The sequence below is a fragment of the Lontra canadensis genome, unplaced genomic scaffold (genome assembly GCF_010015895.1).
Source record: "Lontra canadensis isolate GAN:19392208 unplaced genomic scaffold, GSC_riverotter_1.0 scaffold272, whole genome shotgun sequence".
In the NCBI taxonomy this organism is placed as follows: Eukaryota; Metazoa; Chordata; class Mammalia; order Carnivora; family Mustelidae; genus Lontra; species Lontra canadensis.
Genome location: NW_022631266.1, coordinates 194,512 through 245,651, shown reverse-complemented (window position 1 = coordinate 245,651; position 51,140 = coordinate 194,512). Strand labels below are relative to the sequence as shown.

Here is a 51,140-nt window from a genome sequence, read left to right as displayed (position 1 = left end):
AGAATCACCTAATCACTAAAAAGCTGTGGCAACTATATTGCTGTCCTAGGGCTGCCATAACAAATTACCCCAAACCAGTGACTTAAAACCACAGAAATTCATTATTTCACAGTTCAGGAGGCCAGAAGTCTGGTGGGTCTGAGGAAAAAAACTGTTGCATGCTTTTCTTCCAGGTTCTGGTGCTGGCCAACAAGCTTTAGTACTCCTGGCTTGCAGCCGCATCTCTCCATCTTCAGCCTCCATTTTGACATGGCTGTCAGTCCTGTGGATCTCTGTATCTATGTGTCTCTGAATCTCATCTTAAATAATGACCCTAGTCATTGGATTTATGGCCCACCACAATCTAGCATAACCTTATCTTCACTGATTACACGTGTAAATGCCCTGTTTTCAAATAAAGTCATATTCACACGTATCCGTTATTTGAAGCTCAACTTATCTCTGGGAGGACACAATTCCATTCACAACAGTGATCATATGTATTGTATAGAATATACTGAAGAGAAATCAATACCTTGAGAATCATTAAAAACATAAGCCTGTAAATTGAAAAACAAACAAACAAATAAAAGCCCAATTTATAAACTAATGTATAAGAAAAAGAGAAAATGCCAGTTAACATTTACTTTCTTTTGGCCCTTTGCTGTCTGTGTTCCCTTGCTAAACACAAGGCATGCTTTTTTTACAACTTAAAGTTAAGCTCCTTTTGCAAACTTGTCCATGAAAATTCCTACCCCATCTGCTAACCACTTTGCCATTTATAATCCATACATTACTATTTATTGTTGTCAAATTTTCATTTCATATAGTTTTAGAGCGTGTTCCTTTATGGATGACCAAAGTGAGTCTCAGAGAGTTTCTATGTTGATCAAGGTCAATAAGATAGTTAATGAAAGAGCCAGAAATAGCACCTAGATTTTTATTTTTATTTTCAGATTTCACTAATTTTGCTTTTTCCCATTTTATTGAGATAAAATTGACATATAGCAACATACAAACTGAAGGTATAAGTATAATGTCTTGACATATGTATTTACAAAATGATTACCACGTAAGTTTAGTTAATATCCATAACCTCATACAGTTACAAATTTTTTCCCCATGTGATAAGAACTTTTAGGATGTACTCTCATAGAAACTCTCAAATTGGGATGCCTGTGTGGCTTAGTGTGTTAAAGCCTATGCCTTAGTCTCGGGTCATGATGCCAGGGTCCTGGGATCGAGCCCCGCATTGGGCTCTCTGCTCAGCGGGAAGCCTGCTTCTCTTCCTCTCCCTCTCTCTCTCTGCCTGCCTCTCTGCCTACTTGTGATCTCTGTCTGTCAAATAAATAAATAAAATCTAAAAAAAAAAAAGAAAAGAAAAGAAACTCTCAAATTTACTCTATACTGGCATTAACTGTAGTCATGTTATTGTATATTGCATCTACAGTACTTAATTATCTTATAACTGAAAGTTTGTACCTTTTAGCCAACTTTGTGTATTCCCTTCCTGGACACCTTGCCTCTGGTAACCACAAATCTGATCTCTTTTTTAATGAGTGTTTTTTAGATTCCACATATAAGTGAGATCATACATTACTTGCCTGACTTATTTTACTTAGCATAATGTCCTCAGGGCCCATCCATGTTATCATAAATGGCAGGATTTGCTTCTTTTTGATGGTTGAATAGTATTCTATTGCATATATGTATTGTAAATATATTTTACATTGTAAATAATACTGTAATGAACATGAGTGTGCATAAATCTCTTTGACATAGTGATTTCATTTCCTTTGGATATATACACAGAAGTGGAATTTCTGGGTCATACCATAGTTCTCACTTTATTTTTTTTATTTTTTTGAGGAACCATCATACTACATGTCCCATAGTGGCTGTTCCACTTTACATTCCTACCAAGAGTGCACTATTGTTCCCTTTTTTCCACATCTTCCCCACTATTTGTTATCTCTTGTCCCTTTTATGATAGCCATTCACTCCACCAAGTCCGAGGTGATATTTCACTGTGGTTTTAATTTGCATTTCCTTAATGATTAGTGGGTTTGAGCACATTTTCATGTACCTCTTGGGCATTTGAATATATTCTTTGGAAAAATTTCTGTTCAGGCCATCTTCCCATTTTCAAACTGGATTATTTGCAGATTTAAGCTGTTGAGTTGTAGGAGTTCTTTATATATTTTGGCTATTAATCCTGTATCAACTTTATAGTTTGCAAATATATTCTCCCATTCCATATATTCTCCCATTCCAAACAATTTTGCTGATTGTTTCTTTTGCTGTGCAGAAAATTTTCAGCTTGATGTAGTCCATCCCACCTGGTTTTTGTTTTGTTTTGTTTTTGTTGTTATAAATTTATTTATACTTACATTAAATTCATAAAACTATATGTAAATTTGTAAATTGAGGATGACAAGCTTGATAAACAGTCTCTTCAAGGAGTTTGTGGTTCTGTAACTTACACTAAATTTATGAATTTATTTATACTTACACTAAATTTATATATTTATAAATGTGTAAATTTATTTATACTTACATTAAATTTATAAAACTATATGAAATATATAACTATATGAAACTAATGATTATATTATAAATTCTCCAAAGAAGCCATGGATTTTAAATCAAACAAGATATGAAATAAGTGAATACCTTATGAAAATTTTTCTTGCATCTTACAGGAGGAAATTAATTTTACATTTCACTCAAAACATAAAAATTCATAACTAAAGCATACCCTTTCATATATGGGGTCTAAACTATATTTTATATTATTCTAACAAGAATACTATCAAACACTCAGATAGGGTTTATTATGTATCAGTTGTTTCCATAAACTCTTTTCATAAATTACTGTTATTCTATTCTTGATTTTATTATGCTAGCTTATTAGCCACATACACATTCACTGCTAAGCCGATTTTACAACCTCACAATTTACTCATGAGTCACAGTCAAATTTCGAAAAACCAGGAACAACTGAATGACTCAGTCAGTCAAGCATCTGACTCTTGATTTCTGCTCAGGTCATGATTTTAGGGTCATAGGATTGAGCCCCATGTCAGGCTCCAGCCTCAGTGGGAAACCTGCTTGAGATTTTCTCACTCTCCCTCTATCCCTCCCACTGTGCTTTCTCTATATTTCAAATAAATAAATAGATCTATTTAAAAAAGAAAAAAAAAAGGAAAGAAAAGAAAACCATTGCAATAGTCTTACCAGATGGTCACTGAATTTAGCAACATTAATTTGGAATATGTGAGTTAAGCTTAAACAATTAAAAGGCCATTGAAGGAGAAAGTTTTAAAGATACTGATATTCCTACCCAAAACTCCCATTATGCTCAATGGATATAAACTTCAGGAAATAACAAATTAAAATAAACATCACGAATTGCAAATTTGTGATGATTTTAAATTTCTCTGGGATATTGACCAAGAATGATAGAGGTTAGTTGCTGCTTAAAGAAAAATCTATACAATTAAGAAAAATGTTGAGTAATGAAGACTTAGAACAACAGATACTATTGGTATAAACTGGATATTCAATATATATTTTTATGAGCATGGGGATGTGAAATTTTCCAAAATTGCATTTGACTCAATTTCATTTTGCGTTCTTAGTTGCTTTAAGGCATTTATGGCCTTACAGACAAAATTCCCATGTATAAGTGGTGCTTTATCAGGACGAAAATGTCCTAGAGATTTTTTAAGAAATTAACATATTGAATTTCAAATGTAGAAGGGTCTGAATTTGAATTCCTTTAACTACCCCTCAATAACCCTATCTTGTCAAGATTCTTAAATTTTCTTATCCTAATTCATCTTTTATGAAAAATAAATGTATAATAGGATCTACCTGTTGGGTTGTTGCAAGGACATTTTTTTTAGGATTTTATTTAAGGATTTTTAAGGATTTTATTTAATTATTTGAGAGAGAGAGAAAGAGCATGAGCATGGGGAGGGCAGAAGGATAGTGAGAAGCAGTCTCCCCACTGAGCAGGGAGCCCAATGCAGGACTTGATCCAAAGACTCTGGGATCAGGAACTGAACTGAAGGCAGACATTCAACTGACTGAACCACCTGGGTAACCCACAAGGGCATTTATTAATGTTTTGATAAATCATGTGGGCTATTATTATCACTATTCTTGCTTTTACTATAATGGAAAGCAAGTATTTCTTGTTTAAATTCTAAGCAACAGCTAATTAATAAAAATTAATAAACAAACCTGGATGGCTCAGTCAGTTGATTTTGAGAGTCTTGGTTTTTGGTTCAGGTCATGATTTCAGGATAATGATACTGAGTCCCCTGTCAGGCTTTGCACTCAGCATGGAGTCTGCTTGAGATTCTCTTTCCTTCCTCCCTCCCCTCTTTCTCTCTCTCAAATAAATAATCTTTCAAAAATAAAATAAAAATTAAGAGAGAAGGACACTACATAATTCTTAAAGGGACTATCCACTGAAATGATCTAACAATTGTAAATATCTATGCCCCCAATATGGGAGCAGCCAATTACATAAGAAAACTATTAATCAAGATAAAGAATCATATTGATATGAATACATTAATAGTAGGAGATCTTAACATGCCTCTTTCAGTAATAGACAGATCATCCAAGCAGAAAATCAATAAAGAACAAGAGCATTCAATGACACATTGGACCAGATAGACCTCATAGATATATACAGAACATTCCACCCTAAAACAACAGAATACTTATTCTTCTCAAGTGCACATGGAACCTTTTCCAGAATAGACCACATACTGGGTCACAAATCAGGACTCAACTGATACCAAAAGACTGAGATTATTCCCTGTATATTCTCAGATCACAATGCTTTGAAACTGGAGCTCAATCACAAGGAAAAGTTTGGAAGGAACTCAAACACCTGGAAGCTAAAGACGACCTTGCTTAGGAATGCTTGGAGAAACCAGGAGATCAAAGAAAAACTTAAACAATTCATTAAACCAATGAGAATGAAAACACTTCAGCCCAAAACCTATGGGATACAGCAAAGGCGGTCCTAAGGGGGAAATAAATAGCCATCCAAGCCACCCTCAAAAAAATTGAAAAATCCAGAATACACCAGCTGTCTCTACACCTTAAAGAACTGGAGAATCAACAACAAATTAAACCAACTCCACACACAAGAAGGGAAAGAATCAAGATTAGAGCAGAGATTGATAAGGAAGAAACTAGAGATACAGTAGAACGTATCAATGAAACTAGAAGCTGGTTTTTTTGAAAGAATCAATAAGATTGATAAATCGTTGGGCACACTAATCCAAAAGAAAAGAGAGAAAGCCCAAATTAATAAAATTATGAATGAAAAGGGAGAGATCACAACTAACACCAAGGAAGTAGAAACAATCATCACAAGTTATTATCAACAGTTATATGCCAATAAGCTAAGCAACCTAGATGAAATGGATGCATTCCTGGAAAACTATAAACTCCCAAAATTGAACCAGGAAGAAATTGATAACCTGAATAGACTGATATCTAGTAACGAGATTGAAGCAGTGATCAAAATCCTCCCAAAAAACAAGAGCCCAGGACCTGACAGATTCCCTGGGGAATGCTAAAAAAATTTCAAAGAAGAAATAACACCTATTCTCCTGAAGCTGTTTCAAAAAATTGAAGCAGAAGGAAAACTTGCAGACTCTTTCTATGAAGCCAGCATTACCCTGATCCCCAAACCAGGCAAAGACCCCACCAAAAAGGAGAATTTCAGGCCAATATCACTGATGAATATGGATGCTAAGATTCTCAACAAGATCCTAGCAAACAGGATCCAACAGCACATTAAAAAGATTATCCACCATGACCAGGTAGGATTCATCCCTGGGTTACAAGGATGGTTCAACATTCGCAAATCAATCAATGTGATAGAACAAATCAATAAGAGAAGAGCGAAGAATCACATGATCCTCTCAAATGATGCAGAAAAAGCATTTGACAAAATCCAGCATCTGTTCCTGATTAAAACGCTTCAAAGTATAGGGATAGAGGGAAACTTTCCTGAACTTCATAAAATCTATCTGTGAAAGACCCACAGCAAATATTATCCTCAATGGGAAAAAGCTCACAGCCTTTCCATTAAGATCAGGAACACAACAAGGATGCCCACTCTCACAACTCTTGTTCAACATAGTATTAGAAGTCCTAGCAACAGCAATCAGACAATAAAGAGAAATAAAAGGTATCCAAATTGACAAGGAAGAAGTTAAACTCTCTCTCTTCGCAGATTACATGATACTTTATATGGAAAACCCAAAAGACTCCACCCCCAAACTAGTAGAACTCATACAGCAATTCAGAAACGTGGCAGGATACAAAGTCAATGTACAGAAGTCAGTGGCTTTTTTATACACTAACAATGAAAATACAGAAAGGGAAATTAGAGAATCGATTCCATTTACTATAGCACCAAGAACCATAAGATACCTAGGAATAAACGTAACCAAAGAAGTAAAAGATCTGTACTCAAGGGACTACAGAACACTCATGAAAGAAATTGAAGAAGACACAAAAAGATGGAAGACCATTTCATGCTCTTGGATCGGATGAATAAACATTGTTAAAATGTCTATACTGCCTAGAGCAATCTATACTTTTAATGCCATTCTGATCAAAATGCCACCGGTATTTTTCAAAGAGCTAGATAAATAATCCTAAAATTTGTATGGAATCAGAAGAGACCCCGAATCCCTAAGGAAATGTTGAAAAAGAAAAACAAAACTGGCGGCATCATGTTACCTGATTTCAAGCTTTACTACAAAGCTGTGATCACCAAGACAGACTGGCATAAAAACAGACGCATAGACCAGTGGAACAGAGTAGAGAGTCCAGATATGGACCCTCAACTCTATGGTCAAATAATCTTCGACAAAGCAGGAAAAAATATCCAGTGGAAAAAAAGACAGTCTCTTCAATAAATGGTGCTGGGAAAATTGGACAGCTATATGTAGAAGAATGAAACTCAACCATTCTCTTACACCATACACAAAGATAAACTTGAAGTGGATAAAAGACCTCAACATGAGACAGGAATCCATCAGAATCCTAGAGAAGAACATAGGCAGTAACCTCTTCAATATCAGCCACAGCAACTTCTTTCAAGATATGTCTCCAAAGGCAAAGGAAACAAAAGCGAAAGTGAACTTTGGGGACTTCATCAAGACTAAAAGCCTCTGCACAGCAAAGGAAAGAGTCAACAAAACAAAGAGGCAACCCACAGAATGGGAGAAGATATTTGCAAATGACAGTACAGACAAAAGGCTGATATCCAGGATCTATAAAGAACTTCTCAAACTCAACACACACAAAACAGATAATCATATCAAAAAATGGGCAGAAGATATGAACAGACACTTCTCCAATGAAGACATACAATTGGCTATCGACACATGAAAAAATGTTCATCATCGCTAGCCATCAGGGAGATTCAATTTAAAACCACATTGAGATACCACCTTACAACAGTTAGAATGGCCAAAATTAGCAAGACAGGAAACAACGTCGTTGGAGAGGATGTGGAGAAAGGGGAACCCTCTTACACTGTTTGTGGGAATGCAAGTTGGTGCAGCCACTTTGGAGAACAGTGTGGAGATTCCTCAAGAAATTAAAAATAGAGCTTCCCTATGACCCTGCAATTGCACTATTTACCCCAAAGATACAGATGTAGTGAAAAGAAGGCCCATCTGTACCCCAGTGTTTATAGCAGTAATGGCCATGGTCACCAAACTGTGGAAAGAACCAAGATGCCCTTGGAGGCATCTCCAGATGAACAGCTAAGGAATACACTATGTATTCATATACATAATGGTCCATTTACACTATGGAGTATTATGCCTCCATCAGAAAGGATGAATACCCAACTTTTGTAGCAACATGGACGGGACTGGAAGAGATTATGCTGAGTGAAATAAGTCAAGCAGAGAGAGTCAATTATCATATGGTTTCACTTATTTGCGAAGCATCACAAATGACACGGAGGACATGGGGAGATGGAGAGGAGAAGGGAGTTGAGGAAAAATGGAGGGGGAGATGAACCATGAGAGACTATGGACTCTGAAAAAAACCTGAGGTTTTTGAAGGGGCAGAGGGTGGGATGTTGGGGGAGCCAGGTGATGAGTATTATGGAAGGCACGCATGCATGGAGCACCAGGTGTGGTGCAAAACAATGAATTATGTTACGCTAAAAAGAAAAAAAAATAGAAGTGATAGATTTCGGAGAAAGAAGTACATGGGTGTTTGAAGAGCAGGATCCACACTGGTGATTGTGATGATAAGGAAGTTGCCCAACAAAGTGACTGTATAGATGACGAGAAACAAAAGAGGGAAAGTTGTATCTCAGGATTATTTGTAAAACCGAGAAGAATAAATTCAGTGACTCTGGTGTGAATTTCACAAATCACATCTTAGAGTATTTTCTCTGTAAGAATCAAAAAATATATATCAAAGGATAATGTTTAAATACAGATATAACTTCAAAAATATCAATAAAAGCCATAACTGCATCTCTGTGCTCACATGTCTCACCATTCTATTTCTCTGAAGCAGAAAGAATGTTTAAAATAAGATAAAATTAAGAAAAAATATCTGTTTTTCATTTTATTTTATTTTATTTCTTTTTAGTGTTCCAACATTCATTGTTTATGCACCACACCCAGTGCTCCATGCAATACGTGCCCTCCATACTACTCACTACCAGGGTCCCCCAACCTCCCACCCCCACCCCTTCAAAACCTCAGATTGTTTTTCAGAGTCCATAGTATCTCATGTTCATCTCCCCCTCCATTTTCCCTCAACTCCCTTCTCCTCTCCATCTCCCCATGTCCTCCATGTTAGAGTATATCTTTTTCTAATGGGTTATATACATTTCTATAATATATTTCTAGTCATAATATTCAATGTTTTGTTATTTATTTATTTATTTATTTATTTATTTCTAAAGATTTATTTATCAGATGGAGGGAGAGAGTGAAAGGAATGGCAGAGGGAGGAGTGGGAAAGGATCTCAAGAAGACTGTGGGGAACCCAACATGGAGCTTTATCTCATGACACTGAGACCATGACCAGGGCCAAAAACAAGAGTTGGGCACTTTACTGACTAGTCACCCCGGTGCCCCTAGACAACTAGAATTTAGGACAAAGTTTAATATCAGAAATAAGGAAGGTCATTTCAAAATGATGGAGATCAATTTATTAAAATGGCATAGAAATTCCCAGATTTTATGCTCTTAATAACAGAGTTTCAAATTATCTGAAACAAAAACTGATAGAATGTAAGCAAAAATGGACAAATACATAATAGGATATTTCAGTACTCCTTTCTCAATAACTGGCAGAACAAATAAGCAGAAAATCAGTAAGGATATGGAGGATTTGAACAATGCTATCGACTAATGACTAATGGATAGAACAACTAGGCAGAAGATAAACAAGGAAAATGAGGACTTGAAAACTTATGAACCAGTGAGGTTTAACTGACATCTATAGAATAATCCACCCAATAAGAGAAGAATATATTCATTTTAAATGTACACTGAACATTTGTAAAGATAAACTATATTCTGAACCATAAAACAAATCTTAGTGCAAGAACATTCAACTTTCACAAAATGTGTTCTTAAAATTGTGTATTAAAGGAGGGATCTCCAGCAAAGTATCTAGAAACTGAATAGCACACTTAAAAATTGCTCACGTTCCAAAAAATAAACCTAAGGGAAAATTGTAAATATGGCTTCACTGGTGAATTTTACTAAACATTCAAAGAATAAACGCCAGTCCTTTTCAAAGAGTGCTAAAAATTTGAAGACAGGGACACTTCCAAATTCATTTATATCAGGTCAGTGTTACCCTGATTCCCAAGTCAGACAGGTTACTACAGCTGGAGAATTTTTTGTCTTCATATCAGCCCAGCCATGATGAAACTCATATTGCTTGAACTTTGCTTCCCTGTCTTCAGCAACTTTCTGATATTTTTTCAATGGTAACTTTGTAGAATTCTGAGCTCCTCTCCTCTAGCCAGTTGCTCTTTATAGAATATATCCTGCCTCTTTATCATTTGATCTTTCTCTTCCAGCAGTTTAGCCAGGTGCTTCCTTGGTTTGTTCTTCTTCACTTGATATCCTTCTGTGAAGAACTGCTCTGGTTAACTGCTCCTTGGCAAAAGTTTTTTCAGTTCAGTTCTTTGCCTTGCTTTAGTTGTTTCTGATTTTCTGACTCTTTCTTGGTTTGCTCCAATGCCTGCTCCTCAGCCACTCTTTTTATCAATTCTTCATCAGAAACTGAGGAACCATAAGCGCCAGAATACTGTTGAGTCTTTGGACCAGATGGGAAGGTTTCCTTCGTACAATCAATCACATTTTCCAAAAGCCAGATGTTTTTTACCATGGTGATATTCTCATTCTCCTCTACCTGGAAGTGACCTTGTGGGTGCTGGTGATCTCATGGCCGCTTCTGTCCCTGAAGAGACTTAGTATGGACCCAAGAGCAATACAGACCCACCCAGGAAAGATCTACATGGACTTGTCCAGACTCTTTGCAGGGTGAGAGCAAGCCCAAAACCCCAAGAAGAAGCAAGGAGAATGTGCCTATCCTTGGGATCGTCTTAAATTCTCTTTTTCCTACTTTATTATTAGTGTATAGAAATACAAGGGATTTTGTATCCTGTGACTTTACTGAATTCATTTATCAGTTCTACTAGTTTTTTGGTGGACTCCTTAGGGTTTTTTTATAGTATTTTATAGTATTATGTCATTTGCAAACAGTTAAAATTTTACTTATTCCTTATCAATTTGGGTGCCTTTTATTTATTTTTTTTTCTTGTCTGTTGTGGCTAGAACTTCCAGTACTATGTTGAAAAGGGGGTGAGAGTGGACATCTCTGTCTTCCTGATATTCTGGGGAAAGTTCTCAGTTTTTAACCACAGAGTGTGATGTTAGCTGTGGATTTTTTCATATACAGCCTTTATTAGGTTGAGGTATGTTCCTTCTAAATATATTTTGTTGAGGATTTTTATCATGAAAGGATGTTGTACTTTGTCAAATGCTTTTTCTGTATCTATTGAAATGGTCATATGGTTTTTGTCCTTGCTCTAATTGATGTGATGTATCATATTGATTGATTTCCAAATATTGAACCACACTTACATCCTGAGAATAAATCCTAGTTGATCATGGTGAATGATTTTTAAATGTATTGTGTGATTTGGTGTGCTAATATTTTGTTGAGGATTTATTTTTTTTTTATTTTTAATTTATTAATTTTTAATTAACATGTAATGTATTATTTGCTTCAGGGGTACAGGTCTGTGAATCATCACTGTTGAGGATTTTTGCATCTATGTGTATCAGATATATTGGTTTGTAGTTCTCTTTCTCTGGGGCATTTTTATCTGGTTTTGGAGCCAGAGTAATTCTGGCCTCATCGAATGAATTTGGAAGCTCTCCTTCATCTTATATTTTTTAGAGTGGTTTGAGAAAAATAGGTATATACTGTTCTTTAAATATTTGGTAAAATTCACCTGGGAAGCCATCTAGCTCTGGACTTTTGTTTGTTGGGAGTTTTCTGATTACTAATTCAATTTCATTGCTGGTAATTGGTCTGTTCAAATTTTCTATTTCTCCTTGATACAGTTTTGGGAGGTTATATGTTTTTAGGAATTTTTCCATTTCTTCTAGGTTGTCCAATTTATTGGCATATAATTTTTCCTAGTATTCTCTTATAATTGTATTTCTGTGGTGTTGGTTGTTATTTCTCCTCTTTCATTTTTTTTTTTTTAAGATTTTACTTACTTATTTGAAAGAAAGAGAAAGACAGAGCATGCATGAGTGGAGTGAGGGGCAGAGGGAGAAGTCTCATGCTGACTTTGAGCTGAGCATGGAGACTGACACAGGGCTTGATCCCATGACCCTGAAATCATGAACTGAGCTGAAACCAAGAGCTGGATGCCTAACTGACTGAGCCACCCAGGTGCTCCTCCTCTTTCATTTCTGATTTTGTTTGTTTGAGTTCTCTCTGTCTTGTTTTGATGGGTCTGGCTAAAGATTTACCAATTTGCTGATCTTTGAAAAGAACCAGCTTCTGGTTTCATTGACCTGTTTTATTCTTTTCTTAAAATTTTATTTCATTTATTTCTCTTCTAATTTTTACTATTTCTTTCCTTCTACTGGTTTTAGATTTTATTTGTTCTTTTTCCCAGCTCCCTTAGATGTAAGGTCAGGTTGTTTATTCTAGATTTTTCTTGCTTCTTGAGGTAGTCTGCATTGCTGTAAACTTCCCTCTTAGGACAGCTTTTGCTGCATATCAAGGATTTTGGACCATTGTGTTTTCATTTTCATTTGTCTCCATTATTATTTAAAATTTTTCTCTTTGATTTCTTGGTTGGTCTATTCATTGTTTAATAGCATGTTATTTAACCTCTATGTGGGTAAATTTGTGGCTTTCCAGATTTTTTTTTTTTGTGTGTGTGTGTTAGTGTCTTTTTTCATGATGCTGTGGTTGAAAAGATAAGTGGTAGGACTTTGATCTTCTTGAATTTGTTGAGACTTATCTTGTGGCCTGATGTGTGATCTATTTTGGAGTATGTTCTATATGCTCCAAAAGAATGTATATTCCACTATTTTAGGGTGGAATATTCTGAATATATCCATTAGATCCATCTGGACCAATATGTCATGTAAAGTCATTTTTGCCTTATAAATTACCTGTTTAGATGATCTGTCCATTGATGTAAGTAGGATGTTAAAGTCTCCTACTATTATTTTATTATGATCATTTATATCCTTTATGTTTGTTATTAATATTTTATGTATTTGGGTGCTCTCATGTTAGATGCATAAATATTTGCAATTGTTATATTTTCCTGTTGGTTTGTCCCATTTATGGTTATATAGTTTCCTTCTTTGTCTTTTGTTATAGTCTTTGTTTTAAAATCTATTTTTTTCTGATATCAGTATTGCTACCCCAGTTTTCTTTTCACTTCCACTGGCATGATAAATACTTTTTCCATCCCCTCATTTTCAATTTGCTTGTTTTTAGGTCTGAAAAAAGTCTCTTGTGGGCAGCATGTAGATGGGTCTTACATTTTTGTCTATTTCATCACTCTGTATCTTTTGATTGGAGTGTTTAGTCTGTTTACAGTCAAAGTAATTATTGATAGGCGTGTACTTATTGCCATTTTGTTACTTGTTTTATGGTTATTTTTGTAGTTCTTTGTTCCTTTCTTTTGCTCTCTTCTTTCGGGGTTTCATGGCTTTTTTTTTGTTTTTTGTTTTTAAGTCAAATCTTTGGATTATTTTCTTTTAATTTTTTACCTATCTATTATTGGTTTTTTGATTTGAAGTTGCTGTTAGGTTTATATGCAACATTTTATGTACATAGCAGTCTAATATTAAGTTGATGGTCACTTTAAGTTTGAACCCATTCTAAAAACACTAAATGTTTACTCCTCCTGTGCTCCTTTATTTTACATACATGGCGTTATACTTTAAATCCTTTTTTGGTGAATCCCTCGACTGATTTTTATAGGTATACTTAAAATTATTGGTTTTGTACTTCTTATTTTTTAAATTAAAAAAAATTAAAATGATTTATTTATTTATTTATTTGAGAGAGAGAGAAAGAATGAGCAGGAGTGGGGGAGAAACAGTGAAAGAAGGACCAGCAGACTCCATGCTGAGTGTGGAGCCCCACATGGGGCTCAATCCCAGAATGCTGAGATCATGACCTGAGCCAAAATCAAGAGTCAGGTACTTACTGGACTGGGTCATCCAGGCACCCCTCTTCTTACTTTTGAAAAATTCCTGCTTATTATCTTTCCTTTTCATTGAAAGAATCCCTTTTCACATTTCTTGTAAGGCTAGTTTCATGGTGATGAATTCCTTGAAGTTTGTTGGGAAACTCTATTCTCTTCTTGTATTCTGAAAATTAGCCTTGCTGGCTAGAGTATTCTTGGTTGCAGGTATTTTTCCTTTTAGTACTTTGAATACATCATGTCATTGCCTTCTAATCTGTCAGGTTTCAGGGGATATCCTTATGGAATTTCCCTTATATGTAACTGTTTTCTTTTCTCTTGTTGGTATTAGAATTCTTTATTTATATCTACTTTTTGCCATAATTTTACTTAGTACGTGTCTTTGTGTGAACTTTTTGTTGATTTTATTGGGTGCTCTCTATGCCTCCTGGACCTGGATTTCTGTTTCTTTTCCCAGATATGGGAAGTTTTCATCTTTTTTCTTCAAATAATATTTTTTTTGCCCCCTTTTATCTCCCCTTTCCTTCTGAGATCCCTATAATGAAAATGCTATTATGCTTCATGATGTTACTGAGTTCTCTTATTCGATTCTCATTTTTTAAATTATTTTTATTTCTTTCTCCTATTCAACTTGATCGTTTTCTATTACTCTGTCTTCTAGATTGCTGATTCATCCTTCAGCTTCCTCTTGTTTACTATTTATTCCTTCTAATGTATTTTTTATTTCAGTTATTGAGTTCTTCATCACTACTTGGTTCTTTTTAATATTTTCTATCTCTTTGTTGAGGGTCTCGCTGAGGTCCTTCACTGTTTTCTCAAGTCCAGTGAGTATCTTTATGACCATTACTTTAAATTCTTTATCAATATATTGCTTATCTCCATTTCATTTAACTCTCTTGCTATGATTTGTCCTGTTCTTTCCTTTGGGACGTATTCCTCTCTTTCCTAGTTGTGTCTAACTCTCTGTTTCTCTGTGTTAGGAAATTTAGGTGCATCTCCTGCTCTTGGAAGTAGTGGCTGTATGAAGAAGAGGTCCTGTAATACACTGCAATGCAGTGTCCCCTGTTCAGCAGAACCTGGTGCTTTCTCCTATGTGTATTGTGTGCACCTGTTGTTGTAGCTGAGCCATGTTTGCCTTCAGTTTAGTCATCTTCAATGGCTCACTTTGTCAGTTTGAGGAAGTTTAGTTCCTGTGTTGTTAATGTGCCAGTCTGTGGCTGCCTTGGGCTTTAGTTGGATCTAATCAGGCATTTGCCAGAGCTGTGGTCACACCAAATGGCAGGGTTTTTTCCACATCTTTTTCCTGAAAGGCCTCATTTGTAGGTCTGGCCTGCAGTCAGACCAGATATCTGCCCCTAGCCCCATGCTTGGGTCACAGTTGGTCTGGCATATGTGGTTCTCTTTCCCTTGCCCCTGGGTAGGAGTCACTTTAGAGTGGTGTTGGCCACTCTTAGGGCTGCTTGCACAGTGTTACACTTGTGGTCCTGCTTTGGATAGACTCCTGCTGAGGACTGGTCTGCAGGAGAACATGAGGATGGGGTGCATGGTGTTAGCAAAATTTGTGCCAGTCTGCTGTGGGAGGAGTCCTGGATCTGCTTTGTGGAGTGCCTGTCAAGGTTAGGTTGGAGGGGGCACGTTGCAGGAAAACTTGGGCATGGAGCACACTGTTAGCAAGCTAGGTAGAGAGTGTTTGGACTGGCTTCTGCAGGTGTCTGTGAATGATGGTGGAGGGAAACAGTGCCTGCCCACTCTTTGTTCTTGGAGAAGACTCCTAAAGATCCCTGCCCCTCCAGAACATGTTCTGAAATTAGTAATTAAATCTCCTTCCCATATTACCAGCGTTTTTCAAACTGTTGCTTTTATGTTGTATCTCAGTGGTGATGTTTTTTATACTGTTTCTTTAATGGCAGGGAATCAGTTTGCTTTGCCCTGCTGCTCTCCCAGAGCCAAGCCTGCTGATTTTTAAAGTTCCAGGTGGTAAGCTCTATTGATTATAAAAACTCTTAAAGTTATGCCCCTCTGGTTTTCAAAGCCAAGTGTTATGGAGATTCATCTTCCCAGTATATGTCTCCCCTGGCTGAGATGCCTGGTGTGGGGTCTGCCTTGTCCTTTCTATAGGCTTGTATGTCTCTCCCTCTTGTAGGCAGTCTTGCAGTCAGTTTTATTCCTGACTGAGTGGCCACCCTTCCCTACCATTTTTGATGTGGCCTCCTCTCTACCATTAGTTGTGGAGGGTCTGTTCTGCCAGTCTTCAGGTCATTTTCTGGGTTATTTACACTGATGTGGCTATTATCTAAGTGTGTCCATGGGGTGAGGTGAGCTTAGGAATCTCTTACTCTGCCATCCTCCCTGGAAGTCTCTGAATTACATTTTACGTGGTGTTTGCCTCTTCCTTATTACTATATAGTAGATTATTAGCTTTTCTTCATTCAATTATATATTTTAAAAATCATACATTTTGCAAGATAGTCAATAAAATGTGGCATTTCAATAAGTAATTTAATTTTTAGACCATAAATTGTTCATCAAATAATGATATTTTGATTTTGAGTAATTATATCCAATTATAAAATTATCAACCTCTATTTGTTTAGATTTTATTCCACTTTCTTGATATAATCATTGAGTATTTTAGATAAAATAAAATTTCTTAAGATATTCCTTGATGTAATTTTGATGATTATGTGTGCAATCCTGAAAAGGCAGTGCCATATCCTATAGAAATTACAGACCTGGAATAACGTGAAACAGGACTGAACCCTGGTCCCAACACTTATTAATGCTACCTAATAGTCCCACATCTCAGTTTACCAATCTATGAAATAAAGATTAAAAACCAACTCCAGTGGTCTTTGGAAGATTATCCATTAAAAAAAATATGCATGTGCATGTGTGTGTATTAAAGTAAATTCATAAAAAAATAAAGTAAATTCATAGATAGATAATATTGTAGCTCATGTAAAGTTAGCCTAAATTGATCTCTCAGTAAATGACAACTTTCATTAATTTTTTTCCATACCTTAAAATTGAAATCAAATGTAGCAGGGTAGTTAAATCTTGATTTAAAGTTCTTTAAAAATGTATAGCATATTTTACCCATTTGATTCTTTTATGAATTTTTTTGACAGAAATTAGCATTTTTCTTTAATAAGTAACTTTTTTTTCAGTAATTGTGACACTTTCTCATTCAGTATATTTGAAAATAATATATTCAATATAATTTATTTACTAGGTTTTATATATAGTAAAGTATGCATATAAAGTAGAGTTTGCCTTTCTAGAAGATTTTAGATACACAATATAAACAAAATTTTGGTGAATTAGTACTAAAGAAGAGAAAGTTTAGGTCAAAACAGCAGGTAGAATAAAGAGTTTCTCCAGATTTAGTTTGTATGTTGTGTGGTGGGAGAGGAAGAGATAGCCTGTAAATGGATGACATTCATGTTGAGACCTAAGTGAAAATGGAAATGGGATGAAAAAATGAGGAAGAGAGACTTGGTTGTTTTTTTTTTTTTTTTCTTTTCTTTTTAACAAAGGCAACTGTAAGTGCCATATTCTAGAGATACCAGTCCAAAAGGACGGTCATTAGGCCTGGATGCTAGAAAGCTAAGAGAAAACTTATCAATATGAAAATTTACATAGCAGTTTTATGAGCTTTAATTAAAAAAAAAGAAATTTTAAGAAAAACTGATGTACATTTTGTGGTCTTCTAATCTATATGCCACTTACTTCATGAAAAAAAGTAACTGTTATTTTAATTATAACTTTTCATTTGGAATTCCTTTTCAATTATCTTAGACTTCCATGTATATTGATAATCTGTTTTCTAGATTTCTTTTGAAATTCTGTTTTCATGATATAAAAAATTTATTGGTTAATTTAACTATATTTTGAATTTGAATATTTGTACTTTAAACAATTGAATATTTTTCATAATTTTAACAACTTCCTTAATTCCTCAATAGCAATTAACATTTTGACACTGAACTTATCGTATCTTTTTAGAAAATAGCTTTTTCTCACATTTAAAACATTATGTATTTTGTATAGTCTGTGAATCTTTTACTTTTAAAATTTCAGCATTTTATATGAGTGTGTGTGTATTTACAAATGAACTCCAGCATCCTAGATATCAAATTCTACTTCCGCTTAAGACACATTTATTTGGAATGTATTTACTCTTATTTTCTTTACTTTTCAATTATATCATATTGGTTTTTGCCAGTGGTGCTTTTTTTTTTCTTTTTCAAGTTTTTATTTAAATTCCAGTTAGTTAACCTACAGTGTGATATTAGTTTCAGGTGTAGAATTTAGTGATTCATCACTTATATATAACAACCAGTGCTTATCACAAATGTCTTCCTTAATACCCATCACCCATTTAACCTCTTCTCCCACCACCCACTCCCCAGTGCTGCTTTAAAAAAAATACTGAGCTAAGTACAATCAGGGATATTACTAATTAAAAATTTCTACCTAGAGCAGTGCCTTGGTGGCTCAGTTGGTTAAGCCTCTGACTCTTGATCTCAGTTGAGGTCTTGATCTCAAAGTCATGAGTTCAAACCCTGTGTTGGGCTCCATACTATGCATATGACTTCTTAATTTTTTTTTTTTTTTTTGCTTAGAACTTGACCTGCCAACACTAGGTACTCAATAAATTTTATTAGTCAATTAAAATTCAGCAACACTTAGATTATATGATTAGAGGAGCACTTTAAATCAATTATTTTTTACAAGTCCAAGTAAATATAAAATAAACTAGTTATTTCCTTGTTTCGTACTCATTTGTTTTATTTTTCTGTTTTGCAAGTTTGTGAGATTAGAAGTAACATCAGGCTTACATTTAATAGAAAATTATTATAATGTCTTCTGATTGAGGTCTTGGGTTTGTTTGCAGGTGGGGAGTTAAAGGAGTAAACTCATGTGGTGAAATATATTAATTCCGGAAGAAAAAATTGTTTGAGAAAGTTAACCTAAATAGAGATCATGTTAAAAAGAGACAAAGAGATTATGAGTTTGATTGTTTATGCTTAGCTTGTTATTTTATTTATGAGCTTGAGCATTCGTTTACTTTTTTGAGACTAATGCAATTTTTTTGAAGGACTCACTGAAGGCTTGTCTCACTTGATTGTTTCTTAGAGTGTAAATGAATGGGTTCAACATGGGAGCTATGGATGACATTAGCACTGCCACACCCTTATTAATAGTCACCGATTCCTTTGCTGAAGGTTTGACATAGATGAAGATACAGCTTCCATAGGTGATGGAAACAACAATCATGTGAGAGGAACAAGTAGAAAAAGCTCTTTTACTTTGTTGGGCAGAGGGGAATTGTAGAATGATCTTGATGATGTGAATGTAAGACAGAAGAACACACAGAAGGGTCAGAATGAAGGTCAGCACAGCATAGACAATAACCAACTGCCCTATGAGCCATGTGTCTGAACATGAAATCTTCAAGACTGGAGATGCATCACAGAAAAAATAATCAATGACATTTGAATCACAGAATTTCAAATTTAGGAACAGAATAAGTGGTGGGAATATGATCAACAAGCCAGTCATCCAACAGCAGAGGACAAGTCTCTTGCAGACTCTGTTGTTCGTGATGGTCACATAATGCAGGGGTTTGCAGATGGCTACATAGCAGTCATAGGACATTGTAGCCAAGAGAAAAAATTCTGTTACTCCAAAGATGTCAATGAAAAAACTTGAATAACACAAATATTATATGTAATTGACCTTGTCACCTGTTGCTATGTTGTACAAGTATCTAGGGATACATGCAGATGTAAATGAAATTTCTAATAAAGCAAAATTCTGTAGGAAAAAGTACATTGGTGTTTTAAGGTGAGAGTCAACTAAAGTGAGGGATATGATGGTCAGATTCCCAGTTATACTCAACATATAAGTGAGAAATAGAAATATAAAAATTGGAATTGAAGTTGAGGATCATCTGTCAGTCCCAATAAGATGAAGGTTGTTACTGTGTGGTTTTTCATCACTGACTACTAAATTTTATTCAGTTTGACGTAAAATTTAGGGATATTTTATTTGAATAGAGTGTGTCAAATCTAGATGGCAATAAACAGTGACTACCAGAGATAGCATACAAAGGAACACGTGGTTTCTTCTATAAATTAGTAATTGATATTGCCAATACTCTGGCTACTTAATTGCTTATTTTATTTTATTCTTTTGGCAGTTTTGTGATAGATTTTTTAAACATATTTTTAAAAATTGTTCTACCATCTCATTTTCTTTTCCCTCACAGCTTTAATCTATAGCAAAGAATGGATTTTCTCATGTGATTAGATTGTGATTCAACAAAATTGTGATTTCTCCTTATATCCAGCATTTCTTCTTTATTTCAAAGATGAATATCTCAATTTCATTTGTTTTATGCCTTTTCTTGAAGATTGGTCATGATAAAATGTAAATCTATAACAGTTGATCTGGGCTCCATCAGGCGCTGCTGATCCATCTGTGACTTGTATTTTGCATTGTGGCATGATGACCAAGCATGTGTTTATGACTTGTTTCATGTTTTAACATGCAACTTCTAAATTGTTGGATTACTCCTCTGACTCTCTTCTTAAGTTTCTCTGGAGATATGTAATTTACACTCAGTGTCCACCGGACACATGATGCAGAAAGTATTTTAATGCACAATTTATCTGCTTCATATGAAGAAATGTCGGGACCAATGATACACAGCTGGAAAAAAACCTCACATACTTCAGTCTGTTTAAGTATGGAAAACATTGTAATACCTCATTATCACTAAGTTCAGAATCAAATTAAAAATATTAAATATACTCTCCACACACCCTACTCTCTCACTCTAAGCTGCAGTGGCAGCATCATGCTGATTAAGAGCACAACTGTTGTGAGACCTCCATCATGCAATACCTGGCTTTCCTGCCACATCTCTATGACTTCAGGCAAGTTTCCCAACCTCTCAGGCCTTCAGGGTGTTTTAATCACTAAAATGGAGATAATAAGAGTATCTACCATATACAGTTAAGATGATTAGATGAGGTAATATATTTATGATAAAATCTGATGCATAGTATATGCTTCATATATGTCAGCTACTCTTATCTCTGTCCCACAGGTAATTCATGAAACATGACCTCAAAACCACAAAATCCTAAGTGGGATTTATGGTCTGTGTAAGTGATATCTTCTTTCTACTCCACATTTCTTATAGAAAGAGGAATAGATTATATTTACTGAGAATTTTTCATGTCAAAGATCTTGTATCAAGTGGTTTACATTGATAATCTATCTGGGGAAACAAACAAACAAACAAACAAACTCTCTCTCCACATCTCTCTCTCTGTCCTTCCACATTCCATCTTTACTTCCTAGTCTCCAAAACTACCCAGGTACAGCTACTTATTTGTGATTTTCACTTGGAGCATCACTTCTACTGAGAAGTCTTCTCAACTTCAGGTCTGTATTGACTGGTCTTTATTTGTGCTCTCATAACAAATAATTATTACTTCCATCTTAGCACTTTCAGTGAGAAGGTAAGTTTGTTGAAATCAGGGACTGCTGTCTTTTTTACTGGGATAGCTCTAAAACTACCAATCCTAGACTTATGGTCAATGGTAAGACATATTGTTGTATAAATACATATATATCTAATACATTGCCTACATATTCAAAGCTATCTTCTGTCCTATTTGGGTTTCATCTTGAAACTTCTTTCTGGGGCACCTGGGTGGTGCTGTCAGTTAAAGTGTCTGACACTTGGTTTTGGCTCAGGTCTGATCTTGGGGTTGTGGGATCAAGCCCCAGGTCAAACTCTGCACTCAATGGGAAGTCTGCTTGAGATTCTCTCTCTCCCTCTCTCTACCCCTCACCCCCACTTTCTTTCTCTCTCAAATAAATAAATAAACAAATCTTAAAAAAAGAAACTGCTTTGTCACTAATTTTAATTATTAAGCTTTTATATGTGCCAGTATCTAACATTAATAGTTCAGGCAGCATGAAAGGTAATAAAAGCAAAGAGGGTGGTGGTTTCATGATATGCATGAATATTACCTTTATGTTGGCTGAACTATTAAATGGCATCTGTGACTTGCTTTAGCTTTCAAACAGGTAAATAGTTGTATTTTTCTTGGTAGTTGTTTTGCTTTCTTGAGGACTCTGTCAGTAAGATATTCAAACTGGAGGTAAAAAAATTTACATATTTAAATAATAATATTTCACATGCTATTTTTCTTAAAATATAAATATTTTTACATTTCTATTATAAAATATACTTTATTTAATTCTATTTAATTTGAGTCCACTGTATTTATGCAATTCCATTTTCTAAAATTTAATGTAATGTAATTTTTTTTTTTTTGGTGTTCCAAAATTTATTGTTTATGCACCTCACCCAGTGCTCCATGCAATACATGCCCTCCTTAATACCCACCACCAGGCTAACCCAACCCCTACTCCCCTCCCCTCCAAAACCTTCAGTTTATTTCTCAGAGTCCATAGTCTTTCATCATTTGTCTCCCCCTCCAGTTTCCCCCAACTCACTTCTCCTCTCCATCTCCCAATGTCCTCTGTGTTATTCTTTATGCTCCACAAATAAGTGAAACCATATGATAATTGACTCTCTCTGCTTGACTTATTTCGCTCAGCATAATCTCCTCCAGTCCCATCCATGTCGATACAGATTTGGGTATTCATCGTTTCTGATGTTCTTTATTTTGGTAAACTCTTATTATTTCAAAAATTTGTATGAAAATAGCTAACGTTTTGAATCAATTTCCAACACCCTTTTGTGAATCTTTGTTTTCTACAAAGGTTGAAATGTCTCCAAAAAACAGGTTTTTATGAACATTATTGCATGATTTTGTAATAATTCCTGTGAATGAAATTTTAAGGAAAAAGATACTCATTTAGAAATTTTGTATACATTTACAAAGGTATCATCTATAAACTTCATTCCTATCATGGTTTCCTTCAACTCATTATGCCACTTTAATTGTATCTGTGCTAAAATTACTGTAATGTACTGTGTCTTTCTCAAGATTATTGACACATATTTTATAAAGGCCGGTGCCGTTGAGTGTTAATTCACACAATTTACACCACGAAATAGTTAACTGTTCAGTTCACATTTAAAACTTTCATTCTTGTCTTCCACAGAGAAAGATTTTTTCCTTCTTAAACTTCCATTTATGTCTCTTTAATGCATATTTTGAAACTGAGGTTTAAGAACTCGCTAATTTTTGCATTGGCTTAATAGTTGTTCTATAGTTTTTCATTAGCTATCACACTTAGTGTTACTAACATCCTTAAAAACTTTTGGTTTTGAGTATCTCTTATATAAATGATAGAAGGCAATATGCTTTTCAATTTCCCGGCAAAAATCAGTTAGCTTGTGCTGTGACTGGCTCTCATTTGTCCTGTAAAATACTCACTTTCTCCAAAGATGAGGGCAGGATCATCTCTCACTGTATGCCCAGTTACTACAACTAAACCCCAGGGTTACTGTCATCTTCACTGGACTCCAGTGACAATGATTTTTTTGAAGAACTTTGATATTCCTAGGAACTGAAGGGGCACAGCATAATAACTACAATAGATAATTTTAATAAAGTGGAAAGATACTCTCAAGCCTGCTTAACTTCCTCAATCTGTTATTCCTCACTCCAGTGGCTCCTAGAGCTTTACATGGTACCATGCTCTTTCCTGTACCCTTTAGGTGGTAACCCTTGTTCCAAATGTTTTTCATTTATTCCTTTCATTAGTGCTGTCTTTAAGAGACAAGGTTTAAGGGGTGCCTGGGTGGCTTAGTGGGTTAAAGCCTCTACCGTCAGCTCAGGTCATGATCTCAGAGTCCTGGGATTGAGCCCTGCATCGGGCTCCCTGCTCAGCAGGGAGCCTGTTTCCTCCTCTCTCTCTGCCTGTCTCTGCCTACTTGTGATCTCTGTCTGTCAAATAAATAAATAAAATCTTAAAAAAGAGAGAGAGACAAGGTTTAAGAAAATAGTTTTCATCTTTAAAAGAGTTTTATATTTTAGGGGCGGCTCAGTGGGTGGCTCAGTGGGTGGCTCAGTGGGCTAAGACTCTGCCTTTGGCTCAGGTCATGATCTTGAGATCCTGGGATGGAGTCCCTCACTGGGCTGTCTGCTCAGCAGAGAGCCTGCTTTCCCCTTTCTCTCTGCCTGCCTCTCTGCCTACTTGTGATCTCTTTCTTTGTCAAATAAATAAATAAAATCTTAAAAAAAAATTAAAAAATAAGAGTTTTATATTTTAAAAAAGATCAAGGATAACAAACTTTGTCAATATTATGTAAGTTGTTGTTATCAGTGATTTTAATGTAATATACATCTTCTCTTTAAAGAGAAAATGAGAGTATGGCAGAGATAACTTTTCACGGCACATAACTCTACATTATCTTTATGTAAACTATAAAAAGCAGCATGAAAAAATGTCACGGCCGGCGTGACAAATCGACCAGGAATGTGAGGGTAAGAGGATGCTGAAAAGAAATTAAGAGACAAAGAGATGGGGGCAGGAGGAGCACCAAGGAGGATGTCCAATAGTGCCAATTTTATTCAAGGCTGTGAGGCATTTTATAGCTAACAGAAACAATCATAAGAAAAGTGTCTATTTTTAGCTGATTACTAAAGAGTTTGCAACAAGCACAGAAAATCCTTCAAGCTTTCCCATGATCTATTTCCTAGACATCAATAGCAGACCTTCTAGCCCCAGATGTACTGACTTCAAGGCCACTCAAGATATAGTTTGTGTAAGCACAGCACAGTCTTACAGTGGTGTAGTCTATGGCTCGTGCAAGGACAGCAAGGACCAGCCAAGAATTTCTGACCCCGGCCAAATCGTCTCTATCTGACTAGCGAACCTGTGGGATGTCACGTAGGCGAGCGCACAACACATGGCACAGACCCTTTCTCAGCGCTACTCGACTTTATCGACCTAAGCCTTTTGTTTGGCTATTCAGCCTTTAAAGGAGGCACAAGTCAGGGCCTGGTTTGGTTCTCGTCTCAAGCCTTAACCGTGGCCTCCCACAAAAAAATACATCTCAGAAAGATCTGTGTCTTTATATAATAAATATTTTTTACATCTGATTTTGGTAAATCATGTTACATTTGCTTTTCAGAGAAAAATTAACATGTAAATTTACCAAAGATGGAAAAAGATGAAAGTAAGGATAAAAAGTAAAATGAAGTGTCCCCTATACTTACCCTTCTGAGGGTTAATTTTACCTTCAGTTAATTATTTAAAAATGAGCCCTAAAAGCTAATTTGATGAAGAGGATCTATTAGAAAAGGTTTGTGTGGGATTTACTAGGTTCTCAGTTTATGAATCTACGTACCCTGACTGATGCTCTGGGACAACCTAGAACTCCTTGTATTTTTCATTTTCAACACATTGAGATTTTCAGACCAAGAATTTCAGTCCTCTTTGTGCGTAGGAAGTATTTTCTAGCTCTCTCTTGGTTGAACATAAAATGTAGTGAAAACATTTCCCCCTCTTGTTTTGAAGTCGCCATTATGACTTCTCTGGAAAGGATAAGAGGCTTTTACACTATTAAGATTTATATTTGATTTATTTGCTAAATTTCAAACTAAATAATAAACAACTAAGTCCGTGGTGACCCAGTTTCAAACATCACTAATTAGCTTTTGTAGTGAATCTGGGCAAAAATCCTAAAAGATGCCCCAGTGGTGGCAGTGTCCTTAGAGACACAAAGATAAACAATAACAACAGACACAGGTCAAGATGCAACAGTAAAAAACCAGATGGTCAAGAAGTAGTCTGCATTTCCTGCCTTCTTCCCTAAAAATATATGGAAGGTGAAAGATCACAACTCTATTCCTATTATTTTTTTCTCAATCATTACAAAAGATAAAATAGGAAGACATTAGAAAACTCAAAGCAACTAATTCTTTTTAATATTTTAGGGAAACATATGAACATATATGAATATTTAAAAAAATAAAAATACATTTTTCATCTTCTCCTTTCAGCACTTCCTAAGGTGGGTATATATAGAGTCATATATAATTTTTTTAAATTCATGTAAAGATGTATTTTCTTTCCATAATAAACTTAATTGTTTATTAACATAATTATCATATATAGTTATCACATCAAGCTACTATATTTACACAATAAACAGGTTTGGGCATTCACTACTGCTTTTCATTTTCATATTATTTCCTTGGATTAATCCTGTGCACTTAGGAAAAAAAAAACTATAGTTTATGCTCTAGTAATTTCTTGAGATCTGGGTTGTAATGGTAACTTTTCTTTCATCTTACAATAATATGTAACACATCAAAATGTGTGCAGTATAATTGCGTAGAAGGAAATTTTTATTTCAATATAAAATTTAGAAAATTTAATATATTGAAAAACCAGTGACCTAAACATTCACTTTAAGAGACTATAAGAAGAACAAGCTAAAACAAAATAGTTAGAAGGAAGAATAATAAGAGTAAAAATCAGTTCTATAGAGAATAAATATAATATAAAAAAATGCAATTAAAAATATTTTTTTTAAGAAAGTTAAACTTGTGGGTATAGTCAAGAAGAAGCAAAAGAATAAAAATGGGAAATTATCCAAATGAAAAACAGGAATATCAATACAGATGCAAAAAATATTAAAAGAATAATAAAGTATGTCATAAAGAACATTAAGCCAATAAAATAGCTTACCTAAAATAGCATATTAATTTATGTTAAAAACACAACTAAAATAATTAGACAGAAAGAAAAAGAAAATATAAAAATATGTCAATGTAAGTCAAAATCATTGAATCCATAATTAATAATCTCAGAAAGAAAATTCAAGGCCAAATGGCTTCACTAGTAAATTATTCAAAATATTTTAAAAAATTATACTAATTTTATATAAACCAATCCAGAGAAGAGTAAAAGGAAAAATAATTCCCAACTTGGTTATGGGGGCAGAATAACTTTCATGCCAAAATTGGAAACAATTTTGCAAGAAGTTAAATTACAGGTTGATTTTTGTCATAATAATCATAAAAGTCCTTAAATATGAATTATCAAGTTAAACAGAGTGTTAGAAAATGATATGTGTAACCATAAAGTGAGGTTTATTACAGAAATTCTAGGTTGGTTTAACCTTTGAAAATCAATAAATACAATCCACCACGTTAGTAGAATAAAGGAAAAAATATGATAATCTCAGTAATGTAGAAAAAAGCATTTTATAAACTATAATTACCACTCATTATTAAACATTCTCAGCAAACTAGGATTAGAGACAAAGTTTGTTAGTCTGATAAAGGGAATCTAGAAAACGTTATTAATTTTTTTAGTGATATGTAATTGACATACAATATACTATTATTTTTCTGGTATAAATTATAGTGATTCAATATTTTTATACATAAAAAATGATCCTCATAAATTTAGCTATCATCAGGCACTTTACAAAATTATTACACTATTTTTGGCTATATTGCCTGTGTTGTACATTACATCACCATGATTCATTTTATCACTGGAAATTTGTACCTCTTAATTTCCGTCACCTCTTTCACCTGCCACCCAACCCCTAGCACCTCTGGAAACCGTTTCTTCTATCTATGAGTCTGTTTGTATTTTTTTTTTAAGATTTTTAAAATTTATTTTAGAGAGAGAGGACTGGGGGCAGGGGCAGAAAGAGAGAGAGAGAGAGTCTCAAGCAGACTCTGTGCTGAGCACAGAGCACAATGTGGGGCTTAATCTCACAATTCTGCAATAATGACCTGAGCCAAATCCAAGAGTCATTCAACTGACTGTGCCACCCAGGCACCCCGTTTTGTTTTTTTGTTCATTTGTTTTCTAGATTCCACATATAAGTGAAATCATATGGTAATTTTCCTTTTCTTATTTCATGTAGTGTAATACCCTCCAGGTTCATTCATGTTGTCACAAATGGCAAGATTTCATTCTTTTTTATGGCTGGGTAATAGTCCATTACAGATTATTTATATAATACATATAATTATATATTTTATTAAGTTATATAAATATATTAACATGTCTATATAATATATATTATAAATAATATATCATTTTATACATTATATATATCCTACCTTCTTTATCCACTCATCTATCAGTGAACACATAAGTTGCTTCTATATCTTGGCTATTGTAAATGATGCCACAGTGAACATAGGGGTGCAGTAACATGTCTCTTCAAATTGGTGTTTTTATTTTCTTCAGATAAATTCTCAGACGTAGAATTGTTTAATCATTTGGTATTTCTATTTTTAATTTTTTGAGGAACGTGCATGCTATTTTCTAAAGTGGATGGACCAATTTACATTTCCACCAACAGTAGAAAAGAGTTCCCTTTTCTCTATAACCTCACAAATATTTGTTACTTTTTGTCTTTTTGATGATAGCCAATTTGACAGGTATGAGGTCGTATATTATTGTGATTTGGTTTGCATTTCCCTGATGATCAGTGAAGTTGAGCATGTGCCTGTTGGCCATCTGTACATCTTTGGGAAAATGTCCATTCAAGTTCTCTGTCCATTTTCTGACTGGGTTGTATATATTTTTTTGATATTAAGTTGTGTAACTTTTTTACATATTTTGGATATCAACCTCTTATCAGATGTATGATTTGTAAGCATCTTCTCCTATTCAGTAGTTTGCCTTTTTGTTTTGTTGATGTTTACTTCACTGTGCAGAAGCTTTTCAGTTTGATGTAATCCCATTTGTTATTTTAACTTTTGTTGCCCTTGACTGAGGACACTGGCTCCCCTCCCCAAAATTGCTGAGACTGATGTCAGAGACCTTATTGCCTTTGTTTTCTTCTAGGAATTTTATGATTTTAGGTCTTACATTTGAGTCTTAAACCCATTTTACATTTATTTTTATATGGTTTAAGATAGTGGTCAAATTTTTTTTTTTTTTGCACATAGCTGTCCAGTTTTCCCAACACCATTAATGAAGAAATTGTCTTTTTCCCATGGTATATTCTTGCCTCCTTAGTCATAGGTTGATTAACCATTTGTTTGGGTTTATTTCTGGGCTTTCTATTGTATTCCATTGATCTTTTTACCTGTTTTCATTCCAGTGCCACCACCCTATTTTGATCACTATATCTTTGTAATATAATTTGAAATCAAGGCATGTGATTGTTGGAGGCTATGGCATGGTTAGAGTCGTGGATCAAACCAGGCCCTGATTTGTGTCTCCATTAAAGTCTGGATGCCTTGATAAGTGGTTAAGGACGGGAAAGTTGAGTAACACTGAGGAAGGGTCTGTGCTACATGTCGTGCGCTCGCCTATGTGACTTCTCACACGCTCTCCCTACAGAAGGGAACAATGTGGTCAGGGTCATGAATTCTTAGTTGGTCCTTGTTGTTCCTGTACTTCCCATAACCCACTCCCTGGTTGATTGTCTTGCATCAATAGTAGCTAATGGCATTAGCCGTGACTACCTGGCATCATGAGATTTGTTTGTAGTTAAGGTAAACTTGTTATAGGAACTTGCAGTTATCTGACTAGATACTGATGTATTACTCCTCCTATTGTGGTCTGCCTTATATATGATTATTAGATGTGGAATAAAATTGGCACTGTTGGATATCCTCCTCAGTGCTCCTCCTGCCCCCATCTCTTTGTCTCTTAATTTCTTTTCATCATCCTCTTACCCTCATATTCCTGGTCGATTTGTCGCGCCGGCCGCGACATGTGATACCTACAGGTTTTGGTTTGTTTGTTTGGTTGGTTGGTTGGTTTTTTGAGGGGGTCAAATTACTTTAGTTGTTTGGGGTCTTTTATGGTTCCATACAAATTTTAGGATTCTTTTTTTTTTTAATTTTTTAAAATTTCTTTTCAGTGTACCAGAATTCATTGCTTATGCACCACGCCCAGTGCTCCATGTGATACGTGCCCTCCATAATACCCACCACCAGGCTCACCCAACTTCCCACCCCTGCCCCTTCAAACCCTCAGATTGTTTTCAGTTCTTTGCTATAGTTCTGTGAAAAATGTCATTGGTATTTTAACGGGGATTGCATAGAATCTATAGATTGCTTTGGGTAGTATGGACATTTTAACAATATCATTTTTTCCAATCCATGAGCATCGAATATCTTTCCATTTATTTGTATCTTCAATTTACCTCATCAGTGTTTTATAATTTTCAGAGTACAGACTTTCACCTCCTTGGTTAAATTTATTCCTAAGTATTTTATTCTGAATGCTGAAATCTTTTCTGTTTAGTTGAGGAATATGAAAGGATGTCCACCCCCACCATTTCTATTTATCATTTTACTGGGGGGACCTAGACAGAGCAATAAAGAAAAAAAGATATAGTAACCTGTCATTAATTGCATATTATTTGATTGTGTGTTGACATATTTAAAATACACCACATGTAAATCACTAGAATTAATCACTAAATTTAAGAATTAGTAATTATTAATTTGGGAGGATTACTAGATAAAGGTCAATATTAAAAGATAAAAAGTCAATATTAAAAAAACAATAGTACCTCTAAAACTAGCAACAAACAATTAGAAAATAAAAATTAGAAAAGTCCATGTAAAATAGCAATGTATTATCAAAGGCTGAGGAATGAATCTATCAAATACCAGTAATATGTCTATCAATATTGTTCAAGGCCTCTATACAGTTAAAATGAAAATATTTTTGAAAGTAATTAAGGACAAAAATGAGACTGTTTTCATGGATTAGAGTTCTTAATGTTATAATGACATTAATTTCCCCCAAATTGGCCAGTTGTTTCAATCCGATTTTAAATCACTGAAGATAATTTTTTACTTGTAGAAATTGCCAAGGTTTTTAAAATTTTATGAAAAACAAAGGACTGATAAGAACAAAGTAAACTTGAGGAAGTAGAAGACAGTTATTTGGATTACACTACTCGATATGAAAACTTATTATAAAGCTACTATAAATAGAATAGTATAGTATTGGTTCAGAGATAAGCATATCAATGGAATTAAATGATGAAACCTCAAAAAGATTCACTCACATATCAACTGATGATGACAAAATTGCCACTGAATTCAAGGAGAAAGGGGAATCTTTTCAAGAAATAATTCTGTTATTTTGATATTCACATGGAAAAATAGACCATCGTTCCCTATCTCTAACCATAGAAAAAGTCAATTTCACATAGGCCATTAACCTTAGTTTGTAAGAACTGTGAGTGAAACTTATAAAATAGAACATCGTTATCTACCTTCATGATGTTTAGTTAACAAAGATTTCTGAAACAACAAAACCCCCAAAACAAAATAAAAATACAAAGAACCCTCTATCAACAACAGAAATGAAAGGATGGATTGGACTTCATTAAAGTTAAGATCATTTGTTTTACAAATTTAATATAAACAACATGAACAGATAAGACATAGATGAGAGATAACTTCAGTATTTGCCACTGACAAAGGACTGACATATAGAAAATTAATAAAACTCCTAAAGATAAATTCAAACAGAAAGAAATTTAATAGAAAGGACAAATTATTTGAATAAGCACTTCACAAAATAGGATGTCTGATATCTGAAAAGCATATAACAGGGTTTCCAACATCATCAGACATAATATGGCTAAAATTAATAAGTCTGACAAAGTTTCATGTTGGCAAGAATATGAAACAATTATAATCCATATACATTGCTGATAGGAAGATAAATCAGTACACTATTTTTGAGTGTTGTTTGAAAATGTCAACTAAGCTAAACATATGGCTAACAGATAGCCTGTCAATCCACTTTTAGTTCTATATTCTACAGATGTGAGTGTTTATGTCTGCCAAAAAAACATGTACAAGATTGTTCTTTGACCTTTATTTATAATAGTCACATATAGGAAACAACCTAAATATTTATTAATAGGAGATGGCTAAATTAATTGTGCTATATTTCTATAATTGACCAGAACTTATAAATTGCTAACACAACAACTTGAACCACTCTACAGACATGATGTCAAACAAATTAAACTAGACCCCAAAGAGTACGTTCTGTGTATTCTTATTCATTTGATGGTCATGATTATACAAAATTGAGCTTTGGCATTGTAAGTCAGCGGAGCAGATGCATTTGGGAGGATATTGACATTGAGTGGTATGAAAGAGATGTCTGGGGTGCTGAAAATGTGCTGTATTTGGATCTGTGTGATGGTTACATGAGTATCAGTGCTTATGAAAACTCATCAAGCTGTACACAGTGAATTATGTGCTATATTACATATTATCATCAATGTTTAAAAATTTATATTTTTAGAGAGTCATACTGAAATGTATATGAAATAATGTATGTATATGTTACAAGTAATCAAGGAGGGGTTGGAAGGAATAGACCTGTTTGTAGGTGAAATAAGTTGGCTATAAATTGATACTTATTGATGTGATTGAGACGGTACTGTGCATTATGAAATTTTCTCTATGTAAGTTGAAGAGAAATGAAGTGTTTAACATACAGCTTGGTGTAGAATAAGCACTCAAAAATATTTGTTGTTGATATTAAGATTTTTTAAGATATTTTTAATATTTTAGACATTTTAAGGAATTTAGGAGACTAGTTGTAATTATTCTTGGGCTGAAAAAGCCTTAGAACAAGACCTGTTGTCTTAGAACAAGACCTGGAGGACTATAACTTCTCAGTCTGGGCCCTCAGGTAAGCTACTATTAGTGGGCCTGAGCAGTAAGGGACTTTTATTCCTGTAACGCAGGCATCCTCTAGCAACTTGTCTCAAGACAGTTGAGGGTTATTATTGCAATCTAAATTCCCAGAAACTGACAATTTCTAATAACTTAGTCATTAAGTCCACTCATCTCTGGAAACACCCAGTTTGTCAGATCAGGGCCTCTGGACGAGGAGAATATAATTCTTAGTATTGTCTCCTTGGGAGTGAGGGCATCTACTAGACCAATGAAAGAAATGGGAGAAGGTTGGGCAAAGGTGAAAAAATGATATGGAAAAAATGATTCTGCCAGAGTCAGAACTTTTATATGAGCTGGAGTTAATGCTGTAGAATAATTGATACAGGGAGTTGCCAAAAAGCTCTGCCTGCATTAGAAGGAGCTTCCCAGGGTTCCTGAACTCATTGCACTCAGCCGTCCTTCCTGCCTACTCAATGCCAAGGGGTATTGCTCTAAAAAAACCACATTGCTTACATATTCAGATTCCCATTTTTTATCTTAATTTATATATATTTAAAAGGTCAACATTTTTTAAAGGAAAACAGAGTTATGCTAGTGATCACTACATTTATATTTTCTTTCGAAAGTTCTTTTCATTCTTAACCCACAGATTAATTTTATTTGTACATTATTAATCTTACATTAAAAAGATGTACTGCATTTTTTTAAAAGATTTTATTTATTTGACAGAGTGAGAGGCACAAGCAGGCAGAGCAGCAGAGGGAGAGGGAGAAGCAGGCTCCCCACTGAGCAGAGAGCCCGACGCAGGGCTTGATCCAGGACTCTGGGATCATGACCTGAGTGGAAGGCCGTCAATTAACCAACTGAGCCACCCAGGTGCCCCAAGATGTACTGAATTTTATAGATTAAGCCTATGTGAGCGTTTTTTTAATATTAGGGTTAATAATTTTAAATGTTACTTATACTGATTTCATTCCATGTAGGTTTTGCTTGAGAAGTCTCTTGAAAATATCTTTTTTGCTAAAAGTGTTTCTTTGGTGAGGTTTTCTTAAGTCAAATACAGAATTTTGGTCTAATAAACAGAATGAGTCCACTACTAACCAGCACTGCTTAAATATCTGAAGCATTCCAATAGAAAGGTGATGTCAAGCCATGTATTTAATTCAGACATTTCTATAGCCATATTATAAATTAAAAATAAATCAATTTAAATGGTATATTTTATGTAATCGAGTACATCAAAATATTATTTCACAATCAAGGTCCCTGAAATGTCATTATAATTTTGTTTTACTTCCTTGTTTCTCAAGGTGTCAATGCAGGGGTCCAGGAAGTAGTTCTGAACATAGCAAGTAGGGAGCCCTGTCATGCCCTTATTAACAGCCACTGTTTCCATGGCTGACTGTGTACTATAGATGAAAGTACTGCTTCCATAGATTTCCTTTGAGTTGTAGTCATTTCTGCGCCTAATTTAGATACATTTCATGTTTTTACTTGTTTTCTCTTTTTTACGTGTTTCTCAACAACCAATGCATATAGTTTTAAAGGTATAGAAACAAATACAGATGCAGATATATAACCATTGTCTTTAGAATTTTACTTTTCTTTTAAGAAGAATTGTTAGCACTTTTACTTCAAATTAACCTGCTAGTCAGTGATGTGTTGAGTATTCAAAATTGTAAGAGCTTACATTTTATAATTCGGCTTTGGCATTAAGAGACAAACATTTGTCATAGCTTCCTTTTTTTCACTTTAAGATATTTTTGTTGTTTATAATTGTGAAAGGTAAAATAAAATGGAGTCATTGATGTCAAGGGGTTCTAAATCTGGGATGCCATTAAGGAGGTGGGCTGTATGTTTGTCCTCATCAGGTAGAACCATGAACTTCTGAACTGGGCCTAATCCCAAATACTTCAAGGACTCTGCAGGAATATTTACAACTTGCTACAGTAATGGACATTTGCTTACTGATGGCCTTAGCAACCAGTTATGTTTAGCCAAGATTAGTTTTCTGCTGCTAACACCAATCAAAGTTTTTGTAGACAACTTATACAAGCATTCCCTTTTTGTCTTTAAAACCCCTGGTTTTTGCTTCCTAGTAGGACATCGCTGCCCAACTCTGGTACCTGAATTAAAATTCTTTGATCCCAAATACACACTTTTGCTTCACTTTTGCTTCCTGACAATTGTAGGTTGACAGTGATGTTCATATTTTATTTAATGCACTAGTCACATATCCCTTCTAAAGTGTAAGGCATTTAAGGGCAAGAAACCTGTAGGTTTTCTATTCTATCTCCAGTGCCTGAAATGGTCCCTGGCATCAAAAATGCTCTTAAAAGCTAGAACTGGAAAATGCAATACACAATTACTCTATCCAAAATATACAATTAACTCATTGATTCTGCTTATTTTGTCTTGTTTTGTTTGCAGTTTTGTAAAGGCTTGTTAAGATGTGAAGCATTCTTTTGTTTCCCAGAAATGTATCACATTTTCTTTTTCAGAGAGCTTTGCTTGGGTGGCTCAGTTGGTTGGGGGTCTGCCTTGGGCTCAGGTCATGATAGTCCTGGGATCAAGCCCCTAGTCAGGCTCACTGCTCAGCAGGGAGTCTGTTTCTCCCTCTCCTCTCCCTCTACCCCTCCCCTGACTTGTGCACTCGCTCTCTCTCTCTCTCTCTTAAAAAAATAAATAAAAAAATTTTTTAAAGAAAGCTTTCTGAAATATACTCTTTGCTAGAAAGGAATGACTTAAAAATCTAAAGATATATGCTTAGGAACCAATGATATTTTTATGAAAATGTGGTTCCCTACTTGAGCAGATTTTATTACTTTGTTGAGAATAATGCAATTCTTTTGATTGAGTCTTTGACAGCTTGTTTTACTTGCTTGTTTCTCAAGGTATAAATGAAGGGGTTCAGCATAGGAGCAATGGATGTAGTAAGGACTGCCACACACTTATCAATGGCCAATGATTCCTTTGCTGAAGGCTTAACATAGATGAAAATACAGCTTCCATAGGTGATGGAGACTACAATCATGTGGGAAGAACATGTAGAAAATACCTTTTTTCTTTGCTGGGGAAAAGAGAATCGTAGAATAGCTTTGATGATGTATATGCAGGATAGAAGTACGCATAGGATGGTCATAATGAAGGTCAACACCATCTGCTCTATAAGCCATGTTTCTGAGCATGATATTTTTAGGAGGGGGGATGCATCACAGAAAAAGTGGTCAGTAACATTAGAGTCACAGAATTCCAGATCTAGGCCCAGGCTAAGTGGTGGGAGAATGATCAAGAAGCCGGCTGTCCACCACCCAAGGTTGAGTCTTCTACAGACCCTCTTGTTCATGATGGTCACATAATGCAGGAGTTTACAGATGGCAACATATCAATCATAGGACATGGAGAAAAAAATTCTGTTACACCAAAAATATAATTAAAAAAAATCTGAAGGGCACAATTGTCATATGTGATTGCCTTGTCATCTGTTGATATGTTGTACAAATATCTAGGAATACAAGCAGAGGTAAATGAGATCTCTAAGAAGGAGAAATTTTGTAGGAAAAAGTACATGGCATTCTGAAGATGAGAATCTATGAAGGTAAGGGAGATGATGGTCAGGTTCCCAGTTATACTCAACATATAGGTGAGAAATATAAAGATGAAAACCATAATCTTCAGTTGTGGATCATCGGTCAGTCCCAACAGAATAAAAGTTGTTATTGTGTGGTTTCTCATCATTGACTTCTGACTTCAATTCAATCTGCGTTTAGGATTCAGGTATATTTGAGAATAATGCAATTCTTGTGGTGGTAATTAATGGGAGAAAAAACTAAGCAAACAATCACATGCATTTACAAAATTTTTGTTTACAAATATTTTCAATACACTGGTATTCTAGGTTCTACAATTGGGTGTTGTTTTGGTAAATTCAGGAGATATTTTAAAAAATCAGAAAAACCTGTATCATACTCCAAAATATTATGGATGCTTCCTTCTCATTACATTTTATTTGCAATTTATATATTTTTTACTTACTCCTGGGATTTGATTTTCCCAACAGATAGATTTGACTGCTAATGTTTTGTGAGATCATTTTGTCCCTGTTCACAGACTGAATCCTAAAGCTGAATCTTAAACTTTCATTATCACCTTCATACGTTTCCTTGAAGTTTTGTTTTAATAAGGAACAAATCACAAATAGTTTGAGACTATATTATATAAGCTCTGCATATCCATTACTGAAGATGATGAGCTCTAGTATTATAATTTTAAAAATATGTGTTTCCTTAAACAACTCCTTTCTCACTCACCCATTTCCCTGACTTTCATATTTTCTGTTTAGAATTACACTAATTTCCCACTGTGGGATGGGAAGACAGGAAGTATTTTGATGACAAATATATTGTATAAAATGGTAATATGTATGTGTTGGATGTAAGATATATAGGGATGTAAAAAATAATTACAGTTTTTCTTAGTTTTCCAACTGTTTAGTTGAGGTTGAAACACATTTAAAAATATTGTTATTAATATCACTAACTACAAAAAATTTCAGATTGAGCTATTAAACACATCTTCAAGTATGGCTTGCTTTCACAGTGACTCAGTTTTTATCATCTACAGAATGGAAATAATATTTTCCTTCATCAAAAAATTAAAGACTAATATATAAAGTACTTAGAAAGTACATGGCTGATAAAGAGTGGGATAAGTTTATTTTAACTACTTCAATTACCTTGTCCAGAATGATTTTCCTTTTAGTTACCTTACATTCAATCATCAATATGCTATAGTCCTGTTTTGTTCTCAAGAACCTACTGAAATAATATGTGCCAGAATTTATCACTTTTGTTCTTTTTTTTTTTTTGCTTTTGAAGTTTAGGGAATTTCTAAGTAGAATGTGTACCTTCAACCACCCAATATTCATAGCATTCTCTCATAACTTTCCTTAATACCACCTACATGTTTACTTGCCATCTTTTTGCTTTCTAATTTCTAGATTTCCTTTTTTTTTTTTTTTTTGCTGGTCTCTCATGTGGAATAATTCTTAATACATTTTTTTAAGGTTTTATTTATTTATTTTGTCAGCGAGAGAGAGAGAGAGAGCACAAGCAGGGTGAGCAGCAGTCAGAAGGAGAAGCAGTCTTCCTGCTGAGCAGGGAGCCCAATGTAGTACTCGATTCCACGACTCTGGGAATATGACCTGAGCCAAGGCAGATGCTTAATGTACTGCACGACCCACGTGTCCCAGTTCTTAATAACTTTTTACTTCTTAACAATGCTCCCTTTGAATATTTTCTTGAGCTCCTAATTTCTAAAAATGATTGCTCTTCAGTAACGTAAACAAATGCACTCACACATAAAAAGTCCAAAATGAAACTCTTAATTTTCTATACTCTCATCCTATTTCTCCCCATGTTCGTTTTTTTTTTTTTTTAATAATCTAACTTGTGTATTTATTCAAGTTTTACTATATGTTAGATACTGAAACAAGCATTTTACATGGATTATCTATCTGGAGTAATATTCCCTCCTCTGTGCTGTGTTTCTCCACCCAATCTCGGTTCCCAGTCTCCAGTTTTGCTGGGCATGCACATCCTCAGATAGCCACTGGTTAATAGTTTTTAGTTCCCAGAATTTGCATTTGTGAGACGTATCATTTTGTCATGGCATTCAAATTATGCAACTCTTAGGTGACCTCTTATTTATTGTTGCTTAAACTAATCTTATCAGTAACTATACACTATCCAAGAATAAAGTGCTCTAAAAATGATGTTTAATACCCAGATTAGAACTTACATTGCTGTTTTTAAAAAACATTTAATTTATTTTAGAGGGACAGAGAGAGAGTGTGTGAGGTGGGGGCAGGGCAGAGGGAAAGGAAGAGAGAGAGAGAATCCTAAGAAGACCCTGCACTCAGCATGGAGCCCAGCCTGATACAGGGCCCCATCCCAGGATCCTGAGATGATGACTTGAGCCAAATCCAAGAGTTGGTTGCTCGACTGACTGAGCCACCATGTTGCCTTTCCATTGCTAAATTTTATACAATCAGTAAAGATTCACTTACTATAGGTGAATATGACTCAAGTCTCAAAACAAATGTAACTGAAATGACAGGATTCATAATACACTCTGGCAGTTAATCATAGCTTCTCTCTATTAAGTTAACTACAATTATTCTTATAGCTACAACTTGAAGATGCATATAATGTTGAAAACTAGCAAGAAAACTTTTGGTCACTACTGGCTGAGTCTTGCCACTCCTGCAGTAACAGCTCTCAGGAATATACATAATTTCCTTGCAGTTTTTTTCTTCAGGTGATTGTATCAATTCCCGCACGATAGCTGTAGTGCCATCACAAGCCTAGGAAATAGTTTTTTTCGTTTTTGTTTTGTTTGTTTTTTTTTTTTAAACTCTCAGACATTGAGAAGAAAAACAGGTTCAAGGGCACTTTGTAAGAGTGGATGTTATGAACTGCTTTGCTGAGAGAAGAGAATTTTCCAGTTTCCCAAGCTTGATATTTATTTGCCATGTCTGCAGCAAAATTAATAAACAGAAGAGTCCTTGGTGACCCAGGTTCAAAAATCGCTAATGAGTCATCTGTGTAATCATCTCATATCATTTGACCTTAAGGTAAAAAAAAATTAAAAAACTTAACACAGTAGTAGTGGGAACATGTCCTTTAGAGACAGGAAAAGCAACAGAGTCATTTAAGAGACTGGTAGGAGACCATTGACTCTTAAACTAGTCCAGTTCTTTTTTTTTTTTTTTTTAAATTCTTATGGTGTAAGGTAGTTAAAAGATGATAGATCTCCCTCTCTGCTTCTTCAAATAGTTATGGAATGAACAAATTATATGTTAAAACATTTGATTAGATATATAACAACAGAAAAATCACTGTGAAATATTAGAGGTAATATTTTGGAGAATACCTTTCATTCTTTCCTTCCTGTAAACATATGCATGTTTGTCACCTATAGTAAGTACAAATGAACGAACATTAAATTAAAAATACCTCTGTATTGAGATATACAGACTATCTCAGCTATTTTACCCTTAGAAGTGTGTGAACCTTGTTATATCTTAATTATTATTGAGATGCATCATTTTAGATCTATTTAATTTTAGTACACTATATTAATATGACATCAGAATTTAAACCAAAATTTATCATTGTCATAAATGTATATTGCTTCCAAAGTTTCACCATTGTAAAATATCACTGTATGGGTAATTATACTGTTTCCAATTACCTTAAATCATTTTAGCTTCTTTTTATATTTTTTATCATTATAAAAAATTTTATAATGATTAAAACATTGTGAAAATATTTTTTGTACATTGTCAGATAATTGATAGAATTGAACTCTCTTCATAATATTGATATATTTCTGTGTTTTTAATTAATAATTTTATTAATTCATTATTTTAAGTAATAATATCTTCTTTTAAATTAAGTGTATAAGAGTATCTTTGTGCATACACCTAAGTCATGAACATACATCTTCTTTTTTTTAAGTAATTATTACCTTCATTCATTTATGGATTAACATGGGTCTAGGTTGGGTTACAGATTTATTATAGTAAAATTTACATACAATAAATGGATCATTTTTTAATATTTCAGTTGAGGAATTTTTACAAAAATATACCTCTCTAATTATTACTCCCACTGAAAATACAATGAATATTTCCATTTCCCTACAAAGCTCCTTCATGTCTCTTCCTATTAAAACCCTCTAATTCCAGCCAATGGAAATATGCTTTTCATCATTTTATATTAAATTTGATTTTTTTCAAATGCAAGTCTTTTTCTTGTGTTTCATATGAATGGAATCATACATAACATTCTTCCCTTCTGTGTTTTTTATATTCATCTTTTTAATAAGATTTTATTTATTTATTTGACAGACAGAGATCACAAGTAGGCAGAGAGGCAGGCAGAGAGATAGAGAGAGTGGAAGAGAAGCAGGCTTCCTGTTGAGCAGAGAGCCTGATGCGGGGCTCAATCCCAGGATCCTGTAATCATGACCCAAGCCAAAGGCAGAGGCTTTAACCCACTGAGCCACCCAGGCGCCCCTGTCTTTTTGATAATAGCAGTTCTACAAGTGTGAGCGACGTCTCACTGTGGTTGTGATTAGCATTTCCTTCACAATTAATGATACTGAACGCCTTTACCTGTTGGCCATCTGTGTGCCTTTTTTTGAAAAATATCTATTCAGATCCTCTGCCTATTTTTTTAAATTGGATTTTTCCCCTATAAAGTTATGTAAGGTCTTTATATATTTTGGATATTAACTCCTTATCAGATATATGATTTGCATATTTTCCCCCATTCAGTAGATTGCTTTTCATTTTGTTGACATTTTCCTTTGCAGTTCAAAAGCTTTTTAATTTGGTGTAGTCCCACTTACTTATTTTTGCTTTTTGTTGCTTCTGCTTTTGGTGTCCAATCCAAAAAAAAAAAAAAATCATTGCCAAGACCAATGTCAGAGAGCTTACCCTCCTAATTTTCTTCTAGGAGGTATGATTTCCAGTCTTATGTTCAAGTGTTTAACCTATTTTGAATTTATTTTTGTGTATGGCATAAGATAGGGGACAAATTTCATTGTTTTGTGTGTGGCAATTCAGTTTTCCCAGCACAATATTTGGAAGAGAATATTCTTTCTGCATTGTGTATTCTTGGCTCCTTTGTCAAAAATTAATTGACAATATTTGTGTGGGTTTATTTCTGGACTTTCTATTCTGTTCCATTAATCTCTGATTACTATGGCTTTATAATCTAGTTTAAAATCAGATATTTTGATACCTTCAGATTTGTTCTTCTATATAAAGATTGATTTGGATACTCAGGGTCTTTTGTGGTTTCATACAAATTTTAGGATTTTTTGTTTTATTTTTGTGAAAAATGCCATTGGAATTTTTGTAAAGACTGCCATGAGCATGGTATATCTCTTCATTTATTTGTGTTGTTATCAGTATTATTCATTAATGTCTTACAGTTTTTTGTGTATAGATCTTGACTTTCTTGGTTAAACTTATTCTTAAATATTTTAATCTTTTGATGCTATTGTAAATGAGATTATTTTCTTAACTTCTTTTGCAGAGAGTTCACTATTAGTGTGTAGAAATGTAACTGATTTTGGTATAATGGTTTTGTAAACTTCACATTTACTAAAATTCTTTATTCTTTCTTTTAGGATTTATTTATTTATTTTAGTGGGGGACAGAGAGAGAGAAAGAGCCTCAAGGAACTCTGTGCTGAGTGTGGAGTGTACTGTGCTGAGTGTAGATTGCACCACCCTGAGATGAAATGAAGAGTCAAACACTTAACTGACTGAGCCACCCAGGTACCCCTAAATTTTTTATTATTTTTAACAATTTTTTTTTTGTGGAGTCTTCAGAATTTTCTATATATAACATGTACCCAAATAGAAATAATTTTACTTCTTCTCTGATCTTGAAGCTATTTATTTATTTTCTTTGGCTAATTATCTGGCTAGGACTTCCAATACTATGTTGGATAGGAAGGGTAGGAATGGGCATCTTTGGTGTCTTATTCCTGATCTTAGAGTAAAGCTTTCAGCTTTTCACTACTGAGAACAATGTTATCTGTAGATTTTTCATATACGTCTCTATTCTATTGAGATATTTCCTCTGCCCCAGTTTGCTGATACTTTTTACCATGAAAAGGTGCTGAATTATGTCAACTGCTTTTTCTGCATCTATATGGAATTTTATCCTTCATTTTGTTAATGTGGTATATCACATTGATTCATTTGTGGATGTTGAATCATTCCTTGAATTCCTGGAATAAATTCCACTTGATCATTGTGTATTATCCTTTTAGTGTATTGTTGAATTTAGTTTGCTAATATTATGTTGAGGATTTTTATATCTATGTTTGTTAAGGACATTGGTCTGTAATTTTATTCTAGTGCCTTTGTCTGGCTTTGATATTAGAGTAATGCTGGTCTCATAAAATAAGTTTGAAAGTATTTTCTTCTCTTTTCTCTCTCTCTCTCTCTTTTTTTTTTTTGGAAGAATCTATAAAGTATTGGTATTAATTCTTCTTTAAATGTTTGGTAGAATTCATGTAAAACCATTTGGTGCTGGACTTTTCCATTTTGAATAATGATTTATCCTCTGTACTAGTAATTGATCTGTTTAGGTTTTGTATTTCTTTGTGATTTAGTGTTGGTAGTTGTATGTTTCTAGGAATTTATCCATTTTTTTCTAGGTTGTCTAATTTGTTGCCTTTTTTTATAGTATTGTCTGATATCATTTTGTAATTATGTGGTATCAGTTGTAAGGTCTTCTCTTTTATTTATAATTTTATTTACTTGAGTCTTCTTTTTTCTTGTTAAGTCTCACTAAAGTTTCTTTATTTTGTTTTTATTTAAAAAAACAGCTCTTAGTTTCATAGATATTTTCTTTGTGGTGTCTATTTCCATTTTGATCTTTGTTATTTCCTTCCTTCTGTTAGCTTTGGGCTTCATTTGTTCCCCTGTTTTAGTCCCTTGAAGTATAAAGTTAGGTTGTTTGTATGAGATCTTTTTTGTTAATATAGGTATTTATCATTATAAACTTCACTCTTCAAACTCTTTTTGCTGTATCCCATATGTTTTGGTATGTTGTATTTCCATTTTAGCTTCTCAAGTTATTTTTTGATTTATCTTTTGATTTCTTTCTTTGTTGGCCCATTGGTTGATCAGTAGATGTTATTTAATCTCCACGTATTTGTAAAGTTTTGAGTTTTCTTCTTGTAATTGACTTCTACTTTCATACCATTATGGTTGGAAAGGTTGCTTGACATAATTTCAGTCTTCTTAAATTTATTAAGACTTGTTTTGTGCTCTATCACATGATTGAATCTGAAGAATGTTTTATATGTGCTTGAAAAGAATATATTTTGCTATTTTTTTTCCAGTTTAAAATTCTGACACCAATTCTGATGTATATTGTTTTCCACATAAAGCAATCCTCCAACAGCAATTGGGCATTCTACAATTCAACAGTTCTGACACCATCTACCTGAAGATGTTGTCAGATACCACAGGTGGAGGGCTTAGTACTACAAGACTGCTCTCTACCCACTTCGGAGGTCAATGACAAGCTTAAGTTGTCACCTGTAATTCTTTTTTTTTTTTTTAAAGATTTTATTTATTTATTTGACAGATGGAGATCACAAGTAGGCAGAAGCAGGCAGAGAGAGAGGAGGAAGCAGGCTCCCCACTGAGCAGGGAGCCCGATGTGGGGCTCGATCCCAGGACCCTGGGATCATGACCTGAGCTGAAGGCAGAGACTTTAACCCACTGAGCCACCCAGGCGCCCCATGTCACCTGTAATTCTGACAGACCAGCTATAGATCTGAGGTTCATTGATCTTCTCCTTGGGTTGGATTACTTTGCTAGAGTGGATTACAGAGCTCGAAGAAACATTTTATTTACTAGATAAACAGTTTATTCATAAAAAGGTACAATTCAGGAATAGCCAGATGAAAGAGATGTATAGGTTGAGTTATGTGGGGAAGAGCACAGAGCTTCATGCCCTCCCAAGTGTGCTATTTTCAAGGCACCTCTGCTTGTTCACCAACTTGGAAGTTCTCTGAACCCATTCTTTTGTTTTTTAATGGAAGCCTCATTACATAGGCATGATTGATTAACTCATGGGCTATTGGTGATTGAACTCAATCTCCACCCCTCCCTGCTTCCCAGATGTGAGGAGGTGAGGACTATAAGTTCCAACCCTTTGTACAAGGTTTCTTTCTCTGGCAACCAGCCTCTATCCTTAGGTTACAAAATGGCTTCCCAAGTTACCTCATTAGTATAACAAAAGATACCTTGATTTCTTCCATCACTCAGGAAATCCCAGAGGTTTTAGACACTCTGTGTCTAACTGGATGAAGACCAAATAGATATTTCTTATTATATATCACAATATCACCCAGCTGATAGGTCCTTATTGTTCATGATAACAGTACTAGTCTTGTAATTATGATGAATGTGTACTTTTCTGGGCTTATTCTGTTTTTTATTTTTTTTCCACAAAAATATTAGATATCCTGATGTTCTTTTCATAAATTTTCACTGGTGAAGCACGAATATGTCCATAGGATGTTACAAAATTTGAAATCTCCAAAGAGTGATTCTTTTAATAACAATAGTTATTGTTGAATGATGGGTTGGTAATCAAGTGGAGGAATCTTAACTAGCATCAATCTTTAGGATAAGGTACTCCCTTAAAATTATATTTGTGAAGACTTGTTTCCTTTTTTAACTGAAAAATGTATATATGTGTATTCTTAAATATTTTATTGTGTTAAGAACACTTAATATGAATTCTAGCCTCTTAAGTTTTAAGTGTAAAATGTATTACTGTTAACTATAGGTGTTCTGAAAGATGAAATAAAATCGGGTCACTTATGTCAAGGAGTTTTTTTTTTTTTAATTAACATATACTGTATTATTTGTCCTAGGGGTACAGTTTAACCTGCTACCACACCATATCTATTACGATCTCAGATCTATTTTGAAAGAATTTATACCAATGACCACAGTCTAGATTTCTAAGACTTTTTCAGGCATTTATCAATTTACATTAGGAAACATTGAGATATATTTGACAAATTATATTCATGCACAAACAAGGTAAACTAAAGGAAAAACCAACAACAATATTTAATACCTATTATGTGGATATTAACAGCTTACTATAAGCAGATTAGGAAACTCACAAATATAATTTCTTCCTCATTCTTTCTCTTTTTTTTAATCTATTGTAGTTTTTAATGCTTTATAGGAGCATATGATCAAAGTTTTTTGCAGCTCTCCAAATTCTGTGTCTTCCTTAGCCTTTGCTGTTGCATTTTTTTTTTAACATATAATGCATTATTTGCTTCAGGGTACAGGTCTGTGAATCATCAGGCTTACACATTTCATAGCACTCACCATAGCACACGCCCACCCCAATGTCCATCACCCAGCCACCCTATCCATCCCCCTTAACCCCCAGCAATTCTCAGTTTGTTTTGTGAGATTAAGAGTCTTATGGTTAGTTTTCCTCCTGATCCCCTCTTGTTTTTTTTTTTCCTCCTTACTCCGACGACCCCACCACCCTACTTCCCAAATTCCTCATATCAGAGAGAAATATGATAATTGTCTTCCTCTGATTGACCTATTTCACTTAGCATAATACCCTCTAGTTTCATCCATGTCATTGCAAATGGCAAGATTTCGTTTCTTTTGATGGCTGCATAGAATTCCATTGTGTGTGTGTGTGTGTGTGTGTGTGTGTGTATACATATATGTATATATACATATATGTATATATATATACCACTTCTTTATCCATTTATCAGTTGATGGACGTCTAGGTACTTTCCATGGTTTGGCTATTGTGGACATTGCTGCTATAAACATTTGGGTGCATGTGCCCCTTCAGATCACTACACGTGTATTTTTAGGGTAAATACCCAGTAGTGCGATTGCTGGGTTGTAGGGTAGCTCTATTTTCAACTTTAAAAAAAATTATTTATTTATTTGACAGACAGAGATCACAAGTAGGCAGAGAGGCAGGCAGAGAGAGAGAAGGGGAAGCAGGCTCCCCGCTGAGCAGGGAGCTATATGCAGGGCTTGATCCCAGGACCCTGAGATCATGACCTGAGCCAAAGGCAGAGGCTTAACCCACTGAGCCACCCAGGCTCCCCTATTTTCAACTTTTTGAGGAACGTCCATATTGTTTTCCAGAGTGGCTGCACCAACTTGCATTCCCACCAATGGTATAGGAAGATTCCCCTTTCTCTGCATCCTTGCCAACATCTGTCATTTCCTGACTTGTTAATTTTGGCCATTCTGACTGGTGTGGGGTGCTATTTCACTGTGGTTTTGATTTGTATTTCCCTGATGTCAAATGATGTTGAGCACTTTTTCATGTGTCTATTGGCCATTTGGATGTCTTCTTTGCCAAAATGTTGGTTCATGTCTATGTCTGTTTCTTTTCCTTTTTTTTTTTTTTTAAGATTTTATTTATTTATTTGACAGAGAGAGACACAGCAAGAGCAAGAGGGAATAGAAGCAGGGGGAATGGGAGAGGGAGAAGCAGGCCTACCACTGAGCAGGGAGCCTGATGCAGGGCTTGATTCCAGACCCTGGGATTGTGACCTGAGCCAAAAGCAGATGCCCAACAACTGAGCCATGCAGGCACCCCCTACCCATTTCTTGATTGTGTTGAATTTGATAAGTTCTTTATAGATTTTGGATACTAGCCCTTTATCTGATATGTCATTTGCAAATATCTTCTCCCATTCTGTCAGTTTTCTTTTGGTTTTGTTGACTGTTCCTTTGCTGTGCAAAAGCTTTCGATCCTGATGAAGTCCCAATAGTTCATTTTTGCCCTTGCTTCCCTTGCCTTTGGCAATGTTCCTAGGAAGAAGTTGCTGAGGCTGAGGTCGAAGAGGTTGCTGCCTGTGTTTTCCTCAAAGATTTTGATGAAGTCCTGTCTTAGTTTGAGGTCTTTTATCCATTTTTAGTCTATTCTTGTGTGTGGAGTAAGGACATCGTCCAGTTTCATTCTTCTGCATGTGGCTGTCCAATTTTCCCAACACCATTTGTTGAAGAGATTGTCTTTTTTCCATTGGACATTCTTTCCTGCTTTGTTGAAGATTAGTTGACCATGGAGTTGAGGATCTATTTCTGGGGTCTCTATTCTGTTCCACTGATCTATGTTTCTGTTTTTGTGTCAGTATCAAAGTGTCTTGATGATTACAGCTTTGCAATAGAGCTTGAAGTCTGGAATTGTGAGGCCACCAACTTTGCTTGTTTGTTTTTTCCAACATTACTCTGGCTATTACGGGTCTTTTCTGGTTCTATATAAATTTTAGTATTATTTGTTCTATTTATTTGAAAAAAAATTGATGGTGTTTATAGGGATTGCTTTAAATGTGTAGATTGCTCTAGGTAGTATAGACATTTTCACAATATTTGTTCTTCCAATCCATGACCATGGAATGTTTTTTCCATTTCCTTATGTCTTCCTCCATTTCTTTCATGAGTACTTTATAGTTTTCTGAGTACAGATTCTTTGCCTCTTTGGTTAGATTTATTCCTACGTATCTTAAGGTTTTGGGTACAATTGTAAATGGGATCGACTCCTTACCTTCTCTTTCTTCTGTCTTGCTGTAGGTATATAGAAATGCAACTGATTTCTGTGCATTGATTTTATATCCTGACACTTTAATGAATTCTTGTATGAGTTCTAGCAGTTTTGGAGTGGAGTCTTTTGTTTTTCCATATAAAGTATCATATAGCTGTGATGTCCATCTGGTCCAGCGTGTCATTTAAAGCCTTTATTTCCTTACTGATCTTTTGCTTAGATGATCTGTCCATTTCAATAAAGACAGTGTTAAAGTCCCCTACTATTATTGTGTTATTGTTGATGTGTTTCTTTGATTTTATTATTAATTGGTTTATACAACTGGGTGCTCCCATGTTAGGGGCATAGGTATTTAAAATTGCTAGATATTCTTTTTGGACAAACCCTTTAAATATGATATAGTGTCTTTCTTCATCTCTTATTATAGTCTTTGGCTTAAAATATAACTTATTTGATATAAGGATTGCCACCCTAGCTTTCTTTTGTTGTCCATTAGCATGGTAAATTGTTTTCCACCCCCTCACTTTAAATTGGAGGTGTCTTTGGGTCTAAAATGAGTTTCTTTTAGATAGCATATTGTTTTCCACCCCCTCACTTTAAATTGGAGGTGTCTTTGGGTCTAAAATGAGTTTCTTTTAGACAGCATATTGATGGGTCCTCTCTCTTTTTTTTTTTTTTTAAAGATTTTATTTATTTATTTACTTGACAGAGAGAGAGAGAGACAGAGAGCACAAGCAGGCAGAGAGGCAGGGAGAGGCAGAGAGAGAAGCAGGCTCCCCACTGAGCAAAGAGCCCAACATGGGGCTCAATCCCAGGATCATGAGATCATGACCAGAGCTGAAGGCAACGGCTTAACCCACTGAGCCACCCAGGCATCCTGATGAGTCTTCTTCCTTTTTTTTTTTTTTTTTTAATCCATTCTGGTACCCTGTGTCTTTTGATTGGGACATTAGCCCATTTACATTCAGGTAACTATTGAAAGATATGAATTTAGTGCCATTGTATTGCCTGTAAGGTGACTGTTACTGTGTATTGTCTCTGTTCCTTTCTGGTCTGTTACTTTTAGGCTCTCTTTTTGCTTAGAGGACTCTTTTCACTATTTCCTGTAGAGCTGGTTTGGTGTTTGCAAATTCTTTTAGTTGTTGTTTGTTCTGGAAGCTTTTAATCTCTCCTATTTTCCATGATAGTATAGCTGGATATAGTATTCTTGGCTGTGTGTTTTTCTCATTTAGAGCTCTGAATATATCATGCCAGTCCTTTCTGGTCTGCCAGGTCTCTGTGGATAGGTCTGCTGCCAATCTAAATTTTCTACCATTGTATGTTACAAACCCCTTGTCCTGAGCTGCTTTCAGGATTTTCTTTGCCACTGAGACTTGTAAGTTGTATTATTAGATGACAGGCTGTAGTCCTATTTTTATCAATTTTGAGGGGGCTTCTCTGCACCTCCTGTATTTTGATGCTTGTTCCCTTCACCAAATAGGGAAATTATCTGCTGTAATTTGCTCCAATACTCCTTCTGTCTTTCTTCCTCTTCTGGGATCCCAATTATTCTAATATTATTTCATCTTATGATATCACTTATCTCTTGAGTTCTCCCCTCATGATCCAATAGTTGTTTATATCTCTTTTTCTCAGCTTCATTATTCTCCATTATTTGGTCTTCCATACCACTAATTTTCTCCTCTGTCTCATCTATCCTAGCAGTAAGAACCTCCATTTTTGATTGCATCTCATTAATAGCTTTTTTGATTTCAGCTTGGTTAGATTTTATTTTATTTTATTTTTTATTTATTGAGAAAGGGATTCTCTAATATCTTTTATGCTTTTTTTGAGCCTAGCTAGCACCTTGATAATCATCATTCTGAACTCTGGTTCTGACATATTACTAATGTCTGTATTGATTAGGTCCCTAGGCCTGGCTACTGCCTCTTGTTCTTTTTTTTTTTTTTTAATAGTGACTTTTCCACCTTGTCATTTTATCCAGTTAAGAATACATGAGTGAGAGAACAAAATACTAAAAGGGTAGCAACAACCCCAGAAAAAACATACACTAACCAAATCAGAAGAGACCCAAAACTGGGAGGGAAAAGAAGGGGGAGAAAAAGAAAAAAAAATGTATTAGACTGGTGAAAAGAACAAAGCTGCACACTTGATTTTGGGTGTATTTTGGTCTGTTAGAAGAAACTACCTCCTAAAAATTTAAAAGAAAGAAAAACTTGTATATATACAAAAAAAAGTGTTAAACAAGATGAAGGGATGGAATATGAATGTGAAGATGAAAATTAAAATAGATTCTAAAAAAGGAATTGATAAGAAAAGAAGTTGGTTGAAAAGAGGAAAGAATGTGATCAGGCTGGAGACTAGTTCGAAAGCATGCACTCAATTTAGGATATATTTTGATCTATTAGAAGAAATTGTATCCAAAATTTTAAAGAAAAAAAACCCTATATTTATATAAAAAATAAGGTTAAAAACAATGAAGGAATAAAATACAAGTATAACAATGAAAATTAAAAAAAAAGATTTTTGAAAAGGTATTGGTAAGATAAAACAGTCAATCTTAAAATAGGAAAGAGGAAAATTTTTTAAAAATGGAATAAGAAAGGGGAGGAGTCAAGATGGCGGAGAAGTAGCAGGATGAGACTACTTCAGGTTGCCGGAGATCAGCTAGATAGCTTATCTAAAGATTGCAAACACCTACAAATCCAATGGGAGATCAAAGAGAAGAAGAACAGCAATTCTAGAAACAGAAAATCAACCACTTTCTGAAAGGTAGGACTGGTGGAGAACTGAATCCAAAGCGATGGGAAGATAGACCGTGTGGGGAGGGGCCGGCTCCCGGCAAGTGGCGGAGTAACGGAGCACAAAATTAAGACTTTTAAAAGTCTGTTCCACTGAGGGACATATCTCCAGAGGCTTAACTGGGGTGAAGTGCACGCGGGGTCAGTGTGGCCTCAGGTCCCGCAGGGTCACAGAAGGATTGGGGGTATCTGAGTGTCGCAGAGCTTGCAGGTATTAGAACAGGGAAGCTGGCTACAGAGACAGAGCCGAGGAGTGAGCTCTAAGCTCGGGGTTACCTTGAACCGGTCGCAGGCTCGGTGAGCTCGGAGCACGGCCTGAGGCCAGGGTGACGGTAGCAATTGGGCGCTGTTCTCTGAGGGCGCAACTGAGGAGTGGGGCCCCGGGCTCTCGGCTCCTCCGGGCCAGAGACTGGGAGGCCGCCATCTTCATTCCTGTCCTCTGGAACTCTACAGAAAGCACTCAGGGAACAAAAGCTCCCGAAAGCAAATCCAAGCGGATTACTCAGCCCGGCCCCTGGTAAGGGCGGTGCAATTCCGCCTGGGGCAAAGACACTTGAGAATCACTACAACAGGCCCCTCCCCCAGAGGATCAACAAGAAACCCAGCCAGGACCAAGTTCACCTACCAAGGAGTGCAGTTTCAATACCAAGGAGAGCAGCGGAATTCCAGAGGAGGAGAAAGCAAAGCACGGAACTCATGGCTTTCTCCCCATGATTCTTTAGCCTTGCAGTTAATTTAATTTTTTTTCTTTTTCAATTTTTTTTTCTCTT

General features: G+C 35.0%; 3 pseudogenes; all 3 read right to left on the bottom strand.

The window, feature by feature from the left end:
• Nucleotides 1-9,860: 9,860 nt before the first annotated feature.
• On the bottom strand, nucleotides 9,861-12,737 carry LOC116862598 (annotated as a pseudogene).
• A 6,095-nt stretch (nucleotides 12,738-18,832) lies between these two features.
• On the bottom strand, nucleotides 18,833-19,767 carry LOC116862604 (annotated as a pseudogene).
• Nucleotides 19,768-35,236: 15,469 nt separating this feature from the next.
• On the bottom strand, nucleotides 35,237-36,150 carry LOC116862605 (annotated as a pseudogene).
• Between the last annotated feature and the right edge of the window lie 14,990 nt (nucleotides 36,151-51,140).